Source organism: Mytilus trossulus, chromosome 10 (assembly GCF_036588685.1).
Source record: "Mytilus trossulus isolate FHL-02 chromosome 10, PNRI_Mtr1.1.1.hap1, whole genome shotgun sequence".
Classification (NCBI taxonomy): Eukaryota; Metazoa; Mollusca; class Bivalvia; order Mytilida; family Mytilidae; genus Mytilus; species Mytilus trossulus.
In genome coordinates this window covers 33,119,158-33,191,246 of record NC_086382.1, presented here as the reverse complement: position 1 = coordinate 33,191,246, position 72,089 = coordinate 33,119,158, and the positions used below count along the sequence as shown (strand labels likewise).

At 32.4% G+C, this 72,089-nt stretch overlaps 4 protein-coding genes and 1 long non-coding RNA gene across 5 annotated transcripts in view; 2 read left to right on the top strand and 3 right to left on the bottom strand.

Moving 5' to 3' along the window:
* Positions 1–7,313, bottom strand: part of LOC134687245 (coiled-coil domain-containing protein 174-like) — a 13,645-nt gene extending 6,332 nt beyond the window's left edge. The window contains exons 1-4 of the mRNA XM_063547382.1: positions 7,216–7,313; positions 4,458–4,562; positions 1,495–1,595; positions 875–936 (exon numbers count right to left, since the gene is read on the bottom strand). Of these exons, the coding sequence (XP_063403452.1) occupies positions 875–936; positions 1,495–1,595; positions 4,458–4,562; positions 7,216–7,248 (301 nt within the window). The 5' untranslated portion in view covers positions 7,249–7,313. The remainder of the gene's footprint in view (positions 1–874; positions 937–1,494; positions 1,596–4,457; positions 4,563–7,215) is intronic.
* A 7,387-nt stretch (positions 7,314–14,700) lies between these two features.
* Positions 14,701–17,541, bottom strand: LOC134686181 (caveolin-2-like). Its single transcript, XM_063545854.1, has 2 exons — positions 16,916–17,541; positions 14,701–15,261 (listed from the first exon to the last, which is right to left on the bottom strand). Exons 1-2 carry the CDS (start codon positions 16,985–16,987, stop codon positions 14,758–14,760), a joined length of 576 nt encoding a protein of 191 aa, XP_063401924.1. The 5' UTR covers positions 16,988–17,541; the 3' UTR covers positions 14,701–14,757.
* Positions 17,542–21,946: 4,405 nt separating this feature from the next.
* On the bottom strand, positions 21,947–36,458 carry LOC134687244 (tumor susceptibility gene 101 protein-like). Its single transcript, XM_063547381.1, has 11 exons — positions 36,120–36,458; positions 34,029–34,113; positions 32,783–32,848; positions 31,951–32,114; positions 31,126–31,270; positions 29,993–30,274; positions 28,907–29,034; positions 27,728–27,820; positions 26,273–26,406; positions 25,100–25,202; positions 21,947–23,034 (listed from the first exon to the last, which is right to left on the bottom strand). The coding sequence occupies exons 1-11, from the start codon at positions 36,159–36,161 to the stop codon at positions 22,945–22,947; spliced, it is 1,332 nt and encodes a 443-aa protein (XP_063403451.1). The 5' UTR covers positions 36,162–36,458; the 3' UTR covers positions 21,947–22,944.
* A 277-nt stretch (positions 36,459–36,735) lies between these two features.
* Positions 36,736–44,386, top strand: LOC134687243 (large ribosomal subunit protein eL24-like). Its single transcript, XM_063547380.1, has 5 exons — positions 36,736–36,791; positions 40,734–40,809; positions 42,261–42,508; positions 43,390–43,441; positions 44,275–44,386. Exons 1-5 carry the CDS (start codon positions 36,787–36,789, stop codon positions 44,356–44,358), a joined length of 465 nt encoding a protein of 154 aa, XP_063403450.1. The 5' UTR covers positions 36,736–36,786; the 3' UTR covers positions 44,359–44,386.
* An 8,899-nt stretch (positions 44,387–53,285) lies between these two features.
* On the top strand, positions 53,286–57,607 carry LOC134686180 (uncharacterized). The gene is made up of 4 exons (XR_010101558.1): positions 53,286–53,520; positions 54,548–54,612; positions 56,961–57,008; positions 57,431–57,607. It is a non-coding gene; the product is annotated as an uncharacterized LOC134686180 (long non-coding RNA).
* The last annotated feature ends 14,482 nt before the right edge of the window (positions 57,608–72,089 follow it).

Genomic DNA, 72,089 nt, shown 5'->3' with positions numbered 1-72,089 from the left:
AACAAAGGGGTAAAATGCAGTTTTGGGCTTATATCTCAAAAACCAAAGCCTCTAGAGCAAATCTGACCGGTAAAATTGTTTGTTATGTCAATTTCTATCGTCCCTGAAATTTTCAGATGAACTGGACATCCTATTGTTAGGTTGCTGCCCCTGAATTGGTAATTTTAAGGAAATTTTGCCGTTTTTTCGTTAATATCTTGAATACTATTATAGATAGAGATAAACTATAAACAGCAATAATGTACATCAAAGTAAGGCTAAAAATAAGTCTACAGGACCGAAATAGTCAATTGAACCCCGAAGGAGTTATTGCCCTTTATAGTCAATTTTTATCAATTTTCATAAAATTTGTTAAATTTTTCTAACATTTTCCACCGTAACTACTTGGCCAAGTTTATTATAGACAGAGATAATTGTAAGCAGCAAGAATGTTCAGTAAAGTAAGATCTACAAACACATCACCATCACCAAAACACAATTTTGTCATGAATCAATCTGTGTTCTTTGTTTAATATTCACATAGACCAAGGTGAGTAACACAGGCTCTTTAGAGCCTCTAGTTTTTAAAGCAAATTAAATCATATTTTTCCAGTTTTAGGGAATTACAGACCACAGATGGTAAAGTAAAAATCAATAGATTTGGCCTTGGGCCTCAACCCCTATGGATTTTACTAACCCTCTTTGGGTACCAAGGGGGTCAGTAGCAAACCATATAACATGTATAACTTATATTATTGACCTTATACAAAGACTATATAACTATATATTATTGCATGTTAACTTTTGCTTATGTCCTGTTGGAAATACTATGCTGCTATGACAAATGTATGAATGATATTCAAAAAAATGTTTATAAATGAAGCATTTACTGTACCTGGGATTCCACCTCCTTTGGATATCTGCTCATATAATTTGGACTTTTTCTCTAGTGCTTTCCTGTAATAGATTTTTATAGAATGACACTTTCTTATTAACTTCACTATTTCTTATTTTAAAATGTTAGGTTTAAACATTTGGTACCAATTTTAATTTTTTAAAGTGTTTTTTTTAATAATTAATTTCTTGGTTTGATACAAGTCTGCATACACCCTTAAAGACTTATTGTACTGCATTGAAGATTGAAATCTATGGTTTACCTGTACCAACATTATCTAAGAATTGTTTTATGGGATATTCAATTACACGTCCACGTTCCCGTCCACTCTGTGCTGTTATTAATGTTTTCCTATTTGTATCTATCAGATGAGTTCAGCCTTTTTGCAACTGATTTTCATAGTTTGTTCTTATGTTGCTCTGTAACAAAACTGTCTCAGGTTAATGGAGGGTTGGTGCCTAAGCCCTTCAAACTAGTTTAACCCTCACCTTATGTATATCTCAAGTCAGAAGCCTGTAATTCAGTGGTTGTCATTTGTTGCTGAGTAACATAAGAAGAAGTTTTCTAGATTGAATTGTTTTACATGGTGTAGTGTAAAGTAACATTGCTGATAAACAAACCTTGATTTTTCATATTCATTCTCATCCTCTGCTTTACTCTCTAAATCTTTCTGTGCTCTTTGTAAAACTCCTACATTTTGTTTGCTCCATACTGTTGATTTCTACATGTACATATAAATTGAATCTAATTTAACATTAAAATGAGATTTAATTAAGCTACATTTTTGTATTTACACTGATATATGCTCAATTGTGCTATAAAAATTATCTAACTTGAAACTATTTTTAATTTACATTTGTTTTATGAAATTTCAGTTTTTAAATTAACATTTGTAAAGTCTAAAACTTTGTGGTTATAATCATCATGACCATGATTACTGCTGAAAACAAATTTGCAATAAGTTTCATCTTGAAAAAAATACATCACCAAAACTCACAAGATATAAAAAGTAACTTTTTACACAGAAATATTCAACTTTACTCAACATGCTCAACATGGTCCGAGAACACAATTAATTCGTAGTGCATTTCTTTTAGAACATAAATGAAAATTAAAAAAATCCCACCTGCGCTTTCTTAATGAAATTTTTACAGTGTGCTGTACTACTTTTGGGACAAGTTATATCAAAATTATAGAAAACTTCATCGCCTCTAACTCAAATTATGGACAATTTTGTGTTTAGGGTGTCTTGAAATCTTTTGACAGCTTCCGAAGTGCTAATTTTTAACCTTTTTCAGCTGGACCAAATCACTACTTTCTTGTAAAATTCTAGACCCAAATTTTTTTACAGTGTAATTTCACCCCCCTACTTACAATTTGAGGCATTAAACATGGAGAAATAAATTTGGAAGGGGTATAAAAATTATTGGCAAGTAACCCACTGTTAACACTGAGGGACTATATTCGTGAACAACGAAAATCAAGGGACGACAATTGTGGTCTCGGACCTAATAGGATAGAAAGAGTTGACAAATCCTAAAAAAACTTGGTACATGTATGACCATAGCTTAATAAATAATAACACTGCTTGCAAAGTTTCATAACAATAGAATATATATTATAGACATTATGTTAAATTATATACTCATCTTTGCGTGTCAAATTTTGACGTTAAAATTGAATAATTTCAACTATCAACATTTTGGGCTTTGAAAATTAAAAAAATACTTTTTAAATGCCCTAATATATCATTTATTATGTACTATAAGCAATAGAATACTCATTTGATTTATCAGACTTAGCATAATAATTCAAAAGTCAAATTTATATCAGCCTGGGCCTAAAAAATGAGGTTTTTCAATGAAAGGGGGCATTACATGAAGATGTAATATTTTCCAGCAATTTTAAATTTGTGAAGCTTTTTGGTTATAAATAATCCTTACATATGTATTGAATGTACTTTAAATGGAAAGAAAAGTCACAAACTACATATCATATTATTTTAAAAGGGTCTTAAGCCAAGTAAGACTGGAAAAAAATAAGGGTCAATTTAGGCCGTGCCACATATTTACATTAAAAAATGCATATTGAGGCTATAAGAAATAAAAAATTGTGTCTTTTTTATCATTTCTATACTCATGTGACATGATACAACAAATCTGAGCACAAAAAGGCTCTTGCAATTAACTTTTCTTACATACAGTATGGTGTGATACAAAGATTTTTGCCTTTTTAATGAAAAACTTGAATGCAATTTTAGTCTCAACAGGCTTATATTTAAACCACTTGCTATCCTACAGAAGAAAAGAAAGATATTATGTGAGATGGAACAGGTACAATAGACATTGTAAAGTGCTTTTGATACAAATTTAGTGAGGTCTTTATTGTGGACTTCAAATTTTATGTACCAAGAACCCCACTTTTGACTTCATGCAAACAGGGCGTTAGACAAGGGTCATTTATACAACACATTTTGTACATATTGTCTGAGATAATCTTCTTTTCTGTAGATTCTGAGTTCATAAACAAGTAAAAGAACTAGATAAAGGCATAGAAACACAAGTATTGACACATGAAAACCTGTCAGATAGAAAGTCAGGATGCCATGTATGCATGAATATTGAAAAAGCCTTAAAATGCCTATTTTGACCATAAAATGCCAAAATTGGTCACTTTAGCAGAAATTCTATAAAATAAAAGTTTAAATCCTTTAGTTTCATGCTATTTGACAAATTGACACCACCAAATTATTTAGGGAAGTTGCCAAAGTACAGATTCTATATTTACAGACTTCACCTCTTAGGTCCGAGAACACAATTAATTCGTAGTGCATTTCTTTTAGAACATAAATGAAAATTAAAAAATTTCCCACCTGCGCTTTCTTAATGAAATTTTTACAGTGTGCTGTACTACTTTTGGGACAAGTTATATCAAAATTATAGAAAACTTCATCGCCTCTAACTCACATTATGGACAATTTTGTGTTTAGGGTGTCTTGAAATCTTTTGACAGCTTCCGAAGTGCTAATTTTTAACCTTTTTCAGCTGGACCAAATCACTACTTTCTTGTAAAATTCTAGACCCAAATTTTTTAACAGTGTAATTTCACCCCCTACTTACAATTTGGAGCATTAAACATGGAGAAATAAATTTGGAAGGGGTATAAAAATTATTGGCAAGTAACCCACTGTTAACACTATGGACTATATTCGTGAACAATGAAAATCAAGGGACGACAATTGTGGTCTCAGACCACATGCTCATACCTGTACTGTTTCAACCATGTACACATGGTACATGTGATGTAGTTCCAAGTTTTTAAGCTGAATTGAAATTTCTTTCAAAACTGTCATCGGAGATAATAGTTTGTCTGAATCAAGCTAAAAAAGCCCAATCAAGCTAATGAAGCAAAATAAAGCTAATAAAGCAAAATCAAGATAATAAAGCCCAATCAAGCTCTACTTTCGACATAATTTTTCTTTTGGAGTACAATCATGACAATTGACATAATTTTACCTTTTCTGTTTGTCTAAATTTGACATAATTTAACCTTTTCTATAGGTCTAGATATGGCATAATTTTACCTTTTCTATAGGTCTTGATTTAACATAATTTGTACTGCTGCTCTGTAATTTCTGTTGTTTAAATTCTTCCTGCTTTCTAAAAAGTTCAGCTTTAAGGTCAATTATCTGGAAAAAATTAAAATCTAAGCTATAGTCTGACTTAGTGAAATTAAGATACAAGCAACTTCTAAGAAATATAAATTGTTCATCAAGCAAAAATATGCCATATTGATATTGATCATGTAACTTTTGTTGATATTATTTCTTCTTTTTTCCGCAACAAAAAATATGAACGGTGAGCTACTGCTTACATGCTCATACCCCTATTCTACTTGTGTATTTTGTGAGTACAAGGAATCACATATACCTATCATTGCATTAGGCATGTGGCAGAAAAATTGAAAAAGTACCATGTGTAAAGCGAAAGAAAATGTTCATTATGTACCGAGACGAATACCACTATGACTATATTTGTTTTTGCTCTGCTTTGAAAGATGAAAGAATAAGATTTCTTCTTCTTCTTCTTCCATATAAGAGTTGGGTTCCTTTAATGAAACGTTTAAACTCTGCGGGACTACGCATGGTGACATCACATATCTAGTCCCCTAAGGCTATATACAGTATTTACAATAAAATCAGGTTGTTACGGTTAAAATTATGTACAATCGTCCAGTCTGGTATTAATGTGTTGTCTGTAGCCCTGAGCGAAAATCTTCAACTGATCCCGCTTCAGCAACCCTGGCAGGTAATGTATTCCATTCCATGATTGTTCTTGGAAAGAAGGAGTTCCTGTAGACATCACTGGTGACCCTCTGTTGGTAAAACTTGTGTCCTCCACGAGTTCTACTGTCGCCACCTTTGAGGTAAGTACTCTTGTTGATGTCTATCAGCTCATTCTGGATACGATAGAGCATGCATAGCCTGTTGTCACGGCGTCTTGTCAGTAATGTGTCCCATTTAAGATCTTCTAACATTGTAGTGACGCACCCTGGTGTGCGTGATGTGTAGTCATTATAGACAAATCTAGCAGCTCTCCTCTGTATAAGTTCTAGTGTGTTGATGCTTGCTTGGTTGGTTGGGTCCCATATAGTAGAAGCATACTCTATGACAGGTCGCACGAGTGTTGTATAGCCAGCAGCCTTTACTTTCCTGGTACATTCTTTAAGGTTTCGTTTGACAAACCCAAGTGTTCGGTTACCCTTTGCTGTAACACTCTGGATATGTTTGTTCCATGAGAGGTTGTTTGATATTGAAACTCCCAAGTACTTGGCACTATCTACTGGTTCGAGTATGTGTCCATGTAGAGTGTATGGGTATTGTATAGGTTCTTTGTTCTTTGGTGGTATGCGGATAATATTGCATTTAGTTGGATTGAATCTCATCATCCATGTTTTTTCCCAATTTTCTAATGCTTCAAGGTCTTTCTGAAGTTGTTCTGTATCTTTGGTGTTACTAATTTCCCTGTATAGTAGACTGTCATCAGCAAAGAGGCGGACATCTGATTGAGTATATCCGGGCATGTCATTGATGTATGTTAGGAACAATAAAGGACCTAGTACTGTGCCCTGTGGCACACCTGACAGAACATCGTCTTGTTGAGATCTAGCACCTTCCAATACTACCTGTTGTTTCCTATTTGATAGGAATGAACTGATCCAGGAGTTTGTCCGGCCCCTTACTCCATAAAATTGGAGTTTGTACAGCAGTCTTGAATGAGGAACCTTGTCAAATGCCTTTTCAAAATCCAAGAGTATGATGTCAATCTGGGTTCCATTTGAAAGGTATTTGGCTATACGATCGATGGTGATGATGAGCTGACTTTCACATGATCTGCGTTTCCTGAAACCATGTTGGTTGTCACAGAGTATATTTTGTTGATCAAAATGTTTCATTATGCTGCTGTGAACTATATGCTCTAACAGCTTACAAGTGATGGAGGTAAGGGAGACTGGACGATAGTTGGCCGCTAGGTGAGTATCCCCTTTCTTGTATAGTGGCACTATGTTGGCATCTCTCCAATCTTGTGGAACTTCTCCTGATTTATTCCAAATGAACTATTAACCAGACATAACATTATTAAATTCAACAAACTGTTTAATTAAAAACAAAACTAAGACACTAAAAAACTTCTGCAATTTTATAAGATGTATTAATCATGTTAATAGTAAGCTCACTCCTTCTTAACAACCATAATTTATTTACCATACTTATACTTTTAAAAAGTATTTCTTTATACATTTTTAACTTTTACATATTAGATTAAGTATATATGTATTATTTTATATGTTATCTCATCCCAAACTTTGAATTTTGTGCATTTTTATTTTTAAGGTATATTATTTTTCTACTTCTCTGTAACCTTTGTATTTGCATGGTTTTATGAGAATAAACTATCTAAACTTATCTAATTGTACTGCAACTAATTTTAAAAGAGGGACGAAAGATACCAGAGGCGCAGTCAAACTCATAAATCGAAAATAAACTGACAACACCTGGCTAAAAATGAAAGAAGACAAACATTAGAACACATGACACCACATTGAGCATCTAAACTTTGTTTCAAATGAATCAAGTATATATTCATGAATTTTGTATAGATATTTATATATCGGTGTGACAGGATTGAAATGAAGTGGATTTTAGCCATTTGTAAGCCATGTCATTGTTATTTAACGCAAACAGTGTATTTCTATGAATTCGATACACTTTCACAGGAAACACATGTCTCATATTAAACCCCATTTATTATTAAATCAGTTTAAAATGTCTTTCAACGTACAGAAGATGAACTGATGTTTTTTTGTTTTTCCATTTCCTCGGGGTCAATTATTTGCTTTATTTGTTAGCTTGTTGATACTTTCTAAAAGAGTTTCAAAGACTATGTATGGTATTTTGGTACGTGTTTTAACCAACAGTAAAGTTTGAAATATATAAGACAATTACGCTCTAAATATGAATGTTGGACAACTCGTCCCGTAGACATTTCGGACTGAATAATGAGTCAACTCGGACCGTCTTTTAACTCAGCTCGGACTGTTTATAATAACTCACACAAATGAGTAAAAGAAGACTTGAAATGATTATAAATGATTTAATGTCACATTTTACATGACAGCATCATTTAGATGTTGCCGAATTTGGCAAAACATAAGGAAATTGGTCTGAAGTATTTTCTTTAATATAAATACAAATTTCTCAGTTATCTTTGTCCATTATCTATAAAAATTACTTAGGAACAAAAACGTGTATATAGATATAGGAAGATGTGGTGTGAGTGCCAATGAGACAACTCTCCATCCAAATAACAATTCAAAAATTAAACCATTATAGGTTAAAGTACGGCCTTCAACACGGAGCCTTGGCACACCGAACAACAAGCTATAAAGGGCCCCAAAATTACTAGTGTAAAACCATTCAAACGGGAAAACCAGCGGTCTAATCTATATAAACAAAACGAGAAATTTATACCTAACTGCGGCCAACCTTAGCGAAAGGTCGTGCGACATAATCAGTCATACAAACTTTATTAGATTAACTCTCTAAGGAACTAACCTTTGACCTCACACCTGCGAAAATAGAAAACACGTTCTATAACGTTGAATGGACTGATTAATATTCACGTAGCTGGTCAAGGTCGTTTAAAGCCTCCATCGTCGTATTCGCATACATGATCCCAATCACAATTCTAGCTTTTATAAATGTTCACGTGAAATTCATTGGTTTGATAATTTTCTGCAATTGGTAGTAAAGTTTAAACTTTAAAATCTATACAGTTTTCACATCGAAATATTTAATTCAAATTTGTCCTCTGGATCAAGGGACGACATCAAAAGTTCAATGAAAAATTTAAAAAAACCTCAATCCACATATTTTTTTCATTGACTCCCCTCTAACACCCCCCCCCCCCCCCACCCCCCAATTTGCTCATCCTGCCTTTTCTTTCACTCAATGGACTCGATGAATTAGCGTTGTACTTGAAAAATGAAACCGTACTTTTCTACAAACTTTTCATATTCTTATACAAGTTTTAGGTATTCGACATAGGATAGTGATTTATTTTCTGATTCCGTTTACTTGAGAGAAAAAAATCCCGAAATTGTAAGTAAATTCATAACATGTAACCAACCATGCTTTGTTAAAAAAAAAACGGAGATTGCAAACCATGGCACAGGGGAATTAAACGTAGTTTATAAACTCCAACGATATACTTCATGAGATTTTGCTATTCTCGGTTGAAAAAAGAACCGTTAAATTGTATATTGTAAATATGTACATGTAAATAGAAACCTCCGGGTTTAAAGAAAATGTTTATTCATAAAATGTTTTGATAAACAGATGAGTTTCTTCTTGTACATGCATTTGGTCATCCTTAATTTCTTGATATTTTGTTTATCAGTTTATCATACATGTTTCGTTTTGCTGCCACTATATGTAATGCTAAAAAATAAATTGTTTTTCGCCACAGGCGAAAAAAAAAGTTTGCGTAGAAAAAAATCCATAGCCCCCCCCCCCCCCCCCCCCCCCCCGAAAATCAAATGATTGCTGCCGTATGCAGCTTTATTCTTACAATATAAAATGAAAAAATAAATGTTCATCCATTTAAAATTGAAAACAGTACATTAATATTTAAAAAAAAAGAAGATGTGGTGCATGTATGATTGCCCTTCTGTGCGCCGTTATTTTTACGGATGTGTTCTTAAAAAGTGACAAATCTTAACTGCGGGATAATACCTTGTATACTATAAATACATATATAAAAGAAGATGTGGTATGATTGCCAATGAGACAACTCTCCACAAGAGACCAAAGTGACACAGAAATTAACAACTATAGATCACCGTACGGCTTTCAATTATGAGCAAAGCTCATACCGCAAAGTCAGTAATAAAAGACCCCGAAATGACAATGTAAAACAATTCAAACGAGAATTGTTCGTTTTAAGCTACGACATTTCTCACAAGTATTAATTTATTATTTTGTTCAATACATGCAAAAGAAATAATCTTCGCCGATGTAACATTTCAAATTATTACAACAACATGCCTTCACAAATGATACGATTAAAGCTATTTTGTTTCTATTTAGGGGGACAATTTCCTCTGTTCATGGTACGCTTAGCTACTGTGTGTAGTATGTTTTATAGCATGAAAATAATAAAAGAGGAATGTCAGTGCAACCCATCATTAATTATTGTAATGAATCAGTATTATGAGATACTTATTATAAGCGACTACGACATTGTTAGGATTATAACCTATCGTCAGTATGAAAGAAATTAAAAGTGGTTCATATATTCACATCCGTATAAAAGCGGCACATGCATTTTATTTTATCCTTATATTTCTCATTATGCGGTACACGACCATTGAGTTGCTGCATGCATAAAGAACTTAGAATATTACTTAATACAAAATATCAGTATAATATTTCGACCCCACTATTTGAAGTTAACAAAAGATTTATATAATTCTTTTGACCAAAGGTTTGTAAACTAAACAAATCCTTGTTTTTACGTTCGTAGTAACATAGTACATTCCATTGTCGGTCACCTGTGTCAATTCACCTGCACACTGACTACATTGTTGTTGTGTTTGAATCTTTCGACCAATGAAATGAGACGTTACAAGTTGTTTGTTTATGATACGCCATAATGTTATCAATGAACTATTAAACGCTAAAGTAGACTGCATTTTAGTGTATTATATTTATTTGTTGAGAAAATATCTCTGAAGACTGAGGCTTATGATTTTTGATAATGTATTTTGCGTGTTAATTTATTTATCATTAATCATTCATGTCCAGAAGATGAGACTCAGTTTCTTCTAAGTGGTATGGTCACATGAGAAGGTAAGACTTCGAAATGGCGAAGTGTAGATCCTTTTTTCAGTATAAATAAGGAAATGGATAGTTAACTGAACATTGCTAGAAAATATACAACTATAGGTGTCAAATGTAATTTAATACACCTGTTGGTGACCATCTGCTTATGTTTTTTCTATGGTCGAGTGGTGTCTCTTTGACACATTCCCCATTTCGATTCTCAATTTTACATGAACAGTATTTATAGGAAAAATGCAAAAGAAAAAACAGATTGCAAAAATATATTGCTGGGAAATTAGATGAACTCAGAAATAAATCTTATGGGTGCCCCAAAGGTTAGTTATGCATATGAGATATAAATTAAGTAATGTATTGATAGAAATATTGTTTACATTATTATGACTAAATGTTTATATATATATCTCTTGTTTTTAAGGGAAAATGTAGTAACAAAACTACCGAACTCTAGCTAGCTTTCTTAATTGTGTACGGATTTTTTCGTCACACTGTGGAATTGTTATAACATACTGATACCCAAAGGTATATCTATGCAACTTTAAAAACAAAGTCGAGAATGGAATGGAAACAACAACCCGACCGAAGAGCAAAAAATCAGCAGTAGGCCACCAATTAGTCATGCTCTGTGCTCTGTAGAGTAATTGCAATTGTTTTATTATGCGAAGGAGAAGACTTTTTAAAAGTTTGTGTTTAGTTTAAACATATTGTATTTATTCAAAGTAAAATGTATTGGACACAAGAAACCCATACTTATGAAGTCCGCTCCGAATAACAATGAATAAAAATATATATCAATATGAAAGTTTTTGTCCGACCCTATTCGTCTCTTTGATGGAACAAAATGATTATAAACTAATCCAAATGAACGACCGGTCTTGTCAAGAAAATGGTGGGTAAAATCCACAGGCACTTGTCCCAGATTCCCCACCCCTGTATACCTTAATTACATATTAAGGTATATATATATAGGGTAAAGAATCTGAGACCAGGCAGTGCCTGTGGATTTTACCCACCATTTACTTGACAAGACCGGTCGAACAAAAACTTTCATATTGATATATATTTTTATTTATTGTTATTCGGAGCGGAGTTCATAAGTATGGGTTTCTTGTGTCCAATACATTTTACTTTAAGTAAACCTTCACTTACAAGTATGAAAGTCGTATATAGTTTAGTTCTATAGACAAAATTGTGTGAGCAACTAAACAGACATAATTGGTTAATAATTAGGATCCAGCAGAAAATTGTGCAAACATACCAGCATAGAGGTACAACAATCTGAAGTAAAAAATCCAAGCAACCATCTTATATAGATAACATAGACGTCAACAAAAAAATTGTAAAAGATAGGTATTATAATTATTTCAGTTTAATAAATCATTACACAGACATTAACAAAGAATAATTTCAATAATTTGACTGTATCAGCTTGTTTGGATGCTGTAAATTATTGCGTGTTTTTTTTTTTTTTTTTTTTATATATCATGCGAATAGTGCGTCGTGATAAGAATTGGCGTTATGATTTTTTTATGTATATATGCAAGGAGTATTTCCTGAAATCACAATAAATTATCGCGCATTAATGTTCATATTTTAAAAAAATCACAATAATAAATGTTCGCAATAATTTCTGAATTTTACAGTATTGTATTGCTGTTTACTACAATTGTTTATGTTGCAGAACATACACCAGAAAATCCTACTGCATTTACAGCATTGTCTACATTTTCAAGTGGACTTCCGAATGGCCCAATTCCGTTTGACAAAGTATTATAACCCGAGCACAGGAAAACTCACAGCGCCTGTATCCGGACTTTACAGTATATCAGTCTCTACCATGGGTCTTCATGGGAACTCAATACAATTAATATCCGTAAGAATGGCCAGGAACTTGCAAGACTTTGGACACACGGAGGTGGAAGAGGCGAAGTAGCATCTCACACCCTTAATCTTCCACTTAAAAAAGGAGACCAGGTGTGGGCCAGTGGAACTCCTGGGAAAAAGTTATACGTAGGAGAGCCTTATAACGTATTTTCAGGAATATTGATTGCGGGTGGACAATTCAATTAAATGTATAGTTCGATCTTACTGTTACACCACTGTCCCAGGAAAGGTGGAGGTTGGGATCCGTGCTACATTCTTAACTCCGCCATATTTTCACAGGCACTTGTCTCAGATTCCCCATAATATACCTTTATATTAAAGTATATAGGAATTTTTTTTTCTGAGACAAGTGCCTGTGCATATTCTGCATGTTTGTGTTTGGTGTCCCAAGTCAGCCTGTAATTCAGTGGTTGTCGTTTGTTTCTGTGTTTAAAATTTATTTTTTCGTTTAATTTTTGGTACATTTTAAAATTATTGTTTTACGTTTGTTATTTCGGGGTCTTTTATTGCTGACTTTGCAGTATTGGGTATGGGCTTTGCTCAGTGCTGAAGGTCGTACGGTGACATATTGTTGTTAATGTCTGTGTCATTTATTCTCATGTGAATAGTTGTTGCATTGACAATGCCACATATTCTTTTACACATAGATATATACAATTGTGTTTTGATCGTACTTGGTCTTTTATTGGAATGTATAATGCTATACAAGTGGTGAGACTTTAATAAAACATTGAATCTTTAAAACAGTAGTAATACACCAAAATGCCTTTTTGAATACTGATGTTGTCGGATTGATCAACTGATTGAACAAAACCCTTATTACCACTACCAGCAACTCGGTGAAATTATATATTTACACTTGACGTCAAAACAGTTTCTATTGCACTTAAAAAAAATTAGCCTGTTTCATATCGAGGTTCAGGTAGTTGGGTTTTCTTTTATCTCAGTTTTGGATTCAGTTCTTGTGTTTAATCTAAAACGTTTTGATTTGGAACATTTTGATATTTGTTTCTATTCAATATCAGTTTACTATATACTCAATACTTTCCCTCTTATGCCGTTCGCAAAGAGTACCACATGCATGTGGACATATTGAAGATGGATAGTTCTCGTTAATCCTATATACACACAAATCTAATATACAAGGAATGAATTCATTTCCATTTGAACATCGCGATGGAAACAATAGATACGTGAATGGAGTGGAATTTACAAGAATTACATAGTGTCTAGACAATTGTATGGCAATTTGTAAATGATTGTAAGAAGCTTCTGTACATTTTGGTAAAAAAATCCAGGATGGTTTATGAATCTAAGAAATGTTTTAAAAACTTTAACAGCAGACTGTATGTACTGTTAACTGGAAGAAAAATTAAGTCCATTTATAAATAAAACAGGAAATCATTTACAAAATTTTCTTCTAGATACTAGATTTTGATCTTAAACAAGCTTCTATATCCAAGTTTGGTACAAATCCAGGATAGTTTAAGAAGGTTATTAACTTTTTTAAATCTTTACTCACTAATCACAGAGTGAATGTAATGTTAACTGGTCAAAAAACTTAGTCCATTTAAGTATTAAAGTAAAAATTTACTTCTGGGTATTATCTTATGATCATAAACAAGCTTCTGTCCAAATTAGGTAAAAATCAAGGATAATTTACTTTAGAAATCTAATAAAAATTCAAAAAATATAAAAGGAGTGAATATGTGTGGAGGCCGATGCCCACAACGACGACGGAATGAAGGATCGCTAAGTCTCGCTTTTGCGACAAATATTGCAGGCCCGACAATAATTAAAATTCTACTGCTCGCGATTGCACAACCGATTGTATTGTAATTGTAACTAGAACAACAGACACAATTTCTGCTGTACAAGATAGCATTCGTAAACGCAGATCATATCGATCGCCAGTATCTGTCGAAATTATAGCCGGTAATGACTAAACTATATGTTGAGATCCAACGTTTGTTTAAAACAGATTTATGGTGGTCAACCTCACTAAAAGCGCAGCATATATGATGCGGATGGGGATTTACAGAATAAAGAATAATGGGCAAAATATATATCAAAAAGAGAATGATTAGCTGATGTAATGTATATTAAGAATGGAGAAAAATGGACAAATACCGCTTTTTTTGCGCCTGTCCTAAATCAGGAGCCTCTGGCCTTTGTTAGTCTTGTATGATTTTTAATTTTAGTTTCTTTCATATATTTCGGGGTTTAGTATGACGTCCATTATCACTGAACTAGTATACATTTTTGTTAAGGGGCCAGCTGAATCACGCCTTAGGGTGTCGGATTTTCTCGCTGCATTGAAGAACCATTGGTGGCCTTTGGCGTCATCTACTCTTTGGCCGTGTTGTTGTCTTTTTTACATATTCCCCATTTCCATTCTCAATTTTATAAGAATAGAGCAAAATGGCATGAAAAAGGCAAACATGAAGCATTCCTCGTCCAGACCATCATAAAGAAATAAAAAAAATGTTCATCAATATATAATAACGTTATTTATAAATAAAGCAGAGTACTGTATCTAGTTTATAAGCACTGTTAATCATAACTTTGCAGTTACGTTGCAACAATAAGCCTGGTTTTGTTACAGCATCATTTGTCTTTGTACTGAGCGGGCCATTTGGCTCTTCTGACCTAAGAATAGGTCCTCGTCTGTAGGTGCAGGTACAGGAGTCCTTTTTACTGGTACCGGCGAATCTCTATTGATTCTTACGCGTCGAACAGGCGTTTTTATTACTGGTTTATTCCATCTGTCAATATCTGTGCCAGGTTCAGCAAAAAGAATAAAAAAGTGAGCACATGCGCCTGTACATGGTTTTATACAACAATCTATGCATGGTTTCAATGGACGACATATTTGCATGATCATTGTGAATAATTTCAAAAATGGCGTAAAAATCCAAATATGGTCAAATGCAACACATCCGAAAATAAAACCCCAATATATAACAATCCATACACTACAAAGACATGATGCTAATCCATAACACAAACCATGCCAACAAGTATAACAGGTTTCTGAACATTCCCAAACTACTCCGAAAGAATAGTTATTCTCTGGTTCGCCAAATACTTGATCAAATTTCATCTGAAAAAAAAAAAGACAATGGATAAATTGTAAAAAATACCTCTTCACTAAGAAGATACTGTTATATTGGACCTTAATAGTAATTTTATGACAGGATTCTGTTTGAGAGATGAAACTCATAGAAACGATGGTATACAGCTTTTGGTGATTAATCTTTTCGGGTGTTAGGGTCTTTTACAACTGTTTTAAGTGCATTGGAAAAGCAGATCATACCAATATAGTCTAGCTGTCTCATTGGCAATCATACCATATTTTCTTTTTTTATATTATTGTCAATTATATTACATCTTCTCAATTTTACAAAGTATAACACGTTTCTGTGCATGGTTTGAGTTATAATTTGGAAGTTGAAACTATGAAAAAACACTTTCTTTATAAATAACTAGATCGCACAATTGGTAAGTGTTTTTTTTTTCTTAACCTATATTTGCCTCAGCACCAAATATTTGCTGTATTCAGTTTTGATGCATATTCACGGCAGGTGTATTGAAGAAACGCCTATCATCAGGAATCAGTTCTGCATAGTTGAACATGCGACTGAAAATAAACCCATCATAGACACCTGGACTAAAACTTTATATTTACGCCAGACGCACGTTTCGTCTACAAAAGACTCATCAGCGACGCTCGAATAAAAAAATGTTTAAAAGGCCAAATAGAGTACGAGGTTGAAGAGCACCAAGGACCAAAAACTACAAACGTTTTGCACGACACAGCCAAGGCAATCTACTCCTGCTGTCGAAAATCCTTAACCTAAGCCTAATTTTTAATTGATGCAATTAACCGAATCGCATTTTTGGTATCTTTTAAATATGGTTGCATGTTCTTGTGATGTAAGAACCTCAAAACATATTCGAAATTTTTCTACATCTTAATTAAAATGGCCATAGTGTTAACATTGTGAAGCAATTGGCCTGTATTGGTCCTAGTAGTATGAATACTGTAAAGTAAATTCAGATCGAAGCAGTTAACGCCTTCATTGGCCCTAGTGTCAACATTTTGAAGTCAATTCAGAAGCGATTGATCTCTTTAGTGTCCCCTAGTGTGAACATTGTGAAGTGAATTCAGAAGTAATTGACCACTTTATTGGCCATAGTGTGAACATTTTGAGGTAAATTCAGAAGCAATTGGACCCTTCATTGTTCCTAGTGTGTACATTGTAAAGTACATTCTGAAGCAATCGATCCCTTTTGTTGATCCCTAGTGTGAACATTGTGAAGTAAATGCAGAAGATATTTGCCCCTTCATTGTGCCTATAGTGTGAACATTGAGTTAAAATGGAATTTAGAATTTAATTATAAGGAATGACTGTAATATGTTTACTGTCTATTCAAAATAGCATCAGGCATGTGGTGCACACTTAAAAATAAACCACTACGTGGATTATTCAGTTCGCATCATATGTTGGATGTTTTTTCTTCATAGACAGAACAAAATATTGCAGTCACTCCTTAAGTAAATTCAGAAGCAATTGTCCATTTCATAAGCCCTAGTGTGAACATTGCGAAGTAAATTCATAAGTAGTTGACTCCTTCATTGGCCCTAGTGTGAACATTGTGAAGCAAATTCAGAAGCAATTGACCCCTTAATTGGCCCTAGTTTGAACATGGCAAAGTTGAATCAGAGGCAATTGGTTCTATATTTTCATAATTACCTGAAGATGATCATTAATATGATTTGGATCTCTATTCTCCTTTGGAGCCTGGACTCCAGCCTGTGTCGTCATTGTTATCGAAATGTAAAACGAAATTCGAAAAATATATTGTTGTTCTGTTCCAGTTAAATGTACATTCTTTGAATTTTTCAGTTTTGATCACGATTCCGCCTAAGTAATCATTGTTATCGGAATATAAAACGAAAGGCCAAAGTAACTGTTGTTCAATTCCAATCAACACTAAGACTAAGTGAACATTCTCATATTTTTTCAGTTTTTGATGACGATTCTTCACCTAAGGGTTCACATTTGTCTTTCAGATCAACAGGTCATAAACTATTTCTTCTGATCCCACAACTTACGTCAGACTCGTACGATTGACAGTGTTTATTTGTTTTGATAATCCCCGCATTTAACTTTCTATTATATGTACATGTTCAGCACTGCTCTATTTTTGTTTTTATTCCAATGATAAAATTCCTAGTTTGCCCTTCATGGTCCTCAGTCTTTAACTACTGTTTTTCTTGTTGCTCAGCTTTTCCAATGTTTGGTCTAATACTATTTCAAGTTTAATCCTCGATGCATGTCTTCTTATGAATGGTCATTTTCACTTGGTCATTTAATAGTTATGAAAACTAACAAAATATACGGTCTTTTAAACCCTTACGCAAATGCCAAATTAATCTTTACGCAAATTGTACATAATTAAGTAAACTTGGACTACAGGTTTAAATGTACATGATATTACTATAAGAAGTTTAAATTTTCATCGTAACGTTCTTTTGTTGTAAGAAGATGCAATTAATTGTTAAGTGAAATTCGATACAGTCATATCTTAATTAGTTAACCTTTAAAATTAAAAGTTATGGAACACGAATGCATCGTACTAAAGTCTTATTGTTTGAACCATTAACAATGATTAATCAAACCATCACATAGAAAGATTTCCAGTGCAAAGAATCAATAGCAGGCTATATAAAAAAGAAGATGTGGTATGATTGCCAATGAGACAACTATCCACAAATACCAAATTGACTCAAACATTAACAACTATAGGTCACCCACGACGGGTGCTACATGCGGATCAGGATCTGTTTACCCTTCTGGAGTATCTGAGATCGATATACGTTCGAGTCGTGATAGGGGTCTTATTGCTCAATCTTGAGTTTCATATGTTGTGTTCACCGTACGGCTTTCAACAATGAGCAAAGCCCATACCGAATAGTCAGCTATAAAAGGCCCTATTCTCTGGTATAAAGGGCCGCGACAGAAGAGAATCCAACTAAACACACGATGATCTGCATGTACAAATCAGGAACCATTGGCGGATTCGTAAAGAAGGGGTTATCTTTTTGATAACTGAAAATATGATATATCCTTTTCTTCAAACATCGATAAACATATTGACTTGAGTCCCTCGTGAACACTTTTTAAATATTTGTGCATTTCGCCCACTTTTTCGAATCCTGTTTCTGACAACGGAAACCTCATCATTCCTTATAATTGTTGTTAAATGTTTTATCTTTTCAAAATACCGTATAGCGGGTTATTTTCACAGGGTGTACATTTTCGCAAATTTTTCGCGGATAAAACAAAAACGCAAAAAAAATCATGCAAAGGTATTGATAAAAGTTTTGAATCCGCCAAAACATTTCGTATAACCTTAGTCAATAAAAATCGCGAAAGTTTACAACCGCGAAAATAACCCGCTATACGGTATGGTCATAACATGTTTTTCGAAGTCCGTCTGAAAAATTTCTTCTTAATTTCACTTATTAGGTTAAATTTGGATCTTGGCATTACAAATTTTGTTTGTCTCTTGTTAAGAGACGGGTTTTTTCTTATAGATGTCTGTTGGTTTTATTGTGATGTTCGGTAGGCCATCCTTGACGTTTTCCAACCTAATTCCTTTTCACGGTTCTTCTTCTTATTTTTCTCTCGGCATTTGTCTGTTTAATTGCCTTATTGTCACGTAAATACTGAATAAATGACTTACATGTACAACTATCTTAAAGATTCGATCAGATTGAAATTAATTTTGATTCAACCTTATATGAATAATGTAAATTATGGTTAGCAGATTAACTTCCAATATATTGTACTTTCACTTATCAATATCCACTTCAATGATTAACACTTATTTAAATTCAATTAAATCAGGACGGAATAAAATTGTGTGTTTTTTAAATTAAAATTAGCCAATTGTAGAGAATTTACGAATGATAAAGTTGGTTTTAAGTACCAAAAATGATAGCCTTTGTAAGGCAACTTTGAAAAAAACGATGATCAACTTTTATGTGTTCCGGTAAAAGGGCGATTGCCTACATCTGAGTTTTTACAATATATATAGCAAACGCATCTTAGTGATCATTTATATTCATAAAATGATCATTTTGAAACCTTTCTTCATTAAAAACTTAATGCAAAATAGGCTTCATTCCGAAACGAAAACTATAAGGGACCAGGAATTGCCCTTCTTACACCTTTTCTTTTGTTAATATTAATGTGATTTGTCCTTCGGAAAATCAGGTATGGATTGCAAATCTTTGGTAGTCTCAGTAAAATTTAACCTCTCGTCTACACTTGGCAGTTATATAAAAAAAAAAAAGAAGATGTGGTATGATTGCCAATGAGACAACTATTCACAAAGACCAAAATGACACAAACATTAACAACTATAGGTAACCGTACGGCCTTCAACAATGAGTAAAGCCCATACCGCATAGTCAGCTATAAAAGGCCCCGATAAAACAATGTAAAACAATTCAAACGAGAAAACTAACGGCCTGGATTACTGTTAAGACCATGTGTCTACACTTAGGACAACTATAGCTTGACAAACAGTTTAGACACGTGTCTACGCTTTGAACAATTATATCATGATATTCAGTTAAGACATACATGTGTCTACAAGAGGAGCGAAAGATACTAAAGGGATAGTCAAACTCATAGATCGAAAATTAACTGACAACGCCATGGGTAAAAAAATAAAAAGACAAACAGTCAAATAATAGTACAAAAGACACAACATAGCAAACTAAAGACTAAGCAACACAATCCCAACCAAAAACGGGGAGTGATCTCAGGTGCTCCGAAAGGGTAAGCTGTTCCTGCTCCACACGTGGAGCAATTAAAAGTTTGGTATAGTTTAGACACGTGACAATTGGTGCAATCAATTACAGCTTGACATACTGTTAAGCCATGAGTCAACATTTGGGTCAATTAATAGTTTAACATACTGTTTAGACACTTTTATTACACGACCTAATTGATAGCTTGATGACATACTGTTAAGACAAGTGTCTACACTTGGGATAATTAGTAGCTTTGACATACTGTTAAGACATGTGTCTACACTTGTGGCATATATAGCTTGACATACTGTTTAGACATGTGTCTAAAACTTGGGCAATTAATAGCTTGATATACTGTTTAGACAGTTTCTACAATTTTGGCAATTACTAGTAATAGCTTGATATACTGTTTAGACATGTGTCTACAATTTGGGAAATTATAGCTTGATATACTGTTTAGACATGTGTCTACACTTTAGGAAATTATAGCTTGATATACTGTTTAGACATGTGTCTACAATTTGGGAAATTATAGCTTGATATACTGTTTAGACATGTGTCTACACTTTGGGAAATTATAGCTTGATATACTGTTTAGACATGTGTCTACACTTTGGGAAATTATAGCTTGATATACTGTTTAGACATGTGTCTACAATTTGGGCAATTACTAGTAATAGCTTGATATACTGTTTATACATGTGTCTACACTTTGGGAAATTATAGCTTGATATACTGTTTAGACATGTGTCTACACTTTGGGAAATTATAGCTTGATATACTGTTTAGACATGTGTCTACACTTTGGGAAATTATAGCTTGATATACTGTTTAGACATGTGTCACACTTTGGGAAATTATAGCTTGATATACTGTTTAGACATGTGTCTACAATTTGGGAAACTATAGCTTGATATACTGTTTAGACATGTGTCTACACTTTGGGAAATTATAGCTTGATATACTGTTAAGACACATGTCTACACTTGGGGAAATTATAGCTTGATATACTGTTTAGACATGTGTCTACACTTTGGGAAATTATAGCTTGTTATACTGTTTAGACATATGTCTACAATTTTGGAAATTATAGCTTGATATACTGTTTAGACATGTGTCTACACTTGGAAAATTAAAATTTTGACATAGTGTTAAGACACAAATCTACACTTGGGGAAAGTAATAACTTGGAATCACTTCCGGGAAATTAATAGCATGACACATTGTTAAGACATGTGTCATCACTTGGGGCCACTAATAGCAGGACAAATTGTTAAGAAACATGTCTACACTATGGGCCTTGACATAGTTATGAGACATGTGTCAACACTAGGAACAATAAATAGCTTGACGATATTGTCAAAACATGTGTCTTCACTAGGGGCAATTTAAAGCTTGACATACTTGTAAGACACTTATTTGACATTTAAAATTACTAATTCAGGGGGCAGCTTCACAACGAGGGGTTGTTTGATGTGTCTGAAAATTACAGGGCAGATGGATCTTGACATGATGAACAATTTTACTACCCTTCCTCAGATTTGCCTCAAGTGCTTAAGTTTCAGATATAAGCCAAAAACTGCATTTCACCCCCATGTTCTATTTTTAGAAATGGCAACCATCTTGGTTGATGGTTGTCATGGGGGTCATTTGATACATTCATTTAACTAGATACCCTAAGGATGATTTAGGACAATTTTGTTTTAATTTGGTACTGCAGTTTCAGAGAAGTATATTTTTGTAAAATTTTAAACTTGGAACTTCCATTATCTAAATACATCGAGTAAATTTGAAAATCAAGAAGTTAAATTACATTGAAGTAGCCTAGAAAGAGCAAATCCAAACAAAGTCTCTGCAAAAATAAGTTGAACAGTTTACAGTGTTGGTGAACATTTTTTTTGTGGAGGAATGCAGTATATTTAATTATGGTCATGCAAATAAAACAAAAGCCAACAACTAATTTTACATAGTAATTTCAATGATTTATTTAAGATTTTACTAGTGCTTATTAACGTACAGCTTTGGTTTCCTGCAAAATCATTAAAAACTCAATGTTTGGGCCACTAATTTAAAAATTATGGAAAGATTTTTTCAACTTTTCATGTGATATTCTTATGTAAAAAAAAATCAGGATTTGATGAGTCTGTAGCTAAAGCTGAAAAACTAATAAAGCAAAAAAACATGAAAAACTTTATCAAATGTTATGACGTCAATGAAAGTTTAGTATGCGACAGATCATACTTAAATGATAAAACTTGAATTTTCCATTCCTCATATAAATGTGATAATATGTATATGACATAATGTAATAAAGAAAAAGATGATGATTGTTCTTTTATGTGTGGATATAGAGTTAAAATATGACATTCAATGGCTTGTACTGTGGATTCATTGTTTTTTGAGGCAACTGATTTTTGTGGATTAAGAAAAAATTGTATTTTCTGGAATATTTGATTCATAGCTTTTCCAAAATTTACTTTCAAGAATGATATTTCATATACCATTCAAATCTGTGGTTTAAAACTTCACAGAATGTGTACCCCATATATTAAAATAAATGCACAGTACACTTTTATTGCAAATAATTTTTCTGTTTTCTATACAACCAAAATATAATGTAAACAATATGCAAACCTACAATAAAATTAAATGAGTCCTCACATTTTATAATTTTTGCATTATTTTCAGTACATACACAATATGTACTATATCTTTTTCCAATCACCAGTAACACACATTTTTTAAAATAGTCGTAGTCTATAGTTAAGAGTTAAATTTTTGCAGATTTTTCTATACTGCTATGTCTTTGATAAATATAACTGTTTTATCTGTTCACTATAAAATGTGCAAACATTTCACCCCTCAGTCTCATAAAAACTTTATGTATTAACAAAAATATACAATAACATCTACATTATTTACATAATGTAACCATGGTAACAATGTAAAAATGGGTCAGGCTAAAGGAGGAAGACCAGCTTTCTCTCTACATTTCTGAATGAGTGCTCGTTTCATGAACTGTTGTCTAGATAACTCTCGTACTTGCTGAAAAATAAAACAAATTATTCTAAAAACTTGTTCAAAAATTTTTACTTTGAATTTTGTTTGATTGAGTGAAGAATGATTCTTTAACATCCAATGAGAAATATTACATGCACATTCAGGTTGATAGGGGGTCTCAGTGGAGAGTTCCGATCCCGGATCTCACTTACTGTTTTGTCAGATTCCCGTATCCCGCTTACACTATGTACGTAAGCAATTCTCATTTTTTGTCATTTCCCGGGTCCCGCTATACCTCATTTCCCGTTTTCACGACACAATATTTTGACTTTCACGTGTCACGCTAACAAAAAATCGGCAATCCCGTGTCACGCTTAGACCCCAATGAGACCCACTTGATGACATATAAATGTCATGTAAATATTAGTTGTTTGTGCCAAACCTATATCATGAGTCTGAATGGTAAAATTCTAGTCCACAAGGTTAAAACACAAATTCTGGCTTCAAGAAGATTAATCTTTGCTCTTTTCCTCCCTACTGCTGCTTAAAAAGCAACATGTCAACAGATACCAATCATTAAGGAGGGGGGACAGGAGGGGTCCTGATCCCGAAATCCCGGGCTTAAAAATACAAAATCCAGAAATCCTGGGCTTAAAAAAAACGAAGTCCCTAGGTCCCAAAATTTGAATAACGAAATTCCCGGATCCCGAAATCAAGAGCTTAAAAACACCCAATCCTGGAGTCCCTATAAAGGTCCTATCCCCCTCATTAAGCTTTACCCAGTTTAACCTCCCTAACTCCCACATAACAGGCAAGACACCACTGATGCCATTTATCTTACAATGAAAGACTATTTTGTTTGCCAGATGATTAATTTCTTAAAACAGTTGTAGCAATACAAACAACATATCTTTGACTATTGACATAGGATACCACTAACAACATGTTTAAATACACTCATGAGTAATGTATAGACCTGTAGTAGTTTAGCAATAATTGCATCCATTTGTACACAATTTATCAGGTAATTATTTTCCAGTCTTCAAAACTCCAATTGACAATGAAAATGTCTTTTAATTTTTTTTTTCTCTTACAAATTTTTATATCCTTGAACCAATCTGAACAAATGGTTATATTCCTAACCTAAAATAAATTATTCTGTATTGAATAAGAACAGGTTGAAAGACATTGGATGAAGAATATAATATGGATTTTAATCCTGTAGTGTGGTGGAAGATCATGGTTAATAATATACAGCACCTAACAAGATTAAAACAAGTGAAACTGCGAGCTACTGCTCACTGATGATACCCCGCCGCAAGTGGATAATATAAAAATAGTGTAAAATCATACAAGTGTTCAGTAAACAGGAAGTTGTCGAGTGATAAATCTGAAAACGCATCACACGGTATAGCTGACTCAGATAAATCCTGAAACCAAATTTCAGAAATCCTTGTATTGTAGTTCCTGAGAAAAGTGTGACGAAAATTTTCAACTTGGCTATCATGTGTAAAATCATACAAGTGTTCGGTAAACAGGAAGTTTTCAAGTGATCAATCTGAAAACGCATCACACGGTATAGCTGACTTAGATAAACCCTGAAACTAAATTTCAGAAATCCTTGTATTGTAGTTCCTGAGAAAAATGCGACGAAAAAATAAATAGTGTAAAAATATGCAAGTGTTCTGTTAACAGGAAGTTGTCGAGTGATAAATCTGAAAACGCATCACACGGTATAGCTGACTTATATAAATTCTGAAACCAAATTTTAGAAATCCTTGTATTGTAGTACCTGAGAAAAGTGTGACGAAAATTTTCAACTTGGCTATCATGTGTAAAATCATACAAGTGTTCGGTAAACAGGAACTTTTCAAGTGATCAATCTGAAAACGCATCACACGGTATAGCATGTATAGCTGACTTAGATAAACCCTGAAACCAAATTTCAGAAATCCTTGTATTGTAGTTCCTGAGAAAAATGCGACGAAAAATATTCATGGGACGGACGGACTGACAGAGGGACAGACAGAGGTAAAACAGTATACCCCCCCTTTTTTAAAGCGGGGGTATAATTATCAACAGACAGTCAGGCCAAAAGCTATAAACATACCTTTAAAAACACATCTGGCTCTAACACATTTTTTCTAAGAGCTTCACCTAAGTAATATATAGCATCTTCAATAGCTTGTTCTTCTGCAAATGAGTTCAATAATCTATAAAAAAAAAAAAATATATAACTTGTAAATATGTATGATCTGATCATCACATGACAGCTGTTTACTTTAAGGTTGCCATGCTTGCTTCTCTGTTTCTCTGTTTCAAGATAACAAGCTTTCTAAAAGACTTTCATAAAGTGATAGTATATAAACTAAAATAGCAGAAAAAATAAAGGTCTGTGTGCTTGTTTTTTTTTAAATAAGCCATTGAAAATTTATGAAAAGAAAAGGAAGAATTAGTAGGACAAATTTTTTTTCACACTATAAACATCGATAACACTAGAGGAGATAAAGTGATCAACAAATAAAGGACCATCAAAGGTGTTAATTAGGCCATAAACATGTCACCTCAAGAAATCAGTATCATAAGCAAATGTTATAAATGTATCTTGAATTGTCAAATATTTTTCATCAAATCAAGCCCAGCATGAAATTATTATTTCCCATATGTAGGAGAACTATGAGGATATAAATTGAACACTTTATCATACTAGCATATCAATACCGGAAATCTGACTTTCATCGATTTTTATTTTTTAAGAGAATTAAATGATCAAAAGTTGTACAATTTAGGTCATTAAAGATTAAATGGGTATAATCCTGCATGCAGTTGTAGTGCTGTGACTGCTATAAAAGTATACTCAGATTATTCAATATATTCCCTAGATCATATCAGTAGTCTTGATTTGGACAATGGTGTTTTATTTCGTTGGAAACTTAAATTCATGGATAAAGTCATCCACGAAAACCACGAAAATTGGTACCCCACGAACAAAAGTACTTTCACAAAAATATATCAATTAAATATCGAAATTATACCAAATGAAAGAGTGTATCAATTTACTGATATCAAGCTCAAAGTACTTATTTTACCAGCTGAATTTGTATGTAATGTGATTTCCATAGACTGGAGTGTCTTCTTTAAATAATGGGAAAATATTCCTAAAAAATATAGTACATGTATTACCGAATTTTCTGTCAATCTAACCACACATTTATTGACACCGATTTCATCGTCAATAAAAAAAAAAAGATGAGATATAATAACATCATATCCAACAACTTACTGTCTATACAATGGTGTAGTAGTTATAACTGCTTCATCTATGTCCAGTTTATCTTGGTGTTCTACTTTTTGTAATGCCTCTTTTAGCTCTCTATCTTTATCCTTTAATAGTTTTATATTGCTTTCTATTTCTTCCTGTAAAACATTTTTTTTTTATTGAAAAATAATTCTTGAAAAGAATAAGTTGATTTTTATTTTACCTATGACAGACTTGAAAATTGGTAAGCACTCAGTATTTAGGAGTATGACAAAGCCTGTTCAGCTAAGATTTAGAATAATGATGAGAACATTCATGCAGAACATTACTTTGCAACAAGCATGTTAAAAATCTGATTCAGCGTTTGGTCAAGTACAATGCAGGGTGATATTCATATGACATTAACATCCTGAATATGCATTTAACTTACCATTGGCAGTAAAATACACTGGCGGATCTAGAAATTTTCATAAGTGGGGGCCCACTGACTGCCTAAGAGGAGGCCCACTCCAGTCACGCTTCAGTGATTCTTTATATAAGCAACCAAATGTTATCCCAAAAAGGGGGGTCCCTCCTAAATCTGCCTCTGAAATAGTCACTTCCATCAATTACAGCAATGCTAATATTAAAAAAATTACCCTTAAAATACAATTACTGTGAAAGTACTTCAATTCGTGGGTATACATTTTCATCGTTTGAGCATCATTTTCATGTTCATGGGTTTTTAAATTCGTAGATTTAAGTTTTACGAAATAGAAAAATTAAAAATTAAATCCATTAGAAACCAAAGTTACGAATTGTCTGGATTTAAGGAAATTGCAAAGGTAAACATTGACTTGTGTAAATCTGTAAATCATTGTGATCACATTAATTAATCTAAGATTGAATGATCAACAGATTAAAGACCATCAAAGGTGTTAATTAGGCCATGTCACCTAAAGAAAACAGTTAACTGAACACATGGTATAAACATATCTTGAATTGGAAAATAATTCTAATAAAAAGCAAGCCCAGCATAAAATTATTATTTCCCATACCTATGAGAGTTATGAGGATATAAAATGAACACTTCATCATAGCATATCAATACTGGAAATCTGACTTTCATCAATCAAAAATATTTGTTTACAGAATTAAAAGATCAAAAGGTTTTTAAAGATTGAATGGGTAGAGTGGGTTTGCCCTGTGACTACTATTATAGAATTTTCGGAATTGGCAACATTCAATACATATTCTCTAGATCATATCAGTAGTCAAACCTACATGGGGATCTTTCCTTGTCTTGATTTGGACAGGGGTTGTTTTAATTCAATGGACACTTAAAGTCGTGGATAAAGTCATCCACAATGCCATGAAGATCAGTTCCCCACATCACAGTTTAAGTTCATTTGGTTTATTTTATCACACTAAAACATAATTCTTCAAACGTTGATGATAACACCACTAAACAAAAAATCTTACACATTTTTAGTCACTTACTTTTTCTTGTTCCAGATCTTTAAATATTTGTTCTAACTTGGTCTTTCCTGTGTTTAAATCTGACTGTGTCTTGTAAAGGACATTCATTTCAGCCTAGAAATACAAATTTGTATTACAAAGATAATTAAGTTATTTATTGATGTATTAAGTACTTTTATATTATCATTCAACTAGACCCATTGGGCCATTCCTATCATATAATTGACTATTTCATTCAGCAAACACAAATCCTGAAAGTGTCACACTTTTTTATTGAATAAAGCGTTTAGGCCCTAGCAAATAATAGACAGCTTTCGTGTTCGATGCTGTTTCGTTAAAAACTTTGGTTTTAGTGAACCTCACTTGTGCGTTTAGGGGCCTAGTCACTACCTTCCAATGTTGAGCAAGTGGTTGGAAAACTATAAAGCTAAATAGCATGAATTATTCTGCAAACTAAATTCTCATAATTGACAATCAGCACCGCTGTCATTAGGGAATTGTGTATAAGTACCTACTGAACAAATTTTATTTCTAGTTTATCCTGCACAATGACGATCTCTAAGACGCTTGATGAACAGTTATAGTGCAGGGATACAGGCAATCCCCTCTATCTGGTAAATGACGTCACAAAGGCATGCATAATTGACGAGTTTTTTTCTGGTGTCGGATAAACATGTAAGTGGTCTATTCTGATTAAATAAAAGTGAACCAACATTTGAACAAACTTAAGAAAAAGAAGGAATACAGCACCATTTTGGAAAATAATGATTGATAGATTATTTTTTTTATGTTTAAGTTAGTTTAACATGTTTAACTCAACTTTCAACAATACTGTCTATACATGTATCATGACAGCCTTTTTTATTGGCCCAGAAAGCACTTCTAACCTTCAGATGTAAAACTGTCAATTTAGGTCAATATTAAACGCCTTAATACCATGTGCAGGATTACATTTTCTTGAAAATTTTGGATTTTATCTGCTTTGACATTGTAACAATTTCTCCAAAAACTTTCAAAACACAACATATTGGTCTTCAGCATGTGCATTTTCTGGTTTTCATAGAGACAAATCATGCATTTTTTTCAGTTATACAAGATACTTCACTTAAAAATAAATTATTAAGGGAGTGCTGATATATTGACAAAAGAAGTTCTATTGTTATTGGAGCACTCAGTTCAGGCATACAAAGGTTTAATTACTTGAGCTTGTTCAAATATTTCTCTTAATCGTCTCTTCATTTTGTCTTCTACCGCTGATAGGAGAGACATCCTCAGATGTTCCTCTGTTACTGTCATATTACTTCCTGGACGATTGGCGGCAGTCGTGGCTGCAATAAATCATATTATTGTATAGCAATACAATATTTCCCACAGAATGTAACCAAAAGTTAGCGTGCAATAAATTCCAATATTGCACTAGTGCAATAAATCTTTGAAATTCATGACGTCATCAACGTTTAAATCTTAGTTTAAACCAATTTTTACTTTCAAATATTATATTGCTATACAATAAAAGGGTTATTGCATGAATATTGGGAAATATTGTCCCTCGTAGAACATATATTGCACTCGCAAGCTCGTGCAATATAAAATTCTACTCGGGACAATATTCCCCAATATTCATGCAATAACCCTATAATATGTTACATTAATGTAATACAAAAAACTCAACATATAATTTTTTTATATGAACATATGGGCTTTGCTCATTGTTGAAGGCTGTATGGTGACCTATAGTTGTTAATGTTTGTGTCATTTTGGTCTTTTGTGGATAGTTGTCTCATTGGCAATCATACAAAATCTTCTTTTTTATATGATTAGAAATCAAAATTAGAACTGGTTGTTAAAACTGGTCTTAACCTAAATTATGTTTTTCTCAGGTTTATTTTCCTTTAATTTAATTACATTATCTGTATACAATGTATACCCTTTAAGCACAGACAAAAAAAAATATATTTGAAATTTAAAAGAAAAGTTATTAGAATAGACCTTATTATTCTATTCTGAAAATAACTAATCAAAAAAAGGTCTAAGCTACACTGATAGAAATTTTTAATGCAGTGTTCTGATTTTAGAAGGCTGATAATTCTAGATCCTTCCTTCCAAATAATGGAATATATAAAATATGTCAACCTGAAGAAATTTCCTCAATGTACATTTCCAATCCAAAATTTTAAAATAATGCACAACTATACTACTGTATTTTTTTCTAAGTTTTGTGTAAATCTATTGAGTTAATTAACTCAGTTCATGAAGATCATCAAATGTAAATAAAATTCAAATTACTTGATTCTGTCTGTACACTTCCACTGTAAGGATATCCAGTACTGGCTGCTGGGTATCCTGGTGTAGAACTAGGAAATCCTTGGGGTTGTTGTTGACCTGGATATCCACCAAATCCACTGTTATTACCATATCCTCCTGGAGCTTGCTGTTGGTTTGGATAGCTAGGATATCCTTGGAAACCTGAATTTGGATAACTCCCTGCTTGGCCACCACTTTGGCCACCACTTTGGCCACCTTGCTGAGGATAACCTGATGAATATGGTTGTGGCATCGGAAATCCACCTGTAATTAATGTTTAAACTTGATTTATTGAGTGTTGAAATAATATGAAATGTTTTGAAAACCGATATATTTTAGCTAAAAGTCATTGTTTCAAATTCAGTAAAATTTCAATGTCAGAAAATTTTTCTTTTGATTTCAGTTTAAGTATTTGAATAATCAAATACAGCTTCATCAATATAAAAATAATACACAACGTTAATCTTTCTAAATTTTCAGTTCCTTAAGATTTTTATTTAAGATTTGAATGCTTTATTTAGCATGTTTAGTAATTTTGTAATTATTTGGGGTTGTTAACTGATTGACCAATGCACATTTTGTATGAAGCGCACATTTAATGCTTTTAAAGCCTTGTAAGGAAGCATTCTATTTGTATTATTAAATTCTATGCTATCACATTGACATTTTAGTTTAATCAATCATTTTGGTTGTTTTAGTATTCATTGTTTTTACCTAGTCACAAACAGTATATGAAGTTGCATTCTCTGCAGAAATGAAATAAAACGTTGAATGCCTCAATGACTGAAGGAGTTTTAACAGGGTTCTCACTAAGGCGAGTCTATGAGTCCTAGACTCATCAAAATCTGTCTGTACTCACCATTTTCAAAACTGATGAGTCCACAGATGCATCAACATGATCAAGATTGAAATATTTTATATAAACTGAACAGTTAAACACAAATATCATCATTTTATAGCAAAAGTGTAAAAGTGATATGAATTTAATGTCGTTCCATTGCACTGTTAGGTCATGGAGACTAAAATATTTCATTATATTGTAATAAAATACTTTCTTCTTGGTGTTGGTCTCATCATGACCAAAAATGCCAATACAAGTACAATGTAATACAAACCTTGTGATGGATATGGTGGTTGTTGGACTCCACCTTGGTATGGCGGTGGTCTATTCTGGGAGTTTGCAGATCTAGAGAAAACAGGTGGTTCCTCACTGAACACTATTACTAAAATCTGTATCAGGCCCAATAAATCTGATTGTGGCTGCAAATAAATTTAACATCATTATAATATATTATATTGACAATTAATAAATTATACATGTATACTCAATGTCATTTTGGCTTGTTTAATTTTCATAAAATTTTGACAAATTGATTAACTTTGACATGTTGACAAAATTATAATAATTTCAAGAAATTTGATCCACACAATTTACAGAAATAATTTCATTGGATACTTACCTGTTTTCAGTTTGACAAATGCTAATTTTGATCATTTAGAAGCTTAATTTCTCCTAAGTATTAGTATGTTAGGTACCTGCTTTACATGTAAGTACTCTGTACCCTTTTAAGGAGCAAAATTAAACATTTCATTCAAAATCAAAGAATATGAATCATCTTATCATACCATCCCTATTTAATGCCATATCATGAAATTGCTGACAATGCAACTATCAATAAATAATCAATATTTCCAAGGTACATAATTCTTTTAAAACATAATTGATTGACACTGATTTCTGAACCAATTAAAGACATTGCTGATATAAACTCAATGAAAATTGGGCAAGAATTAGAGACATAAGAGCACTATAAATGCAATTTTCGATTCAGTTAGTGTTTCCAAGGTGCATACATGTAACTCTTGAGATGGATCGACAGACAGACACGCGACAGATGCCCATTGTTTCTATGTACTGTGCGAAGGGACAAAATACTTACATATCTCCAGTCTCTGAGATATGGTAAATCCACTTTACCATTAGCATCTACATTGGTTCCCTGTTTTATTTGCATGGTATTGGTAGGTTTAACGTAGCATATTGGAGGGTTGTATGGATGAGTGTCCAGTATAAAGATACCTATTGGTATGTTGTAAATACTACCTGTAAAAAAAATCACATTAATAACTTATATCTGTCAGTCGGGGTACTGCTTGTACAAAAAGCCATAAATAATTTAAATCGGTTGTCAATAAAGAAATTTAAGGTCCACAAATTTATGATCTTACTTTCCAGAAAGAAGAAACTTTCCCAAAATATGTTCAAAAGTTTTGTTGTAATCACAATTAACCTTTGACATGTACAAATTTTCCATACACACTGGTTATCACCATCTGAAAGTGCAAAGGAAATTCAATCCCAAGGAGCAAGTAATGAAAAGTTTGTATCTGTGTTAAAACAATTGAATGGCACTGATTACTTTAACTGCCAGACATTTCTTATATAAACCTTTGATATCAATTTCATAAAAATGTTGCAAGAAATAATTCTTGCGATTGCTTTCAATGCAATTTTGAATTTATATTTTCAACAAATCTGCATACTCAACCACAGGCCCACCAGTAAAGGCTTGTAAAATTCATATGTACAGCCCAATAGAATTTAATCATGAAAATTGTCCAAGGGTCATAATTTCTTTAATACATGTATAGGTGAATGGCTCTCATTTTTTCAATCGTTTGAGACATGTTTTTTTCTCTTGCACTGTGTTGATGATGTGGACTTAATTCTGTGTTTAAAGTACATTATCAAAGACTACTAATATATATTACCTCTGTAATTTACAGGTATAGTTCCATCTAGGTTTACTAGATCTTTTTGTGAACCATCATTAAATACTAAAATAAAAAGAAACATTATGAGTTAATAAAATTGAGAATGGATATGGGCAATATATATGTCAAAGAGACAACCCGATCAAAGAGACAACAACCCGATCAAAGACAGCCAAGGGCCACCAATGGGTCTTCAACGCAGCGATACAATCCAGCAGCCAGAGGTGACCCTCAGCTGGCCCCAAAATAAAATTCAGTACTAGTTCTGTGAAAATTGTCTTCATACTTATCTCCAAAACATATAAATTAACTAAAATTAAACAAACATACATGTACAAAGAGTTCTCTGTTTAGTCATGTTAGTAAAAACAAAACATGAATAACTTTTGTCAAAATAAATTTTCAGTTTCTGAGAATACAAACTGAAGACAAACACAAAAGATAATTGTGCTTGTGAGTAGAAAAATCTTTTTTATTTGTAAACAGTATATTCATGATATTACAAAGTGATATTCACTGTAAAGAATGTGGGTTTTGGTTTGTTGCTCTTAATATGATTTTGTTTTGTACATGAATCAGATCATTAGTTTCATTGTTTGAATGTTTTACATTTGTCATTTCACAGCCTTTTATAGCTTTTATGGGGTTTTGCTCATATATTGTCACGATTGTAGACATGTAAAATTGTGTCTACACAGTTACTTTTGCATAGGTACTATTTATGTAGTATTTATATACCACAAATCTGTAGTACTGGAAATCTCCTTTTAATATTCAGTAATACAAAAATGTATTGTGTTACTTACGAATTATTGTAATATTTAAGTACCTGTATTTTACAGTACTTGATTTGTAATTCAAATTTAAGTACTACAGATTTTTGGTTGCACTGTTACATTTTCAGCATTATGAATGTTTGTCTTTATCAAATCTCATGAAGTTACGATGTTCAAATGTTGTAATCATTTTGGGATTATTTTTGTACCAATATTTGGAGTACAAATCAAGTACTGGAAAATACAAGTACCTAAATATTACAATAATTTTAAAGGAAAGAAATAGTACTAAATATTACAAGTAAATTTCCAGTACTACAGATTTTAAGTACATAAATAGTACCTATGCAAAAGTAGCTGTGTGTGAAACAAGTACATTTTTACATGTACTACATAATCTTAATAACAGAAGAATAGATATAAGACTTATAAGTTAAGTATATTTAACATATATGTAATATACTTACTGAATGGTCCATGAGTTGGTCTCAAGTCTTTATATTGTGAGAAAACACCTAAAATATCTTTCTTTGCTATGTCTGCATACTTGTACTAAAATTACAGTAGTAGACACATTAAATTATATAAAAAAAAATCAAACTATGGAAAAAAGGAGAAAAATATACATCATGTACTGTAGTACATTCTATGTCATGTATGTATGTGCAACTAAAAATTTGAAAGTGAAAAACACTACTGTGGCAAATGGATCATACTTATACTTTCTACCAACTCAAACATCTTCAACAAGGAGTTGATAAAATCGTTTTTGTTTGTTTCGTTGTTATATTATCTATTGATGGTTAGTTTGCCTTACCCAATGTTAGAAATAATTATCAAGAGCTGGTATCATGAATTACTGACATCTGACATCAGGTACGATACACCCTATTGCTGTTTGTCCATCACTACTGGACATGATGTCAAAGTAGAAAATACATGAATGTGTCTGAAGCCACAATTGAAAAGTGATTGTTGTATGACATCAAAAGTTCAAGCGGGACAGATTCCGGGGTCAAGCATGACAGATTTCCAGATACACCTTATCGCTTTTCCTGGCTGACCTGAAAATCTGTCCCACTTGAACTATTAATGTCATACAACAATCACTTATCTACAAGATCTCAGTGTGTGATAGTAAATGGAGTTAAATCGGAAACATCATCAGTCCTATCAGGAGTACCTCAAGGAACGGTTCTTGGTCCAATCCTATTTCTGGTCCATATCAACGAAATAGCAGATAACGTAACATTAGAAATTAGGCTGTTTGCAGACGACTGTGTATGCTACAGATAGATTAATACTGAAGATGACTGTGCTGAACTACAGAAGGATATTGATACCCTAGGTAACTGGGCGACAGATTGGGGAATGAGTTTTCAACCAGTTAAATGCAACATGATGACCTTGAGTCGCAAGAAGAAAACAACATCATTTAAATACACCTTGAAAAATACGGAACTCCAATTTTTAACATCAATAAAATATCTAGGAGTTTAAACATCACGAATGATCTACACTGGGGTAAGCACATAGAGGAGATATGCAATAAATCTTACAGGACATTAGGTTTATTAAAAAGAAATCTATCGGCATGTCCACTTGAAGTTAAACTCCAGGCATATAAAGGACTGATACGACCTGTCCTAGAATATATGCAAGCACTGCCTGGGACCCACATCAACTATATCTCCAAGACCAACTGGAAAATGTACAGAAAAGAGCGGCTAGGTTTATAACATCAAACTACACTGATTACGAACCAGGAAGTATGACAGCGATTTTAGATCAGCTACAATTACCATCTCTGAAAGACCGTCGTACACGAAACAGATTAATTCTTTTCTGCAAGAATATACATGGTCAAGCAAACTTACCATCTGACCAACTGAAAAAACCATCCTGTACAACTAAGAACATGCACAGCCAACATTTCCTCCGACTTCAAACAAAAACAGACACGTTAAAATACAGTTTTATTCCAAATACCATTAAAGACTGGAACCTACATGTACTACCACCGGATATCTTCACCAAAATTCAGTCAACAGAAGAACCAGCTAAAACCTTAAAATAGTGAAATTGTAAGGGGGGCCCAACTTAAGTAAATTACTTGACGCACGCGCGGTGTATTAATATCCTTGGATGTATCACCGTAAACCTATCAAGATCAAGATCAAGAATATCCATCATGTCCATTAATTGTGGTGTCAGATACATGTATTTTGTATTATGTTGTCAAAATTCTATGGGAACCAGTGTGATATCCATTAATGGTGGAAAAATAGCAATAAGGTCTATAGCGATAAAGGTGTACACATGTTGATATGACAATGTCACACATTGACACCTCATAATTTGTCCGTTAACCACCTCAGTGAGTGTCTTATAGATATAGGAAGATGTGGTGTGAGTGCCCATGAGACAACTCTCCATCCAAACAACAATTCAAAAATTAAACCATTATAGGTTAAAGTACGGCCTTCAACACGGAGCCTTGGCTCACACCGAACAACATATATATATATTTAATCAATATTTAATCAAATATTTCATACCTTACTAAGGTAAGATTTTAGCATCTGTTCATTACTCCCCATTATTTCTCCAATAGATCTGTCAAAATCTTAACTTTGTTAAAACAGCTTTTGTTGATCTGTATATCCGTTTGATGTTGGCAAACAGTGTACAGCAGGTAAACGTGTATTTTTCATCTTAGACAGTATAAATATGCCATTTTCACTTATATAGATCGTTTGTATTTCACTTAAATTAGTCTTTTGTGGGGGGAATTTATCGATACACACTAAATATGCAGAATCAAAATGATTTTTCTTCGATTTAAGATTCGTCAACTGTCAGAAGATGATGACTCAATCAAAACTGTGTTTTCATTTACAATGAAAATATCGCTCATATTAAACGCATTTCTGATGTTATTTTCCTGTAATATCTATAATTAGCTACAGAGGGGATTCCAGATTTATGCAAAAACCCAAAATGTAAATTAAATTTTAGCCCTAAATATGTTTTTTTTAATGCTAATTGCTTTAAAAAAAAATCAAGCAACGTATTCAAGTATAGACTTATGCTGCCAGTAAAATTAATAAATAGTTTATAAAATAAAAACTCATCTTACATTTTGGTACGTTATACATTTTTACAATTAAATTTTTCGGTCATAGGATTAATCATTTGTGCAATCTTTCTCTTCCGGTATCCAACATGAAGTATGTCGAATTTTAGAATTCGTACTTAAATCGTTTAGAATCTCTTTGATTAGTGGGCATCTAAAGTTTATTTCACCCACCATGAAAGATTATACCATTTATAGCTCTCTCAAATTATATTATATCGAAAATAATGTCAGAAAAGCAATTACCAATGACTATTTTCATGACTTCATGAGACAAGTTATGATCGAATTCTTCTGAAATCGATGTACTGTATCCTCTCTAATCATTATTGACATTATAATTCGAATTCGAAGACCTTGTGAGGCATACAGATATATAAGAAGGATTGGTCCAAAAACATTTTATGAAATAAAAAGATGTTCTGAATCTAAGTTCAGCGTCTAAATATTTGTTAAGACACATGATACATGTAGTTTGTAGCTACAAATCAAAATAATAATCACAAACATATTACACTGAAAGGTATAGAAGTACTGTTCAAATACTTTGCATTGCAGTACACATATTTTTCACTTAAACAATATTTGATTTTATAATATATTAGAAATCTACATGTGAACTTTAAAAGTTAGTAAAGTATCAATATTAGATAATGCATTTAATGAAGCAGTCTGGTGCGAAATAGTGTTAAAAGGTACAGACAAATTATTAGTGGGGTTACTTTACCGAAGCCCAAATTCTACTACAATAAACAATGACAATTTACTAGTAGCAATAAACAGAGCTATAGAGCTAAAATATAGCCATTACTTATTTTTTGGGGACTTTAACTATAAAGAGATTGACTGGATTAACTGTGAGGCAACTGTAGGTGAGGAGCATTCAGCTGCAAAATTTTTTAATTGCATTCAAGATAACTTTCTTTTTCAACATGTGAAGTCTCCGACTCGATTTAGAGAAGGTCAAAACCCAAGCTGTTTGGATTTGGTTTTTACAAACGAAGAAAATATGATTGATAGTGACTCTTTAGTAATTGATTCACCAATTGGTAAAAGTGATCATGCCGTAATTCATTTTGACTATAACTGTTATTTAAGTTTTGAACAAGATACAAGTGAAAGATTTCAGTATTTTAAAGGTGACTATAAAGCTATTAGCGACGAGCTAGATCAAGAAAATTGGGATGTCTTATTTGAAGACAAGAGCATTGAACAAATATGGAACATTTTCAAGTCAAAATTAAGTCAGTGTATAGAAAAATATATACCAAAAAGAAGGCATAGTAACAAATTTACGAATCCGCCAATGTGGATGGATAGGAGAACTAAATCAGCTATAATTAAAAAGCGTAGAGCATGGAAAAAATACCAATTCTCAAGGTCAAGAGTTTCATATACTAATTATGCATCTAGTAGAAATAATTGTACTAACACTATACGTGAGGCTAAGAAATCTTATGAAAGGAAGGTAGCATTAGAGGCTAAAACTAACTGTAAGTCATTCTGGAAATATGTCAATTCTAAATTGAAAACAAGAACTGGTGTGGGTAACATAATGAAGTCTGATGGCTCTTTAGCTATTAGTGACACTGAAAAAGTAAACGTACTTAATACTTTCTTTAGTAGTGTATTTACACGTACAGAAGATTTAAATGAACAATCTAATGTGAAAGATATGGAAGAGGTACTTTTAGATATCTCAGTTACTGTTGATGATGTTTTAAAAAAGCTGAACAATTTACATGTAGACAAGTCTGCAGGGCCCGACAACCTTCACCCTAAAGTTTTATATGAAGTGAGACAATCTATAAGTTATCCGTTATGTATAATTTTTAATAAATCCTTATCAGAAGGTGTTTTACCAGAAGAGTGGAAAAATGCAATACTTTCACCTATTTTTAAAAATAAAGGTGATAAAAAACAGCCATGTAATTATCGTCCAGTCAGTTTGACATGCGTTATTTGTAAAGTGTGCGAATCACTTATTAGAGATAAACTAATGAAACATTTATTAGAGAATAATCTGTTGTCTGATTGTCAGTATGGTTTTAGACCTGGACGTTCTTGTTCAATACAACTACTCGAAGTACTTGACCATTGGTCATCGTTATTGGATAATTTTTGTTCAGTGGATGCAATTTATTTAGATTTTAGTCGTGCTTTTGACACTGTGCCTCATGAGCGTCTTATTGGCAAACTTTACAATCTAGGAATTCAAGGAAAAGTTTTGGATTGGATAAAATGTTTTTTAACAAATAGATCCCAGCGAGTTAGACTTAATAATACATACTCTACTAGAGCTGAAGTGATAAGTGGCGTACCCCAGGGTAGCGTACTGGGGCCCGTACTATTTTTGGCGTTTATTAATGATATGCCGGATGCAGTTGCTGGGTTGATTAAGGTTTTTGCAGACGACACAAAAATTTATTCATCTGTAGATAATGAGCAACAACACCAGGACTTGCAAGCCGATTTAGATAGACTATGTGATTGGTCCAGAAAATGGAAATTATCGTTTAATGCAAGTAAATGTAAAGTTATGCATTTTGGTCAAAATAATAACTTGTCTAGATACACCATGTTAGATAATGAGGATGATTATGTCCAGGTTAATCCTGTTACTCAAGAAAAGGACTTAGGAATAACTTTTGAGCCTAACCTAAAGTTTGATAAACATATTACTAACTGTGTGAATAAAGCCCAGAGAGTCTTGGCATTAATCCGTATTTCCTTCGACTATTTGGAAAAAGATATGTTTATTATTTTATACAAGTCAATTATACGTCCTTTGTTGGAATACTCCACTACAGTGTGGTCACCATATTTGAAGAAAGATATAAGGAGAATTGAAAAGATCCAGCGTCGAGCTACCAAATTAGTGCCTAGTATAAAAATGTTAAGTTACGTTGAAAGATTGAGAGCCTTGGGCCTTCCAACACTTGAATACAGAAGAGATCGTTATGATATGATACAAGTTTATGAAGCTTTACATGGGATAGATGATATTAAATGGCAAAATATGTTTGAGTTATCTACAAATTCTACTAGAGGACATCCTTGGAAATTAAGTAAAAAGAGGTGTAATTCAACTCAGCGTCTCCATTCATTTTCTCAAAGGATCATTGATCAATGGAATAGTCTTTCAACCGTAACAGTTTGTGCAGAATCTGTCAATATTTTTAAAAATCATATTAATGATGAACATTGGAATAGGAAGAAGTTTAATCCTACATAATGGAATAGTCTTAATATTATATAGATTTCAACAGTAAAAGTTTGTGCAGAATCTGTCAATATTTAAAAAAATCATATTAATGATGAACATTTTGGAATGGGAAGAAGTTTAATCCTACATAATGGAATAGTCTTAATATTATATAGCTTTCAACAGTAAAAGTTTGTGCAGAATCTGTCAATATTTAAAAAAAATCATATTAATGATGAACATTGGAATGGGAAGAAGTTAAATCCTACATAACATTTTAATATAAATGCAGCAGTTTATAAATGTATGCGACAAGTATTTAAAATATTGTGGAAACCATCGTACAACATGTATAGAAGTACAGAAAAATTATTCGTTCTATTTATGCGCACAGCTCACAGTTAAAATAAGTAATTTAATATCAAGTAAATTATGAGGCGGCAAAAGAAGTTTTCAACTTAATGATCGCCGCAATAATCCAGGTAGAATCCAGGTAGAATCCAGGTAGAACTTGTTGTAACTTCTAATACATTGTCATGATTGTATTAAAAGCCCTATTATTAACGCAATGTATAATGCATACCAGTCGACTGCCCCAAAACATCTATGATGCGCCATGCACTTAAAAAAAAATACATACTTTTGATGACTCATTTGTGCTTTTTCCCGTAAAGTTCCTATGTCAAAATGTTATTACCTGACAGTAAGAGCAGATGGTTCTATGGCATTGTTTACATTGATTGACCTTTTGTCAACTGATCATGATATAGTACATATATAAAGTATCACAATGTAAAGAGCATTAAATGAAACATTATTTTATCTTTACAGGGTCGAACTTTGTGCTTTTAGTGGCTATAAAATATACCCAGGCCATGGGAAAAGATTGGTCAAAATTGACTGCAGGGTGAGTATAAACTTTAAAGATATCAATTCAAATGCACTGGTTCAACATTTCAATACTAATTGTCAGTTTAAATATGTAAGATGTGTAAAACTTCAGGCTATAATATTTGAAAAACCAAAACTAATCAAAAATTCAAGATCTAATCAATAAAAAAGGATATGGGGTTCGTATAATCAAATATAAACATGGAACATATAAATATTTCTGAATTGTAAATTCATTTATAAAAAAAAATTATAGCCATTTCAATTTCAATGAAACAATAGTAAAATTATGCCCCTTGTATTGTAAATTACACAGTGTTACATATACCGTCGCTGGGCTTCTAAAATGTTGTAAATAACTAATTTTTCATGAAAAAAAATCTCACAAACAGGCTTTGAAAATTCTGGCAAAATGCATGCTTCCAAAATGTTGTATGCAACTTGAACATTTTTGTAAATAGCAGTGAAATAAAATTTTGACATTTCTGGATTATCCAAGAACTTAAATTATTTTCACAGAAATAAAGAAATGTACAATTATTTTTTTCCCAAAGCCATTCTACAACAATTTTCAAGTTTTCATACAACATTTTGGTAGCAAACTTTACAAACAACTGACATTGACAATTTTGTAATCTGTCTTATTTCACACATTTTGATTGGTCTAACTGTATGCTTTTTTGTAAAACCAAAGATTTCCTCCCGCCCAGACCATTGGTGTCAAAAAGTATTTTTAGCTAAAAAAAAGTCATATACAACATTTTAGAAGCCCAGCGAAGATACGCTCCAGTAATTGCATGGTTTATTATGAGATCATAGATATCGGCCAGAGACTTTTTATTATTTTATATATTTAAAGAAAAATACTGAAAGGCCAATCAAATGTTTATGAAGTGACTGAAATAGACTGAAGCACTCATTTTCACATTTGTCATAATTTGAATAGAAGGTTCTTGGAAAACGGGTATAAATTCAATAAAAGATGTTATGTTTCCTAATAATGTAAAAATGAATCAGAAGATACATGTAGTATGTACCTAACTCAATATGATAATATAATGATGAAAAAAAGTGTACAAAACACAACATAAAAAACTTGAGACTGAGCAACACAAAACCACTCCAGCCAAAATAAGGGGGTTCAGATTCTGCTCCACAGATGGCATCTGTTGAGTTGGTCATGCAAGTACAAATTTGATAGTAGACTAGTCTTATTTGAGGATATTTAAGCTATTCTATAACAACCTTTTGTTATGCTTTTAATGCATATGAAAGCCATACTCCACTTATCTCAATATAAAAGTATTCATTCCATATTAATAAATTTACATTGTATGTCAAATTTTTCAGTTGGATGTTAAATATCTACATATTAGTCCTATTGCACACATTTCTTGACTTATATCTACATTTTGTAACTAATAAAACAGAAATTATCATAGATTTATTGGTTTTTATTTCATACAGGTTTTCAACTTTGTCAGTAGTAAAACTGAGGCAAACCACTCCATGAAAAGAAACCCTCGTAACATTAACTGGACCGTATTGTACCGTAGGAAACACAAAAAGGGTTTGATGGAAGAAGTTGCCAAGAAAAGGACACGTAGGACACAAAAGTTTGCCAGAGCCATCACTGGAGCAACTTTAACAGACATTATGGCTAAAAGAAACCAAAAGCCAGAAGTCCGTAAAGCACAAAGAGAACAAGCCATCAGGTATGTTATTGACTGAATTGTCTGTTTATAGTATACTTTTTTTGTTGTTGAAGGTTTATATATTTTATTGAAATCCTTGCATTTGTTAGTTTAAAACATTGATTACCAGTACCTTATCCTCGCCTCGTTAACATTAGTAATGATATTTATATATACAGGAGTTAGTGGTTGTTAGTAATATTCACAAAATATATATATAAATATAGTTTGTGGCATAACATTGTGGCCACAAGTTAAATTTTTTTTCTGTTTAGTATTAGATTTATATTAAGATCCATTTTGTTACATCTTGTGATCAATTTTATTTGGCATTCACCAATGGCAGTCAGCAGGGTTAAAGAACATCAGTTGTTCGACCTGTTAGTCAAATGTGTTTTGTTTAGATATACTTTTTCACTTTTTGGTCTTTTGGAAAATGTTGTTTGTGCTGTTTTTAGACCCTTCTACAACAATTTTTTTTTTACATGCACACGTATAAAAATTGTGTTTTTTATCCAACGCAATTATAGGTTTGAACGTAGTTTTCAATTTAGACTCGTATAAATAGTTTATAGTATACTTGGGTTGTTTTAAAACAAAGGGAAAAAATTTTTCGTCACAACTTTAATCTTCAATAACACACATATGCAGGCATGTCAGCTGCAATTCTGGCATTGGCCGGTTTTATTCATGAAAGGTTTGTTTAATTTATGTAAAAGAACATAGATGGTGGATAGTTGTCTCGCTGACCATCATATCAAATATCTTTTATTTTTATAGGAAAAGAAAATAGGCTGGATTTTTTCTGTCAAAGTTTTATTTCCAACAAATGAATTATATTAGATAGGTTTTTCGCAAAGTTTGAATGTAGTTTGTAATCCATGTTTTATTTCTTTTCACAGAGCTGCAAAAGAAAAAACAAAGGCAAAGGATGCCCAAAAGAAACAACAGAAGGTAAGGTCATGCTTGTATACATGTACATTGATCCAGAATTTCCTCGATTCCCTGCCATTGTAATATTTTGAATTTTGTACCAGCTGTCTGTTGCAATCTTGATTCAGAACAACTGACAAGTGGTTAATAATAATATTAATAATATTAATAATTCTTTATTTAAAGAGGGTTACACAGTTAGGTATTAAACTAATCTTCCCTGAGGCTGACATGAAATACAAGGAAATATAACAATCAATTACAAAATGTCAAACAAACACAGGTACATAAAAAAATTAATTAAGACATTGTTATGAAATATATAATTTTCAAAACGAGTAAAAATGATAAATTCATATATAGTATTGGCATCATTCAAATTACCTCAACAATATCTTAAGTTTGAGTAAGTTGTCATACTTATTGCAATAATTCTGTTATTCATTTTGTATTTGGACCAAGAGAGGAGTTTGTGCATAGAAATTCTTAAGTTCATAACGGTAACTTAAAAAGATTAAGGAAATCGAAATCTTGTTTGTGATTCAATTTGATATAACAAAAAAAAATAGTGGAAAAATTTACAATGTTTGTCAAAGAAAGTTTGCTCTTAGTAAATTTTACTTCAGAATCTATTATATACACATGGAGTGTGGAGGTGGTGGGGGTTTGTGACAATGGTATCATTGTCCTTTGAAGTACTGTTAACTAAATACAATTGAAAAACCAGAAATAATAAGTGCCAGGATGATCTCTATTTATTCACAACATCCAATTGCTTACCATGTTGAGATTTTTTTAAGGTATGTAAATCATTATTATTGCTGTTTATAATTTATGCCAATCTCTATTTACAGGCTGCAGCACCAAAAGTGAAAGGTGGCAAGATGGCAATGAAGTCAGCTCCAGCAGCAAAACCCCGTGTTGGTGGAAAACGATAAATTATTAATATAGACATGTGGAGTACAATGTTGTTTGTTATTCATTCTCAAAGTGTACACCAAGCTATTAAGTGCCCATAAGTACATCAGGTTGTCAATACATGCAGTATTGCAAAAGTATGATGATGATAAAAAAAAAAAAATAAAATGGCTATCATACAGGAGGCTTCATGGTATACCCATTGTCAGTCCATACTTCATATAAAGGCTTGAGAATGCTTTGATAAGATTTCATGGATCTTGGGTGAAATATTTTGCTCCAAAAAAGAATTATGTTATCTTCATGTATTTGTCAATTTAAAGTTATGGGATTTTAAATCAAAAACAAGAATGTGTCCATAGTACACGGATGCCCCACTCGCACTATAATTTTCCATGTTTAGTGGACCGTGAAATTGGGGTCAACTTTAATTTGAAATTAAAATTAGAAAGATCAAATCATAGGGAATATATATGTGTACAAAGTTTCAAGTAGATGTGACTAACTTCATCAAAAACTACCTTGACCAAAACTTTAACCTGAACTTCGCACTTTCATTTTCTATGTTCAGTGGACCATGAAATTGGGGTCAAAACTATAATTTGGCATTAAAATTAGAAAGATCATATCATGGGGAACATGTGTACTAAGTTTCAAGTGGATTGGACCTCGACTTCATCAAAAACTACCTTGACCAAAAACTGTAACCTGAAGTGGGACGAACGGAGGCACAGACCAGAAAACATAATGCCCCTCTACTATATCACATCTTCTTATATCTACTGACACAGTGTTGATGGATTAATGAAAGAAGACTATCTCATGACTTTAAAAATCTGATTTACTTTGCATATTAATGAGACTTGGTTTTTATACGACTGCAAAATTTGAAAAATTTTCGTCGTATATTGCTATCATGTTGGCGTCGTTGTCGTCCAAATACTTTTAGTTTTCGCACTCTAACTTTAGTAAAAGGGAATAGAAATCTATGAAATTTAAACACAAGGTTTATGACCACAAAAGGAAGGTTGGGATTGATTTTGGGAGTTTTGATCCCAACATTTTAGGAATTAGGGGCCAAAAAGGGCCCAAATAAGCATATTCTAATTTTTCACACAGTAACTTTAGTTTAAGTAAATAGAAATCTATGAAATTTTGACATAAGGTTTATAACCACAAAAGGAAGGTTGGGATTGATTTTGGGAGTTTTGGTTCTAACAGTTTAGAAATTAGGGGTCCAAATAAGCATTTTTCTTGTTTTTTAAGTAAATAGAAATCAATTGGAGTTATCTTTCTTTGTATAGAATAGTAGTTGAATCAACTTTTTTGCACCATAATTTTAGTATTAGTGAATGGAAATTTATAAAATTTAATCAGAAGGTGTATGACCACAAAAGGAAGATTGGTAGTGATTTTGGGAGTTTTTGTTCCTTACAGTTTAGGAATTAGGGGCCAAAAAGGGGTCCAATTTTTTTATTTTTTTTCGTACCATAACTTTAGTATAAGTATATAGAAATCTATGAAATTTAAACACAAGGTTTATGACCATAAAAGGAGGGTTGGTATTGATTTTTGGAGTTTTTGTCCTAACAGTTTAGGAATAAGGGGCCCACAGGGTCCAAAATTAAACTTTGTTTGATTTCATCAAAAATTGAATAATTGGGGTTCTTTGATATGCCAAATCTAACTGTGTATGTAGATTCTTCATTTTTGGTCCCGTTTTCAAATTGGTCTACATTAAAGTCCAAAGGGTCTAAAATTAAACTAAGTTTGATTTTAACAAAAATTGAATCCTTGGGGTTCTTTGATATGCTGAATCTAAAAATGAACTTAGATTTTTGATTATTGGCCCAGTTTTCAAGTTGGTCCAATTAAGGGTCCAAAATCAAACTTTGTTATCAAAAATTTAATATATATTCTCTTTTACTTCCAACTGATAAATTAAGACAATCTTTACCATTCAGTGATAACAAGCACATTTTTACATTTTAATATTTTATGATGTATTTAAATGAGTAATTATTGTTGCAAACTCCATTAGAAATTTGAATTGTGATTAGTTTTGGAATAAATGATAGGAGGATGTGAAAGAAAAAAAAATTTGGGGGGGGGGGGGGGGGGGGAATTTCATAAATAAAAAATTTCTACAACCATTTTTAGCTCACCTGGCCCAAAGGGCCAAGTGAGCTTTTCTCATCACTTGGCGTCCGGCGTCTGTCGTCCGTCGTCCGGCGTTAGCTTTTACAAAAATCTTCTCCTCTGAAACTACTGGGCCAAATCAAACCAAACTTGGCCACAATCATCATTGGGGTATTTAGTTTAAAAAATGTGTGGCGTGACCCGGTCATCCAACCAAGATGGCCGCCACGGCTAAAAATAGAACATAGGGGTAAAATGCAGTTTTTGGCTTATAACTCAAAAACCAAAGCATTTAGAGGAAATCTGACATGGGGTAAATATGTTTATCAGGTCAAGATCTATCTGCCCTGAAATTTTCAGATGAATCGGTTAACCTGTTGTTGGGTTGCTGCCCCTGAATTGGTAATTTTGAGGAAATTTTGCTGTTTTTGGTTATTATCTTGAATATTATTATAGATAGAGATAAACTGTAAACAGTAATAATGTTCAGCAAAGTTAGATTTACAAATAAGTCAACATGACCGAAATGGTCAGTTGACCCCTTTAGGAGTTATTGCCCTTTATAGTCAATTTTTAACCATTTTTCATAAATCTAAGTAATCTTTTACAAAAATCTTCTCCTCTGAAACTACTGAGCCAAATTAATCCAAACTTGGCCACAATCATCTTTGGGGTATTTAGTTTAAAAAATGTGTGGCGTGACCCGGTCAACCAACCAAGATGGCCGCCACGGCTAAAAATAGAACATAGGGGTAAAATGCAGTTTTTGGCTTATAACTCAAAAACCAAAGCATTTTGAGGAACTTTGACATGGGATAAAAATGTTTATCAGGTCAATATCTATCTGCCCTGAAATTTTCAGATGAATTGGACAATCGGTTGTTGGCTTGCTGCCCTCCAATTGGTAATTTTTAAAGAAATTTTGCGGTTTTTGGTTATTATCTTGAATACTATTATAGATAGAGATAAACTGTAAACAGCAATAATGTTCAGCAAAGGAAGATCTACAAATAAGTCAACATGACCTAAATGGTCAATTGACCCCTTAAGGAGTTATTGCCCTTTATAGTCAATTTTTAACAATTTTCATTAATTCGGTAATTTTATGTAAATTTTTACCAAATATTTTTCTCTGTTACTAATGGGCAAGGTTCATTATAGATATAATTGTAAGAAGCAAGAATGTTCAGTAAAGTAAGAACTTCAAACACATCACCATCACCAAAATACAATTTTGTCATGAATCCATTTGTGTCCTTTGTTTAATATGCACATAGACCAAGGTGAGCGACACAGGCTCTTTAGAGCCTCTAGTTTTGAGAGGAATAATATTCAACAGCATAGTGAATTGCTCAAAGGCAAAACAAAAATTTTAAGTTCATTAGACCACATTCATTCTGTGTCAGAAACCTATGCTGTGTCAACTATTTAATCACAATCCAAATTTAGAGCTGTATCCAGCTTGAATGTTAGATCCATACTTGCCCCAACCGTTCAGGGTTCAACCTCTGCGGTCGTATAAAGCTGTGCCCTGCGGAGCATCTGGTTCAAATTTCAGACAATTTTGATACATACAAGGATATCCTCCAGCATTTCCTCTGTATGGCCATTCTGATTTAATGACTCAAACTAATTTTCATTTCATTGACCAGTTTGTAACATTTCAGGATTTTCTTGTGCTCATGTTGCAGTTGTCAGTCCCCTATTAACAAATTGTAAGGGGGCGTAGGTTTGCACTCCGTCTATCTGTCTGGCAAATCAGTTTTCCACGTATAATTTTTTGGTGTTTGAAGATATTGATTTGATATTTTCTAATTTCTTTTAAGCCATGGCATGGTTTAGATCAAGTTAGTATTTTCTTTCAGTACAATAAATTTTGTAGAGCATTTACAAAGTAATAGCTACAGTTTGGTTCAATTTTGTCAAAATAATCTTAAACTTGAGAAACATTGCTGATGAATTATTATAGATAGAGAGAAACATCAGATTACCGAGATGACCATCAATGCAAGTTGTACAAAAATTAAAGTCTCAATTGTTGAAATTGTTGGACTCCTTTTAGAGTTGTTACCACTTGTCACAAAGTTGTGTGCAAGTTTGCCTCGTAATGTAATATAATGGAAAGTAAAATAGCAAAAATTATCAGTAAGATAGATCTGCAATTAAGACAATGTGGAGAAAATTTTCTGAGGACATCGCATTGGATTTATTGCATTGCCCTCTTATGCGGATTTTGTGCCTCTGCCATAGTGGATTGGGCATGGAGTTTTACTTTTGATGGTTTGAATGAACATTCATATGTCTCGAAACTGGTTTCTGTTGATAACTTTAGTTTGCCACAACCAAATGTTATGAAAAACTTACACTGAGTCTTCAAGAAAATCCAGCAGCTGGCACCAAAATAGAATTGTGTACTAGTTCAGTGAAAATGGACGCCACACTTAACCCCAAAACATATTAATGAGCTATAATTAAAAACATACAAGACTAGGAAAGGCCAGAGGATCCTGACTTGGGACAGGCACAAAAGTGTTGCGGGGTTACACATGTTTTGTGAGATTTCAACCCTCCCCCTTTACCTCTTAGCAAATGAAGAATAAAGAAACGCATAGCAGTCCATGCAATAAAACACAGTTAAAAAGAAGTCAGAATAGGTAAAAGAAACTAAGCAAAATGACAATGATCCATAAATTAATAAAGGACTACTAGCAGTTACTGACGAGCCAAAATCAGACCTCGAAAGAAAGATCAAGCACTATCCCTCATATTAGGGGGTTAGTATTATACCATCATTAAATATACGAGAAGAACATAACCCGTAGTGCATATATATCGACTTTCCATTCTAGAAAAAAAGATATATGAAACTTAATAGTAAAAGTGGCAGTTTTTATAGCCCATGTGGAGTTCCTGTGCAAAATCACATTGTCTATATATAATATATAGAAACCCCACAGGAGTGTGGTTCTCTATGCACTGGGTTCTTCCACCAACAAATACTGACCACCACGAAACACACTGGCTTATTACAGAAATTTTCATAAGTGGGGGCCGCTCCAGTCATGCTTCAGTGATTCCCTATATAAGCAACCAAATTATTTCCCAGGCCCCGCCTCTAAATCTGCCTCTGTTATACAATTAATCAATTGCCACAAAACTTTTATCTATTTTTTTACAACTGCTATCATGTCTGCGTCGTCGTGCAAAGACTCATTTAGTCCTATTAGGTCCTAACAACAATTTTAAGTGAATGGATCTCTATAATTTTTTACCAGAAGGTTCAATACTACTAAAGGAAGGTTTAGATTGATTTTGTTGATAACTAGGGTTTTCTGGTTAATGGTTGAAAGAAGTCAATTTACAGGGCTGCAAAACAGATATTATAAGGTACATAATGGTTTGTATCAAATCTGAACTTTTTTGTTCCCATGGTAACCAAAAGCAGATCAAGTGTAAATTAACTATCTAACTGTTGAGTATATTATTCAAACTCCATTATTTATATGTATCCAATACCTAGAAAACCATGTGTTTGATGCTGATTCTGAATTAATTTAGCAATTTCAGACCCGTTGCTAGGGCTTTCTTTTGATTGCTATGGTCTTTCCGCCACTTATATTAAAGCTTATACATTTTTTTATCATTTTCAGACAAATCATAAGTTTTATTGTCTGATAAATTACATTAATACAAAAAAAATAGCAAAAAGTTTGATAATGAACAAGTATAATTTTTTGTCATTTTTATGAATTTTACCAATTTTTGTTGCCATGGTAACAAAAAAATTCAAAAAAACACATGTTTTTTCCTGTTTTTAATAATTCAATGTACAAACTTTAACATGCAACCATAGTTTATAATGACCTTGTCTGCTCAATGTTATTTTTTCTTCATTTAAAGTATGATATTTAAGCTATTTTCAGAAAATGTCAAAATACAGATTTTTGCACCTTTTTAAATACCATTTTAGCCTAATATCAATTTTTTTTTCTCACAAACTCAACATCAAAATATAAACTTCAAATAATGCCTAATTATATGTTGAAATTATTTCTTTTCTTGAAATTGTCATTATCATGAAATTGCTGCAACCAAAAAGTAGACATTTTCCAATTTCCATGCCTGATTTCATTATAAATTCCTCAAAAAAATGACTGCATGTTTCCATAGCAACCGTTCAAGAAAATTAAAAAAAAAAAACTTGCAAACTTTATTTCAATCTTAACTGCCTATTATATAAAAGAAAAAAGCAGTTCTGAGACATATGATGAATCACCCCCTGCCTGGATCTTACAAATAGCTGTACTTAAGACAATTTAAAAGCAGTATAAGGGAGGTAATTCAAATTGAATTCATATAAAATACAATGTTGTGAATTTTTGAATTTACCTCCCTTACATTACTTGTAAATTATGTATAAAGAAATATGAGGTTTTGGACTATTTGCCCAAAAATGGGGGTCAATAGGCAACAACATAGTATATTGCACAAAAGCAAAAAAAAAAAGGGGGGGGGGGTGGAATGTAAATTCACAACAGCATAGTGTATTGTACATTTCAAAAAAGGTGAGGTTAACTCAAATCATATAACAAATTCTATGTTCTTTGACTATTTATTCTATGTCAGAAACTTATGTGTCAAATATTTAATTACAATCCAAATTCAGACCTGTATCAAGTGCGAACATTATGTCCATTTTTGTCCCACCTGTTCAGGGCTGGACCTCTGCAGTCGTATCCAGCTGGCGAAGCAATTTGTTCACTTCTCGCAAAAAAAAAAGTATACACTCAAACGATTAAAAATCACCAATGCAAAACAACAAACTTGCGTTTACAACGTTAAGTTAATATGCAATAAAGTGAGAGAAAAAAATATCATAAAAATAGCATTTTTTTCACCAGGTTAGCGATTAAGGTTCTCGGAATGGATTGTTTGTTGTAACATATATGCAACAAGAAGTAAAGACTAGGGAAGACTGAGCCAACAGCAGTTGTGTCCTTTAAGGAGCAACTTTAATCAAAATCGCGTAAGCGCTCGGACGTCAACATACTGTGTAAAATATTTATACAACCGCAATAAATATATTGCGGTCGTATATTGGTATCACGTAGTCCGGAAAGCGTTGTCCAAAGACATTTGGTTTCCGGACAATAACTTTAGTATAAGTAAATAGAAATCTAATAATCACGACAGGAAGATGGGGATTGTGGTTCTAACAGTTTAGGAAGGAATTAGGGGCCCAAAAAGCTTTTTTTTTATAGTTTTCAGACAATCACTTTTGGAATGGTGTATGGATCTCTCTGAAATATTACCAAACATGTCCATATCTCAAAGGGATGATTAGGATTTGCTTTGAGGGGTTATGGCTCAAACTGTTTAGCAATTAGGGGCCAAAAAGTGAAGAAACATGGGTGTCCTGGTTAATGGACAATTACTTCTAAAAAATACAATGTTATTAAGTTTAGATTACCTCCCTTACACTGCTTTTAATTATTAAATGGATAATTATGATTCCAAACTCCATAATGATAAGATCAATTGACTTGTGGTATAATTACAGAGAGATCCATGCACCGTTTCACACGTTATTGTCTAGAAAATGGCACAATAGCAAATAATTTAATATAAATTCAAATCATATAACCAATTAGAAGTTCTTTGCATACAGTTATTCTGTGCCAGAAATCTATTATGTGTCAAATATTTAATTATAATCCAAATTCAGAGCTGTATCAAGCAGAAATGTTGTGTTCATTTTTTCCCCAACTGTTCAGATCGTATCCAGCTGCGCTCGGCGAAGCAATTTGTTTATGCTCGCATCAAATATCAAAATCTTGGATAAGTACAACAATAAGCGCTGATGAAATGTTTTTGCAGGAGTTCTCCTCTGTTCTTATCGGGGGGGGGGGGGGGGGGGGGGGGATATATATTAAAATTTTCATTCAAAACAATCTCGTGCCTTATCTTGAAGGATTTTTTAATTTTATATAACAAAAATTGAAAAAAATAAAAAATAATGGGACGTATTTTACATTGTCAGACAACTCTTGCACCGGTGGCGCACACGAGAATTTTGTTCTGTAATAGGAAAATCTGAAAGGATATTTTAATGTGTAGATACTGGGACTATTATTTAATAGTATAATAGATATATCTTTTAGTCATATTAATTTTCACTTGACTTGTTTGTTGTTACTTACCGGTAATTTTTAACTAGCCCTCAGAAATGGAGCTACCATTTGTTTTTTTTTGTTTTTTGGGGAGGTGGGTCTTGGATGAAATTAAAAAGAAAAGGCAGGACAGAGATTACGACTAAAACAAATGCAGGACAAAAAATCATTAGGGGCTATCAGATCAAATGGTTGCACCATAACTAGCTCTGGGTTCTCTTATATCGGTTCTTTGTGTTTAAATAATGTTTTGTAATGATTGTTGGTTCTTGTACTTTTTAACAGTCTTTTTGTTGTGCTGTTACACCGCTATCAAAGTTAATGGGAGGATTGGGCCGCTTGAAAACCTGTTTAATCCCGCTAAAATATTTACGAGTCTGTCCCAAGCATAGGAACTTTGGGACAGGACCTTTCTTTAATGTCCTCCCCCTTTTTCCATAATCCGTTAATTTTATGTTTTCTATCAATTTCAATTATTTTCGCGATTTTCTGTATTAACATGTATTTGCTATTGACTATCAATTCCAAGTTAACTATACACAGCAGTTACTGATATATAGCATATGTATAGAAAGCTTTTGGATTATGTAACAAAGGGGAGGGCAAAAAGTGTCCTAGCTGTCCTCCCGTACCTATGGCCCCAAGTCAACAACCTGTAATTCCTATTAAACATCCATGGAAAGTCAACTTGATAGATGATAGATGCATTCTAATTTCCTTGCCCTAGCCCTAAAACTGGTACAAACCGTGCTTATCAGACATTTTTGAGACACATTTTGAAATCGACCTATTTTATACAAGACGCCGCCGTTATCTGATTAGTTAGTGCCTGTGTGTAATCGGTGAAAAGTCACAGCTTAGTTTCTTTTAAATGTAAGTATTATTTTCAAATATATAGTTAGAACTTGCAAAGTTAGAGCTTTTTATCAATAAAATAGGTAAAGAGAAAACGGTAAGTGTTTATAAATTCAAACTTCTATAAACATCATACTCAGAGAATAATTATAGACGTCACGGTAATTGATGGGGCAAATTTCGACTGAATTATACTGTTGAAAACTACAGAAAATGACCTCTTTGACTTTAGACCCATATGCTGACCATAAAACACCCATCCATTCATCAGTAAATCTATCTTTATACCGATAAATTTTGAATAAAGCACTATTTATTGGGGAAAAAGGGGGGATTCAGAGGCGGATTTGGGGGGGGGGGGGGTCAGGGGGCCCGCCCCCCCCCTTTTTAGAAAAAAATTTGGTTGCTTATATAGGGAATCACTGAAGCGTGACTGGAGCGGGCCCCCTCTTAGGTCAGTCAGTGGGTTCCCACTTATGAAAATTCCTGGATCCGCCACTGGGATTAATTTGAATACAGGATAAAAGGAACGAACCTGCGCGTAACTGTTACGAACATGAAGTACCTCGTTTCTACAAAATATAATGACACAGATGGTTCGGCACTAGCAGTAAGAGATATCTTAAAAATTAAAGTATGATTTTCTCGTTAATTAATGAAAGTGAAATAGTGAAATAATAATTCGTATTTAGCAGCCAGTACGGTTCAATTTTGTCATAGCAAAGTAAAAAACATTGATGATTAATTATTCACTTGCAAGTGAATGATATGACCTCATTTAATACATATTCATGTGAACTTAAATTTACCCCCTTTCCTAAGGATGGATAACACACGAAGTGTGCGTGATCGGTTATTTAAAGGATAAAATGTCAACATTGAAACTAGAGTGTGACGGCTAGTCTAGGGTACATCTCATTAAGAGAATTTGAAAAAAACAAAAATGCTTTAATACGCTGTTAGCATAACATTTCATTAAACATATAATATCGGTGACTGTCGATGACCAACCAAGAAATTATTTTTCTAGAAATTTTCTTTTCAGAATTATTTCAGTAGAAGTTTTGAAGATGAAGTTTACGATACTAATTCTGTCACTAGTCATCATTGGTAAGATGTGATTCTTTACTTTATTGTTTATATTTAAGAATATTAATCAGATTTGATAAAAAGAAGAAGGTACACATAAAGTATAACCTCGAATCAAAGAATTAGATTCTACACTTGCAAAATGGTGTTTACATCCTAAACACAATCCTAACAACTTTTATGCTCTTGTTTTTGGGGGTTTTTTTTTGGTGCGTTTCAGTCTTAACATGCTTATATTGCTTATGATTGTGTTTGTATGATCGTGTATAGCTTAGACATTAGTACGGGGCGCCGAATGGGACTCTTGTGGTTTTGTACAAAATTCAATTCTGTCATAACAAAATCATTTTTGTCTTACAAAACTATGTGCTACAGACTTGTTTTGTGAGAACTTCAATTTTGTGATGACAAAATTCATTTGTGTGGACAAAATTCATTTTTGTAGACAAAATTCATATTTGTCATGACAAAAGTCAATTTTGTCTAAAAGGTATGCAAATATAAACATATTTGCATACAAAATTGACTTTTGTTACCTGATATGGAAATTAAATCACAAAAGTCAATTGTGTGAGGTAAGATTCAATTTTGTGAGACAAAATTGACTTTTGTGAAACAAAATTAACTTTTGTGAAACAAAATTAACTTTTGTGAGACAAAATTAACTTTTGTGAGACAAAATTGACTTTTGTGAGACATAATTGACTTTTGTGAGACAAAATTGACTTTTGTGAGACAAAATTGACTTTTGTGAGACAAAATTCAATTTTGTGAGACAAAATTCAATTTTATCATTTTTGTTGAGACAAAAGTCAATTTAGTTAATTTTGTTGAGACAAAAGTAAATTTTGTCATTTTTGTTGAGACAAAAATCAATTTTGTCAATTTTGTTGAGACAAAAGTTAATTTTGTTAATTTTGTTGAGACAAAAGTCAATTTTGTCATTTTTGTTGAGACAAAAATCAATTTTGTTGTGACAAAAGTAAATTTTGTTAATTTTGTTGAGACAAAAGTCAATTTTGTGACGACAAAATTCATTTTTGTGACGACAAAATTCATTTTTGTGACGACAAAATTCATTTTTGTGACGATTAAATTGACTTTCGTGAGACAAAATTGACTTTCGTGAGACAAAATTGACTTTCGTGAGACAAAATTGACTTTCGTGAGACAAAAATCAATTTTGTTATTACAAAATTCAATTTTGTTGAGACAAAATTCAATTTTGTCAATTTTCAATTTGTTGAGACAAAATTCAATTTTGTTGAGACAAAAGTCAATTTTGTCTCACATTGGTCAATTTTGTCTCACAAAAGTCAATTTTGTCAATTTTGTTGATCACATTGGTCAATTTTGTCTCACAAAAGTCAATTTTGTCAATTTTGTTGAGACAAAATTCAATTTTGTCAATTTTGTTGAGACAAAAGTCATTTTTGTCTCACATTGGTTAATTTTGTCTCACAAAAGTCAATTTTGTCAATTTTGTTGATCACATTGATCAATTTTGTAAAATTTGTCTCACAAAAGTCAATTTTGTGTAACAAAAGTCAATTTAGTGTAACAAAAGTCGATTTTGTATGCAAATTAGTTCACAGAAACCAAACTAAACTAATTTGAATACAAAATTGACTTTTGTCGCTCAATTTTCAAATTAGGTAACAAAAGTCAATTCTGTGTAACAAAAATGAATTTTGTCATGACAAAAGTGACTTTTGTCCGCTGATAGATAATTTTGTATGACACAATTTTAAATTTGTAGTATGATACAAATTTTGTTAAACTGAACTCATTTTTGTTGAACAAAAGTCACTTTTGTCCGTACAAAATTTAATTTTGAGTACAAAACCACAAGAGTCCCATTCGGCGCCCCGTAATTAGTGGTTTTTTTTCTAAACGCTACTTTTTCGTTTAACATAATTTAACGCATTAGAAAAAATATATATAGAAGAACAAAGCGAGCTAGATGGACTTAAAACGTGTCATCTTCGCTAGCACCGGGTTAAGATCCACTCCCGCTCTGTGAAGAGAGCGGGAGTGGATCTTAACCCTTGGCTAGCGAAGATGAAAACATGTTAAAGACCAAATATAAAGGCAACTTGTCAACAAAACATTTGACAATACTTATGTCACTAATGTATACACCCAGTTATGCTTTATTTTGTAATTCAGTCAAAGCGTAATAAGCACTTTAGTTTACTTACTTTGGCTATTTGAAAATGTTTGTCATTTTGGTCTTTTGTGGATAGTTGCCTCATTGGCAATCACACCACATCTTCTTTTTTATATAGAAAAATTAAACTTTTTTCTATAAGAAACGCAAAAAAAATAAGATAAGTAAAATATTAAATTGTTGCATTTTTGAATATTAGGAATGGTTGCAGCCGACTTGTCAAGCTTTTCTCAGTTGTTCCAAAAATGTAAGTATTGTTATTATAAGGTAAGATGAACATATGGTTTACAAAAGTTATTCTTATTAAAAACTGTAAGGAATTTAAAAGAATAAGCATTATATTTTGATACGTGAAATCAGTGAATAAATGTTGATGCCCTGAACACTTCGGCTAAATTTTAAACAGTAGAACTTTTAAGGGGATACTGACGGCAACAGTATTTTATTATTGTAATTGTTTTCAACTTATCAACTAAAATGGGTTTAACACTTGTAAGCATGGGGATTTAACTGGCGAAACACTGAACTGAAAATTTATAGAAATATGGTAAAATTTTTAAACGAGTCCTTAAGATAAAGTTTCATATTACTCGCGCGTCTGGCACAAAGTTTCAGTCCTGGTATCTATGATGACTTTATTGATAAAGGAATTCATATGTTCTTTTTCAGCTAAAAGACAAGAACCCTTTTGTATAGACGATTTAGACTGTGGATTTTCACCTCTGTCTTGCAACACTGCTTGTGTCAACATTCTAAAGTGTCTGTTTGCATTCTGTCACGAGGACAAAGAATGTTGTTGCTATGGTTGTCCTTAGATATTAATAAATTTTGTTTCCCAGAAATATACATATACTTTTATATCTTTTCTGTTAAAGTTTATGGTAAACGTCCGATTTCTGGAAAAAAAAACATCCAGTTCTAGCATATAGTTGTCTCATTGGCACTCACACCACATCTTCCTATATCTTAGTCCGATATTACTCTGACGTCCAACGGCTGTTATGCCAGACAAGCTGGGGACGTGGGACGGCCCCAGCTTGTCTGGCATAACAGCAGTTGGACGTCAGAGTAATCTCGGACTACCTATATCTATCTATAAATTACAATGTAATTGCAGTAATGGGATCAACATGAAACTACTGTAGAGTAGAGTGTAGAAAAAAGGTGAAAACAAGATTGATCACTTGTTATTTATTTATAGATATGAGAAGATGTGGTATGAGTGTCAATTATACAATACAAAGAATAACTCTCCTCCATTGTTGTAAAAATATGTAAAAGTAAACCATTATAGGTCAAAGTACAATCTTTAACACAGAGCCTTGGTACACACCGAAAGCAAGCTATAAAGGGCTCAAAATGATCAGTGTACATGGTAAAACCATTTTAACAGGAAATAACACAGATATAATCTATAAAAAAACGAGAACCACTTGTGAACTACATCAACAAAAGACAACCATTGCACATCAGGTATAAACAAAGATAACATTATAGGGATCTAAAGTAACTCGACGTACGCTCTGATCAGTAACAAATAAAAATGACTATTTACCAATTTGCTTCCTTTATTGCTGTTGCTACAACCTTAATATATTTAAGCTTCACATTTGTTTTTGCTACAGGTAAAGAACACAAATATAGGGGGTTGTTAGGCGATACCATACCAAAGTTGTCAAAAGAACATTGCTTTACTTTATTTTAGTTCACTAAAGTTACGAAGTTATTAGCAATTTTGGGTTTAAACCTCAACTTAATGAGACACTCTGAAACACATTTCCTTACAAATCATATCTGGTCTGTCATATCTTTGACTTTGTTTATATATGGATTTATCTCTCATTACACTCTAGATTTACTCTATTTCATTATTATAAGTTCCCTGCTACATGTCTGTCAGACCGAGTTCATATGACCTCAACCTTATTCCATGGATCAGTGGTCAAGGTTGAATTTATTAGGTAAAGTCCGTATAGTCAAATACTATAAGCAATATATAGCTAATATATATTTGATGTATGGAATTATTGCAATCTAATTAAAATATTGATCTCTGATAACGTTATACTACATATGAGCGATTACGTTTTACTACACATGAGCGATTACGTTATACTACATATGAGCGATTACGTTATACTACATATGAGCGATTACGTTATACTACATATGAGCGATTACGTTATACTACATATGAGCTCATATATAGTATAACGTAATCAGAGATCAATATTTTAATTTGATTGGAATTATGGTAACGTGTACTTGTGAGACTGGCAGGTTTCATTCCCATGAGAATCACTGACTGTGCCCTTCTTCTTTACTTAATTGTTATTTCATGCATATAAGGCTGACAGGTAATCATTAGGAAGAAAGAAAAGAAGTTCTGCTATATGATGTTCTCTAGCTCACTAAATAATTCAAAATGTTGTGACTATATCTATACCATCGAAATTGAGATAAAGGATAGAACAGATACAGTTTAGTCTGCCTCTTAACTAGAAATTGACAATGACGGTGGTTTGAAAACAAAACTTTTCAGTTTACAGCATCTTCCCATTTCTGAACTTTATTTCTATGCAGCATCCTTCTGGCAACAACTGCATACGGAGTATATATCTCCCAATTAAAGCGACATTCCAGGCTGGTATTTCTTCTCATTATTTCCTTGATAGAGGGTTGCTGCTCACAAGGGAGCTATTCAACCATGAGTTCCAATTGGCCGAAGTTGAAACAACCTTTCGTAAAATTTTATGGATGCCATCACGACTTAATACATGTTAATAGACCGTTATGGAATATCCGTTTAACAGATGATAATGGATATGTTCCAAATGTCGTAACTACAATCGGCCGTCTCCTTTCCCCGAATGTGACCTATACCGAAATAGACTTATCGGGTTTGTTCTTGCGTAAGCAACACGAAGAGCGCCACACGCGAGGCAGAATATGCATCCTTCTCGTCCCAATTTTTCAGTGGTGTTCGTGCTCATTTTTATTTTCGACTTAAAAGAATGAATAACACCTGTCATATGCCTAACTTGATACAGGCGATTTCTTATGTAGAAAATGAGGTCAGGATCAGATTAACCATGTAAAGCAGACATGCTTATAGAATCTCAGAAACAAACATAACCATAGAAACTTTACATTGAACAATGAACCACTAAATTGAGGTCAAGGTAAAATAATACCTGTCAGACAGACATATACAGCTTACAACCTTTTCTTACAACAAATACAGTTGACCTATTGCTAATGGTTTAAGAAAATCCGACAAAAACAATTTAAACTTTATTACACTGAGCAATGAAGCGTGAAAATGAGGTCAAGGTCAAATAAAACCTCCGAGACTGACATGTACATCATGAAGTATGTCCATCCACCAAATATAGTTGACCTTTAGTTTTGCATATAGTATAAGAAAAAAAACAAACTTAAAAACTTAACTGAGACCACTGAACCGTGAAAATCAGGCCAAGGTCAGATGACACCTGCCAGTTGGACATGTACACATTGCAATCCTTCCAAACATCAAATAAAGTTGACTTATTGCCTTCAATTCAAGAAAAAGACCAAACACAAAACTTAACTATCACCATAAAACCATGAAAATGAGGTCAAGGTCAGATGACATCTACCAGTTGGACATGTACATTTTTCATTCCTAGCATACACCAAATATACTAGACCTATTGCTTATAGTATCTGAGATATGGACTTGACCACCAAAACTTAACCTTGTTCCCTGATCCATGAAATGAGGTGGAGGTCAAATGAACTTTTTGACTGGTATGAGGACCTTGCAAGGTATGCACATACCAAATATAGTTATCCCATTTCTCACAAGAAAGAGAGAAATTAAAATTTTGTTTTCAAATAGTCACTGAACCATTAAAAAATGAGGTCAAGTACAATAGACATGTGACAGACATAAACTTTGTAACATAAGGCATCTATGAATGATGTATGAAGAATCCAGGTTTTAGGCCTTCCATCTTCTAAAATATAAAGCTTAGTTAATGACGCCACCACTGCCCCTGCAGGATCACTATCCCTGTCAGGCTTCTGCGACAAAAATGCCAATATTCATCATTTTAGGGCAATGTCCCTGTTAGATTTGAAAAGTAATTCCAAATTGTTGGGTTTCTTCTATTTATTACTACTGAATTTATTTATTTTATTTATAATACTTATGTATATATATGCATATGTAACATTGCACTCATGAACATTGTAATATTTCCTTTTTTTTTTTTTTTTAAAGTTTTATGACGTTTCGCTTTTGACATACGTTAGGTTGTCTTGTTTTTATTCATTGCAAGTTATTTGATATTGAGAGAAACATCTTTATTTTATAGAGATTATAATTGGTAAGAGATATTTATGTACATTTTTTAAGAACACTATTTATTTAAATAAGAATATTAAGAATTGTAGAAGTATTTATAAATCAATATTTATTACAATTAACTTTTTTATTTAACAAGTTATTTATTAAGCATGAAAGAAAGTTAATCATATTGTTTGATTAGTATTATGCTTTTAGTTTTTAAGTTATATTTTTACTTACGATGTCATAATGTTAATGTGGATTTGTATTTTATTGTTGAGAATCGGTTGTTACGATACTATAACAGTATATGAAGCCAAAATTATATGTTTTGATGAATAAAGATACTTAAGCCGCATACTCGACTTACCATTACAGTCCCCATTAAGAAGTTGTCTGTCAATTTAAATGTAAGCGAACAATTGGGGATCTCACAAATCTTAATAATGATGCGTATGTCAGATTTTCACTATTTATATCAGTTTTCAAGCTAAGACAAAACCAGATGCTCCGCAGGGCGCAGCTTTATATGACCGCAGAGGTCGAACCCTGAACAGTTGGGGCAAGTATGGACACAACATTCATACTGGATACAGCTCTGAATTTGGATTGTGATTAAATAGTTGACACAGCATAGGTTTCTGACACAGAATGAATGTGGTCTAATGAACTTAAAATGTTTGTTTTTTTGCTATTGAGCAATTCAGTATGCTGTTGAATATTAATCCTTTGATATTTGAAGAAATTTTCTTTTTCATTTCTGAAATCTGAAATAAGAAAAATTGAACCCCACCATTTTTTTTCACCTCCCCCTTTCCCTTATTCCAAAAATGATCTCAATTCAAATTTCTTATGGAGTTTTCAACAATAACTACTCCAATGCAACATTTTATATTGGCAAATTTCCAATGAAGTTCATTAACCTTAAGTTTTTGGCAAATTTCCAATGGAATTTATCAATAATAAAGTTTTTGGCAAATTTTCAATATACATAATTTAAGAGCAGTTTAGGTGAGATATTAAAATGAGTTTCAATTACCAACCTTACACTGCTTTTAAATTATGTTTTGTCCATTAAACTGGAAACCCTTTCCCCCCCCTTTTTTTGCACCTTATTCCTTAACAGTTTGAGCCACAACTCCCAAAGACAATTCTTACCATCCTTTTGTGGTATTCCAATATCCAAAATCTAAATACATGGTTAGATTCATCATATATAAAAAAAAAAACAAGAATTCAATTTTTGATGAAATCAAATCAAGTTCAATTTTGGACCCTTTAGACCTCAATGTGAACCAATTTGATAACCGGTCCTAAATATTAAAAATCTAAATGCATGGTTGGATTCAGCATATTTAAGAACCCCATATTGAATTTTTGTTGAAATCAAACAAAGTTTAATTTTGGACCTCGATTAGGACCAACTTGAAAACTGGGCCCATAATAAAACCAGATGCTCCGCAGGGCGTAGCTTTATACGACCGCAGAGGTTGAACCCTGAACGGTTGGGGCAAGTATGGACACAACATTCAAGCTGGATTCAGCTCTAAATTTGGATTGTGATTAAATAGTTGACACAGCATAGGTTTCTGACACAGAATGAATATGTTCTAATGAAATTAAAATTTTTGTTTTCTCTTAGAGCAATTCACTATGCTGTTGAATATTATTCCTCTCAAAAAAATGTTTGAAGAAATTTTCTTTTTATTCATGAAATTTCAAATGAGAAAATTGAACCCAATTCTTTTAATCACATCCCCCTTTCCCTTATTCCAAAACTAATCTCAATTAAAATTTCTAATGGAGTTTGCAACATTTACTACTCATTTTAATACATCATAAAATATTAAGATGTAAAAAAACTGCTTGTTATCACTGAATGGTAAAGATTATTTTAATTTATCAGTTGGTAGTAAAAAGTGAATATACATTGTATATTGTATATATAACAAAGATTTAAGTTGATTCTAGACAAAGAAAAATAACTCCAAATAAAAAAAATTCTTACAATTAGATATTTCTTGCTTACTATTCTGGACAAAGAAAGATAACTCTAATTAAAAATAAAATTGCTATTTCACAATATTTTGCAATAAGATATTTCTTGCCATTGCGCAATACTGTGCAATTGAAAAGACTTGCTATTGCACAAAACTTAATATAATAATTTTAGATCCCGATTTGGACCAACTTGAAAACTGGGCCGATAATCAAGAATCTAAGTACATTTTTAGATTCAGCATATCAAAGAACCCAACCGATTATTTTTTTGTCAAAATCAAACGAAGTTTAATTTTGGACCCTTTGGACCTTAATGTAGACCAATTTGAAAATGGGACCAAAAGTTAATCAAAGCCTGAAAGGCTGTAAAAGCAATTGCTGCCATGTTTATGTTTTGGGGACTTTTTTTTTCATCCACATATATTTAAGAATTAAACATGACAGGAGTGTTGTCTAGTGAGAATTAAGAAGGTTTTAACTTTATATCAATTAAAGACTTTAGCAGAAAGTCATTTTTAATATGTTTTATATTTCACAAGGAGACAACACGTTTACCAGGCTAAAGTTGGGGTCAAATATACATGTGCTGAAACATATAACTCCAAGAGAAATTATAATGGATTATCCCCTAGTAGTGTTTGTAACTGGGCAATAATTTCCTTTATTGATTTAATTTTCATAATTAATTTAAATTTAACACTTCAGTAAAAACATTTCAACTTTCCAGACGCAAATGTTGAAAAACGGGAAAGAAACAAAATATTTTACAAGACATAAACATGTAAAAAATAAATATATATTTCAGCTGGCTAAAAATATTTTCATAATGTTACTTTGTCATCATTTCTTAAAAACTAAGTCCCAAACATTATTGCTCAGTTGATATGTGTCATCCTCATATGCGGTACGAGATAACTATAATTCTCGTGCAATCCCGAAAAGAGGGGCCATCACAGACAAACATGACATTAAATTGTCATTAAACGAACAAGAACAAACAGCTCTAAGTTGCTTTGATATTTATCCAATTTTCAGGAAACATTGTGAAAATGATCTTCAATATTTCGAAAACATGTGAAATAAAATTGCAAACACGGTGGACCGTCGAGGGTCAACAAACGTAGTAGACTCGTCCATTGGAAAGACGAGGATAATGGTTTTATCATTTGTCATGCATACCCAGTTTTGAATATGATATCCAAAAAGGATGTACTTTTTTTAATCTATGAAACTAGAAAATTCCAAATTGTAAATATCTCTTCATCTGGACTTAATTGGCATCTATCACGTTTGGACGGGTCCATTTCATTAGAAAGGTGATCGATAAATCTTACGGAGTTATGACAAAAAAGGAAAACAAACTTATTGTTCTGTGTTTTAACAAGGGTTTCGTTCCTCTAAATTATTTGCCCAAACAAATCAACAAAATAGGTCAGTTAACTTTGTCTATTTTTAGATTACAGGTAATCATTTGACACTACGTATAACCTGATAACCTGTGTAGTGATTTTGATTTTACGATAAATTTATGAATGAACGACAATTTTATGAATGAACAAGAGCACCTGACCTCTATCTTAAAAAAACACCAATTAAACATATAAAACCGTATATTATAAAAGATAATTCAGTCAAATTTTCAATACTAAATCAACAACTGAAATGATTCCATATTTTGTTGAAACATCGTTCGAACGATAAACGGAATCGCAGGTATAAAAATGCATTTTTTTTCACTCGGACGTCTATGTTTTTTGATAGTCAAACGGTTGTCCCCCTAAATACAAAAATACATCTACAAGAACGTATGCTGAAACTTCTTAAATCCACTAACGTTTTTCAAAAGTTTCAAGCTATGTATTGCATTAGAAAACATACATTGGTGTTTAAGAATGACAGACCAGGAGCCTGTTTAACAAAATACTATGGCTTGATCTGGGCGGAGTCTCTGATCTGGGTCACAAAGATGGCCATACGCGACGGCATGAAAGCAATTGCTTTAAAAATCTACATACACAGTTAGATTCGGCATATCAAAGAACCCCAATTATTCAATTTTGATGAAATCAAACAAAGTTTAATTTTGGACCCTTTGGACCCCTTATTCCTAAACTGTTGGGACCAAAACTCCCAAAATCATTACCAACCTTCCTTTTATGGTCATAAACCTTGTGTTTAAATTTCATAGATTTCTATTTACTTATACTAAAGTTATGGTGCGAAAACCAAGAAAAATGCTTATTTGGGTCCCTTTTTGGCCCCTATTTCCTAAACTGTTGGGACCTAAACTCCCAAAATCAATACCAACCTTCCTTTTGTGGTCATAAACATTGCGTTTAAATTTCATTATTTTCTATTTACTTAAACTAAAGTTATTGTGCGAAAACCAAGAATAATGCTTATTTGGGCCCTTTTTTGGCCCCTAATTCCTACACTATTGAAACCAAAACTCTCAAAATCAATCCCAACCTTTCTTTTGTGGTCATAAACCTTGTGTCAAAATTTCATAGATTTCTATTAACTTAAACTAAAGTTATAGTGCGAAAACCAAGAAAATGCTTATTTGGGCCCTTTTTGGCCCCCAATTCCTAAAATGTTGGGACCAAAACTCCCAAAATCAATACCAACCTTCCTTTTGTGGTCATAAACCTTGTGATAAAATTTTATAGATTTATATTCACTTTTACTAAAGTTAGAGTGCGAAAACTAAAAGTATTCGGACGACGACGACGACGCAGACGACGACTCCAACGTGATAGCAATATACGACGAATTTTTTTTCAAAATTTGCGGTCGTATAAAAAATCTAAGTACATGTTTAGATTCAGCATATCGAAGAACCCCAATTATTCAATTTTTGATGAAATCAAACAAAGTTTAATTTTGACCCCTAATTCGTTGGGACCAAAACTCCCGAAATCAATCCCAACCTTCCTTTTATGGTAATAAACCTTGTGTTTGAATTTCATAGATTTTTATTTACTTATACAAATGTTATGGTGCGAAAACCAAGAAAAATGCTTATTTCGGCCCCTTTTTGGCCCCTAATTCCTAAACTGTTGGGACCTCAACTCCCGAAATCAATCCCAACCTTCCTTTTGTGGCCATAGACCTTATATTAAAATTACAATTGATTTCTATTTACTTATACTAAAGTTATTGTGCGAAACCCAAGAAAAATGCTTATTTTGGCCCTTTTTTGGCCCCTAATTCCTAAATTGTTTGGATCAAAACTCCCAAAATCAATCCCAACCTTTCTTTTGTGGCAATAAACCTTGTGTCAAAATTTCATAGATTTCTATTTACTTAAACTAAAGTTATAGTGCGAAAACCAAGAAAATGCTTATTTGGGCTTTTTTTGGCCCCTAATTCCTAAACTGTTGGGACCAAAATCTATCCCAACCTTCCTTTTGTGGTTATAAACCTTGTGTTTAAATTTGATAGATTTGTATTGACTTATACTAAAGTTACAGTGCGAAAACCAAAAGTATTCAGACGACGACGCCAACGTGATACCAATATACGACCAAAATTTTTCGATTTTTGCGGTTGTATAAAAAGTATACTACACCTATGTTCAACATGCCATATTGGTTATCAAGACCCAGGGTCATCAAACACATGTTTTAAAACCAGATACCCTAATGATGAGTGTTGCCAATTTTCCTTAATTTTGGCCAAATAGAGGAGAAGATTTTGGTCAAATATAATAGACAAAGGACACCAGGTGATTAGAAACGCTCACTTGACCTTTGGGTCAGGTGAGCTAAAATAATATGTAGAGGTCATTGAGATGTATTAATATTTTGCATTTAATCAGCTGTTAAATTTTTAGCTGACAACAGTTGTGGGCTCATTATCAAAATTATACATCAATTTTGTAATCCTGAATCAGGAAATGCATGAAAAACACAACTGAAAACAGCAACATTTTATTCATTTTATAACAATTTCTTACAAAATTAAGCAGTGACAAAGTCAATTAAAACAAACTTCAAAAATTGTACAAAAAGTGGATTAACTCAGAACAAAGAGTTAAAAATAAGGAATATTTCGATCATGAAATAAACAAAAATGTAAATCTTTCAATAACTGTTACCTGTTCCTGAACCTACTTTGCTTTAACAAAAGAAATCTTAATGGTCAAGTCCCAGATGTTGGTACTAGACTAGTTTATCTTATTATGAAAAAATACACTTGATGAGGGATCATGCCAGTATGGTTATTTATGTATGGATATATATACTTAAGGAATTTGGCTTATATGCATTTATGACTTTATCACAGGTAAAAATGGACCATTATTAAAACATCAAAAGTATTAGAATAGTTCACAAATTTGAAGATAAGGACAGTAAATATACAGTTAGGAAATCACACTTAACAGATGTTTTAAAGAGTTTATAAATCTCCTAATTTTACAAGTGCACAAACAAACAAAACTTATGCAATCATGTTATTCATGGACAACAATGAAAAGAGAACGCTGACATCTATTTTTTACATTTTCTAGTACAAAAGTTTTTTTAAACATTTTACCATAAAGGGCAATGTAAAGTTTAAGATAGGATAAACAAGACAAATAATTCCCTTTTTACTGTGATGGAGGAGTTTTTGAAAGAAAAAAAAATCTGATTCTGAAAATTTTTGATCAGAAGAAGAAGGAAAAATGTAGATTCTGAATTTTTCATTTAATGTTCCATTCTTACAAACAATTAAATAGTTTGATGCTTGCATGATAAAAAACAGAATAAAAAAAAATAACCACAAACTTCATACACTATATATAAAACGAAGTGGTAAATCAAACAAGTGCAAAGTTGTAAGGTGTATTTATAATCACATTCATGTTTTATTGTTTTTAACATGTACTATATAGACAACTTATATAACATATATATAAGACAACTTCATGTAATATTGTGAAAAAAAACACTATATGTATACAACCTGACTAGCATTATCATAAAATACTTATCGTTAAAATTGTATTTGGTCCTTCAACCAAAAATTTGTATCAAAGGGGCATGCTTCTGAAAAAAAAATCAGAGACAAGCACCTTGAGATTGTAATACATGCATAAAAGGAGGCGTGATACATGTCAATGAGACAGCAACCCATCATCACAAACAAAATGTATCAGCAATTTAACAAATGGACTTCAACAATGGATAAATGTCTATACAATATGTACAATGTACCGTAAGTATAACAGTGTATAATGAACACAAAATAATAACATAATACCAACATGAATATTTTATCAAATTATTTACAGCATCATTTGTGAATAAAGGCGAGAAAAAAAAATCCTCATTGCTTCCTCAAATTAACATTATTTGTTAGTTTTCAAAAATATTTCTTAGGAATTCATATTAACGCAGACAAGGACTATTCACCATACAGCTTTCAACAATGAGTATAACCCATATTCCAAGGCAGAATTTGAAATACACATTTATTCTTCAGTATTACTTTTAATGTATTTTTTATTTTACACGCAATTGACTTTAAAGGATTTCTTTTTATATATCTACTTTAACATATATTTTTTACATCGTTTTAAAACGTAAAGGGCAATATCAAGGAGTATTACATTTGTAAATGTGAGAAAAAGGGTCTTTGAAAATCCCGGGCTTAAAAACACGAAATCATGAGGTCCTGAAATTGGATAAATAGAATTCCCAGATCCTGAAAGGGTCAATCCCGAAATCCCCAGCTTAAAAACATGCGATCCCGAAGTCCTGATAAAGGTCCTATCCCCCCTCAATAATGCATGGCTCTTCAAAAAGTCAAAACTGTTTCAATATGGACTATAGTAATATTTATAGTAAAAGTAAAGTGTAAACCAAATGAAATGTGACTACTTTAAACCTTTGTAAGCTGTGCTAACTCAATTTTGGCACAATTAACCTACTATGGATTCATTTATTTTCGTGGGTACCAAATTTTGTGGGTCATGTGGATTGAAGATAACTTCCATTTTTATGGATACTAGTCTTTGATTTACTGGTTTTGTCAATATCTCAATACAAGTCTATATATAGAATAACTAATTTGTTGAACATTTAAATTTGTTAATACTTCTAAATTGACAACAACACAGTGTTGTTGTCAATTTAGAAGTATTATTTTAATGTTGCATTCATTTGCATAATTTGACAACCCAGCATACCAAGGTATCCACTTCAGGGACTCTCTCGAAATGATTCACACAGGCGTTGGTTCACCTCTTGGAGTTTAATTTTAATTTGTTGTTTATGGATACTCAAGAAACCCACAAAAATTGGTATCCAACGAATAATAATTAATCCCAGGTATCCTTTGGGCAATGATACCTATGTATAAATTTCTCTTTGAAAGAAAAGAAAACATGAAACAATATTAGATAAAGTCAATATGTACAGTAACTTTCCAATAAAAGACTCACATTTCTTGGATTCTTCAGTCTTTTCTGACAGTGTACAAATGTTGAACATAAATCCAAATATATTTCAAGAATATTTGATCTCAAAGAATCATTTCAGGGACTTTTTGATTAATTATATGATAACAAAAAGCGAAAGGATAAAATGACTGTTTTGATTAAATGATTACAAAAATGTCATTACTAGACAAAAACATGCAAAATGCATACATGATTCATGATATCCAAAACATAAATAAGAACTATTTGATTTAAGAAGCATTAAATCTGGGACTTTTTGATTACATGTCTACAAACTAAGATTTCTAAAAAATTACGTGTACATCAGAGTAGAATGGACTTTTTGATTACTTAATTATAGCAAAATACATGTATTGTAAACAAATGTAAAAGGACACAATAAGTACCAGGCGACAATATGGACAAGGGGAATAATCTGTTAGCTCTATGTTGTAACATGTAACCAGTTTACATCCTGTAACAGAATCAAAGTGCTTGTTAGCACTGAACAGTATAGATTGCTTCAATTTATCAGTGGGAATTAAAACTAAATATTGAATTGGTTGCAGTTGATATAAGAGCAATTCTAGACAAAGGAAGATATTAACTACAATTTTTAAATTGAGATGACTTGAACAATGACATCATTTATAATTTTAAAGCAGATATTAGATTTCTGCACCTTGCAAAAGTTATGTAACATTTTCTTGACAAGTGCAACATCATATTGTATAAAAAAGAAGATGTGGTATGATTGCCAATGAGACAACCATCTGCCTTGAATATCTGAACATATATTACTTTGATAAATTTCTGGAAATGTTCATGGATAGGATGTATAGAATGTTATGATCAATGCACTATATTTTGTGTATCAAAAAAGGTAGTGATAAGTCTTGGAAGATTTATATAACAGTCAGTCGCATAAGGTCTTGATTGCTTTTCAGGCAATCTTTACCTAAAAAAATCTGTCTGTGTAGCCTTTATATGTATACAATTTTACAAATATCTCTTTAAACATTAATTATACACATGTATATTGACACTATTGCTCTAGTCCGATATTGTGTACAATTAAAAAAAAAAAAGAAATATACAAGTCTACTCATGAAAATAATAAGTCATTAAACAACATGAACAAGTAAACATGGTAAACATATTTTCAAAGGTTTTGTTAGAATAGTTCAATGCTTAATATTGTACTCTGCATTTTAAGTAGTTTGCCAGTTAGGCGACAACTTACAATTGAACTTATTTAGAAGCTATCTAACACTACAGGGAGATAACTCTGTTAAATCAGCTAAACTTTTTAATTCAATCTATTGTTAAGAAAATGTTTAGCTTTTCAATCATCAAATTTGTGTTTGTCAAATTGCTATATATATCCAATGATATTTTTCCGTGCAAGTGATTGGTTCAAGTTTTTTTAAATCTAAAAAAAATTTGTTATTCACGAAATAATCCATGCAAGCTATAGATTTATTACAATGTTTGAGCTTTATCTAACAGGGAGTAGAAGAGAACAGCCACACACACAGCATACCCACTCTCGCTTCACTTTTTAAATGATTGATTTGTCCTATTAGAATCAAAATAATTCATGGAAACCATAGATTGTTGGAAATTTACACATGGCCTGGGCCCTGATATTCAAATTTTATCCATGAATTAATAAAAACTGCAAGTTCAGAAATTTCAGTCTCATTAATTTCAGGAATAGGACTCAAAACAACTAAATAATAAACATGTACATCACTACATGTCTAGGAATTCTGCAGCTATGACAGTATGCATGCATGGATTAAACAATAAAATCCCTTTTCATTTGTTATTAAGCTAGATCATGACATGTATGTAGAAATAATGGAGTTTAATTGAACAAAAAACATTTGTCATAAAAAAAATGAACAAAACAGCAAATGTAATCTAATTAACAAAAAAATCATATAGGTAAATATACTACTAAGTCATAATCATTTTAGTATACTGTGGCTTCATTTATTTTCATGGGTACCAGTTTTCGTGGTTTGAGAAAAACTTGCATTTTCCGTGGATATTTAATTTTGTTGTTTTGGCTAAGACTGCATGCATTCGTTTAGAAAATTAGCAATTTGTTGAACATTCAAATTTGTGGATTGCATGTACCCACAAAAAATGGTATCCATCTATTTTTAATGAATCCACAGTAACTTGCCATCAGTTTAAGTCATCATTATTTTATGAAATGAACTAAATAACCTTATAACACATATATATAACAATTATAAGGTAGAAAATCATTTCAAAACATTTGTTTTTGTACATAAAATATAACTGATAAAAAAAAATAATTAGCAGACAATTTGGTATTGCTTAATTATAATGTGAAAAAAAATGAAATATACACATGATACATGAAGAAAGACTAATATGTTATTGAACACATCAATGACTAATTTATGATTATAATAAACTTAACAATGATATTGCTTTTGAATTTGAAAGTATAATATATATCATGTATATAAGTATTTTAATATTGGCACCTACATGTATCTTAAACACAAAAGCAATGTCAAACAGGTACA

Bases quoted from the DNA above. Each gene is read 5' to 3' on its own strand.
- LOC134686181 (XM_063545854.1), bottom strand. From the start codon at position 16,987: ATGACGACACAGGCTGGAGTCCAGGCTCCAAAGGAGAATAGAGATCCA. The intron at 15,262-16,915 runs GTAATTATGAAA...TTTTTTTTTCAG, and splicing joins ATATTAATGATCATCTTCAG to ATGAAATTTGATCAAGTATT.
- LOC134687244 (XM_063547381.1), bottom strand. From the start codon at position 36,161: ATGGGGAGTAATGAACAGATGCTAAAATCTTACCTTAGTAAG. The intron at 32,115-32,782 runs GTAATATATATT...TTTTTTTTACAG, and splicing joins TATACCTGTAAATTACAGAG to GTAGTATTTACAACATACCA. The intron at 31,271-31,950 runs GTAAGTATTTTG...ATTTATTTGCAG, and splicing joins ATCTCAGAGACTGGAGATAT to CCACAATCAGATTTATTGGG.
- LOC134687243 (XM_063547380.1), top strand. The intron at 40,810-42,260 runs GTGAGTATAAAC...TATTTCATACAG, and splicing joins TGGTCAAAATTGACTGCAGG to GTTTTCAACTTTGTCAGTAG. The intron at 43,442-44,274 runs GTAAGGTCATGC...CTCTATTTACAG, and splicing joins CCCAAAAGAAACAACAGAAG to GCTGCAGCACCAAAAGTGAA.